Source organism: Macaca thibetana, chromosome 1 (assembly GCF_024542745.1).
Source record: "Macaca thibetana thibetana isolate TM-01 chromosome 1, ASM2454274v1, whole genome shotgun sequence".
NCBI lineage: Eukaryota > Metazoa > Chordata > Mammalia > Primates > Cercopithecidae > Macaca > Macaca thibetana.
This window is the reverse complement of record NC_065578.1, coordinates 170,883,580-170,955,668: the sequence shown is the minus strand read 5'-3', so window position 1 is coordinate 170,955,668 and position 72,089 is coordinate 170,883,580. Positions and strand designations below refer to the sequence as shown.

At 32.8% G+C, this 72,089-nt stretch overlaps 1 protein-coding gene across 1 annotated transcript; it reads left to right on the top strand.

Annotated features, from left to right (window-relative positions):
- Positions 1-20,224: 20,224 nt before the first annotated feature.
- On the top strand, positions 20,225-70,087 carry RGS21 (regulator of G protein signaling 21). Its single transcript, XM_050783131.1, has 5 exons — positions 20,225-20,338; positions 46,267-46,337; positions 50,561-50,637; positions 55,176-55,342; positions 68,736-70,087. The coding sequence occupies exons 2-5, from the start codon at positions 46,327-46,329 to the stop codon at positions 68,937-68,939; spliced, it is 459 nt and encodes a 152-aa protein (XP_050639088.1). The 5' UTR covers positions 20,225-20,338; positions 46,267-46,326; the 3' UTR covers positions 68,940-70,087.
- Positions 70,088-72,089: the final 2,002 nt, after the last annotated feature.

The window sequence follows — 72,089 nt, the reverse complement described above, 5'->3', positions numbered from 1 at the left end:
TCCTAAATTTATTAATACTCAAATTATCGGAGGATTTACCTTTTCACCCAATGATGTTATTTAATTTAAGGCCTCCTGATTTCTTCCACTAGTGGTGAGTGTAGGAATATGTTGACAGAACATAAATATGAATGATATTAAACTGTTTAATAGCCTAGTGGACTGAGGTATATATTAATAAATATAAATTAATTTAGAGAAAATAAATATGTAAAAGCTGATATCAACCTTGGAGAATGTAAGAAACTTTTCTATTCACACAACTAGAAAGTTTTATTCACACCCAGATTTCTGTAACTCCAAATTCAGATTCCATATCACCCCCTTCACTGATTGTAGCTAAGCTGCATTTCTGCTTCAAATTTCTATCACGAGGCAGAAAGCAAATTCATACCTGAATTCCTGAGAAAAAAATTTGACCTATGTAAATACAATTATTAAATAATAATTTGTGGGGGAATTCTGATATTTTGATGACATTTCATGGAATGATACAAAACATAAATTATTTATATTCATTTCCAAACTTGAGCCACATAAAAGCCAACCAAGAATCAACTAATTTTTTTTTAATTATCATAATGAGTGCATACATATCTTTGACTATTAGGTCCACATTCTTTGTGTGGTACAAATATTTTCCTATCATTTTTATACCTATACTTTAGAAAAATCTCTTGATTTTTGCAGTGGCCGGATCTCATGTTTTTACGTTTAAACAAATATATTTTTAGTAGAGACTAAAGTTATATTTATTTTAAAAAATTTTTTATGTTTGTTTAAACAAATATATTTCTAAAGTTATATTTATTTAAAAATATATATTATGTTTTAAGTCATAAAATGTAATTTGGGCTCCATCAAACAGTGCGTATACACACACACACACACACACACACACACACACACACATTATTGTTACTTCCAGTGGTGAAGAATACGCAGCTTAGCTGATTGGAAACCTTCTCTTATTGACCACATTTCACATACAAAACCCACCAAAATACCGAAGATACTATTATACATCTGTATATAATTTGTATTGATTTATTTACATTTTAGGTTCAGGGGTAGATGAGCAGATTCGTTATATAGGTAAACTCATGTCATGGAGATTTGTTGTACAGATTTTTTTGTCACCCAGGTATTTAATCCTAGTACCCAATAGTTATTTTCTGATCCTCTCCCTCCTCCCATCCTCCATCTTCAAGTAGGCCCCAGTGTCTGTTGTTCCCCTCTGTGTCCATGTGTTCTCATCATTTAGCTCCCACTTATAAGTGAAAACATAAAGTATTTGGTTTTTTGTTCCTGCATTAGTTTGCTAGTAATAATGGCCTCCAGCTCCATCCATCTCCCTGCAAAGGACAGAAATTTTAAAATTAAAACAGATAACCGAAAAATATATTGAAATATTTGATCAGTTTAGAGAATAAATGTGTACTGTCTCTGAGTATTGACCTTGGAACCAATTTTGAAAAGATAGAATTTAATGTATAGCCTTAGACATTAGAAAATATCTGTACAATGTTGCTGTGCTGAGCCATGATACAGCCTGAGACAAAAGTAAAATTTAGTCATTCTCATCCTGTTTTTACATAAGACGTGAAATTTTATTCATCATTGATTTTTGCACTGATTTTAATTTTTTAAATATCACATTTAAACATTATCTATCTTGATTACTGAGGGGTTTAATGTGCACACTTATATCTGAGAGCACCTCATTCCCTTTACCCTAGTACAGGCCCTGCTATATACCTATACTGTTTGATTTCTAGACTATTAATCACAGTGCCTAGAGATACCATGTGAGGAGATAAATATTTCTTTGGCTATGAAAGTCTATTAAAAAAAAATAAGAGTATACAAAACCTGAGTCTAGTGTAATACATTACATGTAACTTATGTCATTTATTTTTTGACTAGAGATTTACCTCAAAACAAAATTCCTTACACACACACTCATACACAAACATGAAGAAATATAAAAACTTATTATTTTTAGAGTTAGTACTGAGATAGAAAAGAATTTTGGAATGTTTTGACATAATTTTAAGCTTTTATATTTTTACTCATTTAGGATTTAGAGGTTCTCTCAACAATAGTTTACGGAACTACTGATTGCAACATATCTGAATATTCATTACCTTTATTTTAATAATTCATATAGAGTCCAATTAGCATCTGTATTTTGGGATTTTTCAGTTAAATAGCAGCTGTATGTTATACCACATGGAATTTTTGGACTCTGGTTTGCTTTTTTTTACTCCTATTACTTTTTGTTTTATGATAATAAGGGTAACTCATCAAATAGCTAGTTTGTAGCGTGGGATTTGGGAATTAACATCATTCAGTAACACCTTCAGTAGTCATCAGTAAACAAAGAGTGAGATTCTGAAATTGAGCATATTAAAGGTCATACCAGAAAAAAATATGCCAGAATCTTCATGTATAACTATATTCTAAGTATAGATAACAACAAACAATAATACTATACATTTTATAGCACTCTATAATTCACAAATCACACTATTTTCATTAGAATCATGTAACAACTTCAGAAGCTAAATAGTGTGAGTATATTATTGCTATTTTAATTATGAGGAAACTGTCATGAAGCCTCCCAAATGCCATATGAGAGACACATTGTATTGTTTTCTGCATATGTCACTCAATATTTTTGTCAAATGCATGTAACAAATTTACAGATTAAATAAATTCAGTAATTTCAGTCTTTTTAATCCAGCCCAAATAGCCGATCCCTTGGTAAACTGCAAAGACAGTCGAAATTAGAGGATTGAGTTACTACAAACCACCCAATATCCCTTTCTTGTATCTGTATTTATTTTATCTGTTCTAAAACTACTATGATGCAGTCCTTATAATGAATTAACAATAAATGCAGAATTATAGCACCCAAATGGCTAAATAGAAATATTTTATGGAAGGAGAAAAGAAAATACCCAGTCTTCTACTGTTAACATTAATGCAAGTTGGCTCAACTGGTTATCTAATTTTACCTTGAAATATTGAGAAAGAGATCTTGAAGAATTGATGTAGACAGGTCAGAGACTATCAACAGCACAGAGGTGAGATAACAGCGGCCAGAGAACAGGGGCAACCTTGCTAAGCCTCTTCAACATGAATCCCATACTAAATATCTGGTCCAAGAGAGGGCAAGTGAAAAAATAAAGGCATTATCTGCTCATTTCACAACCTTGTCAAGGACTGATGTTATTCTCATAACCTGGAAAATTAAACCACCTAAGATATTTTCTAGGAATATCTTCTCATGTTACTTTTGTTCTTTTGAAAGTTTTTCTATATCTACAAATGTCTTTATATTTCTTTTGTATCCCCAAGAAGACATGTTTTCAGTTTTCAACTTTTCATGCCTTATAGTCTGTACTATATTCATTTTTATATTGGAGAATCATGTTCTTATATAAATTACTTTGCTAAGCAATAAATGTTTAAAATCTCAGACTCATCTATGACTCCCCCTTTTCCTTTCCCACAAGTAATATGCTAACATTTTCCTGCATTATATTTCTGTATCTACTGATTACCTTATTCCTAAATCCACTATCCTAATTCAGATTTACCCATAGGCTACTGTAATAGGTATCTCTACTTGCTTTCTGCCATGTCTGTATCATCTCTGATCCATTTTATATATAGCTGCCATATTTTTATGAAATGCAGCTATCCTCAAGTCATATCTCTATTCTAAAACCTTGATCAATTTTCCATTGCTCAAAGAAAAATGTACAATTGCAGGCTTGCATTTAAGGAGCGATTGGACAACCTAACTTTCAGAATTTCTCCAGAGCTGTAAAATTCCATACATTTGCTCATAGGATTCACTATTCATAATCTTGTGACCTTCCTCTCTTAACCAACTTACTACTATGTTTTAAGACCCATCTCAAATGTCACCTGTTTGATGATGCTTTCCCTGACTCAATGAGATTCCTCCTCGGAACTCCCACAGTGACTTGATTATGAAATACACCACTTTCAGCTTTCTTTTTGTGGTTAAGTTTTGTGGAGTGTGTGTGTGTGTTGTTGTTGTTGTTGTTGTTTTGTTTTGTTTTGAGACAGGATCTCATTATGACACCTAGACTGAAATGCGGTGGCATGATTAGAGCTCATTGCAACCTGGAACTCATGGGCTGAAGTGATCCCCCTGCTGCAGCCTCCCAAGTAACTAGGACTAAAGGGGCATGCCACTGTGCCTGGCTTTATTTTAAATTGTTTGTAGAGACAAGGTCTCACTATATTGCCCATCCTGATCTGGAACTCCTAGCTTCAAGCAATCCTCCCAGCTCAGCCTCCGAAAGTTGCTTTTATTGCAGATGAGAACCACTGTGCCCAGCCTAATGTAGTTCTTTTACACTTCTTATCCTGCATAGAATTAGAAAATTACTGAGGATAGTAATTTTGCAGATTCAATTTTAAATCTTACACAGTGTCCAAAATGGATCCGTGTTCTATATAGATACACAGTCTAGAAGCAAAAATGGAAGGAAAAAAGAAGGAAAGTAATCACAATAAGTTGTCATTTATATTTTAATTGTGACAGAAACAAAATCATATTATGTTAGGAATAAAAGCATCATAATAGCTTTTTTTAAATAGAACTAATTGTCATAATATTCTAACATAATAAACAAAGACTTTTTTTCATTTTTGGCACCACATATGATATTAACATAATTCCAGACTTTGGGAGAACAGGAAAACAGGAAAAGACATGATAAATGGTCAGGAAGGCTTATTTAGACTGACTGATAATGCAAAGTTGGTAATTAAAACCATGGCAGAAAAAAATTGTTGCAGTTTGAAGGCACAACATCTGAAAAATCTGAAGAAAGAAAGAAAGAAAGAAAGAAAGAAAGAAAGAAAGAAAGAAAGAAAGAAAGAAAGAAAGAAGGAAGGAAGGAAGGAAGGAAGGAAGGAAGGAAGGAAGGAAGGAAGGAAGGAAGGAAGGAAGGAAGGAAGGAAGGAAGGAAGGAAGGAGGAGGAGGAGGAGGAAGGAAGGAAGGAAGGAAAGAAAAGAAAAGAAAAGAAAAGAAAAGAAAAAAGAAAGAAAGAAAAGAAAGAAAGAAAGAAAGAAAGAAAGAAAGAAAGAAAGAAAAGAAAGAAAGAAAGAAAGAAAGAAAGAAAGAAAGAAAGAAAGAAAGAAAGAAAGAAAGAAAGAAAGAAAGAAAGAAAGAAAGAAAGAATTTTTGGAACTAAAATACTTTCATAGGACCATATCTTAGGGTGCAAAAAGAGAACTGCAGGATATGACATTATACTAGAGCACAGAATTGAAAGAAATTAGTGTTCCGATGTGTGAAAATAAACTGTGACAAGGGATGTCGGTTTCCAACATGCACTTTAGTTTTCAATACTGTTGAAAATCTTCCAACAAAACATGATGAAAATTTGAAAATATTAATGTTTCTTCTTTCCAGATAAAAGTTAAAATTATTTCAAGCCCCTTCTCTACTCAGACTAATATTATTACACCTTTCAAAATTTTATATGTAAAAATATTATGTCATTTTTTACTTGTTTGCATTTTGTTAATTGATCTCATTTTCATTATTCTTTCACACTCTAGATTCAAGAACCCCTATGGAACAGCAGCAAAATAAAAAAAAAAAAATGGGCTGTGTAGATTTTCTTAAAACATTAGAGTGGTTTGGTTTATTTGTTTAAATACCTTCTTCCTAAAAGGAATTAAGTGATCCCATAAGACATATTTCAGTAGTGTGCCCTCTGTTGTCTTTCAGTGAGTGGTTATTAACTATTTTTAGAGGGAGATGAAAAGACTAAAGATAAATCTGAAGATACAGCTCACCAACATGGCACATGTATACATGTGTAACAAACCTGCACATTGTGCACATGTACCCTAGAACTTAAAGTATAATAAGAAAAAGAAAATTATCAAGAATGTGGGTACCGGTGGCACTTACACGTTATCTAGAAGTTTCCAATGGAATTTCGATGTATTAATCAGTTATTAGGCTAAGCTACACTTACAAAGATATTACAAAATTTAATGGCTCAACCAACTCAGAAGTTCACTTACTTTCACATGCCAGTCCAGTATTTTGACGTGATTCCAGTCACGTCATCCCGAAATCTCGTTAGCCTTTTGCTTATTCATCACCCTTGTCCCATCCACGGTATAGCCAATAAGAAGAGAGAAACTGGAGGGCAAGCAATTTTCTCATAAAATTACAATCTATAATTCATGACTATCACTTCAATTTGTTATTCTTGGCAAAATCCTGGTCACATGGTTGCACCTAGTTGCAAGAATAGCTGGGAAATCTGCTTAGCTAAAACTCAGGGATTCCATTAATAAAGGAAAGAAAGGGGTAGTGGTTGCCACAAGATAATTTGCAGATTGTGCTACACAAATTGACATCTTAAAAACAGACTGAGCTGTAGGAATACAGAGCAAAGCTCTTTAGATGGTAAAAATAAATGCATTGGGAATTTGAGAGAAAAACTATCCAATTAATAGTTATATAATGATGGACTCCAACACTACTGATTTTTACTAGGTTAAAAGAAGTAGAACTCACTGTGAATACTCTCTGAATATGTTAGTGCAGTATGGTCTTCTGGCTAAAAAATTATAATACCATGAGCAATGAGAAATATAATTTTACCCTCAAAATTAAACATCTTAAACTAAATAATTGAAGTACAAGAAATAGAGATGCACCTTAAAATCTAAAAAGGGAGAAAAATGGAAAAGATAAAAGAAGTACTTTACATGAAGGAGGGAAAATTGATGGTATATTTTATTTCCAAACTGAGAAAAAAATAGATTCTATTATGATCTCTACATAATAATAGATAATATGTTTGTAACAGACTATATTAAAGGTACATTAAGATATTTGGGAGAAATTTAGTCAGCTTTTTGAGGATGCTATGGCTAACTTAGAAAGAATACTAACTTTCAAAATTATTTCATTAGTACCAGTGTCAGAGATAAACATTGGGTTTAATGAACCAATAATCTGACTTTATTTTTTAAAGCTACAGCTAAATATTGTAAGTGGGAAAATCACAGTCCCTTTGGGTAATCGCCTGTATCATTAATATTGTTACAATCAGGCGAAATGTATGTAAGCTAAAGAATGTAATTGGAAAGTCAAATCTTTTTTCTTATTTTCTCTTAATCTAATTTAATAATCTCTTAGTGATCTATTAGAAAGATACTACTTCCATAAGTGTTAAGCATTGATATTAACTGAATTGACATTATCTGGAAGTTTCTAAGAATCTATCCTTTAGTGGAAACATACATATATAAATCATCACACATTTTATTTGAAGTACTGAAGTTCTCCAGTGAAGTTCAAGGACAAAAGTTTTGTACCTGGAAGTCATATTTTTTGTTGTTGCTGTTGTTAATATATGTTCAACCTCTTTAAAACAAAATATAAAGTCACCATTCTTTAGAAATTATTATAATGCATCTGGCTTACAGTCCATTAGTGTTATGCTCTGACTCATTTCCCTGGGATCTCAGAATTACTTCTGAGAAATTCCTGAATATCATTCCTTGTGAACAGTGGCATGCATTTCCAGATAGCTATGAGATACTGAGTCAAAAATCCAGAAATATGGAACAGTTTTCTGTGACAAAATTAAGAATCCTATATTATTGTTCTTATGTCTCCCATGATCCTGCATTATTATCTTTGACCTCTTTATTGTCCTCTTTTAATAAACAGACTATAATTTGTTTAAAATAGTAAGGTTAGATAAGGTAGGAAACTAGGAATTTTGAACAATGTGCACATACAGAGGCTTTGCACGCGATATTAGGAGCTTCGCATATGTCACCAAATCTTCACAAATTAGCTAATTATTTTTCCTATTTAACAATCGAGGGAACAAAAATTCAGCATGCCCAAGTTTTCACCGGAATTAAATGATAAAGCTGTATTTCTTATGTAAGTTGTTGCCAGTGAGAGAAAAGTATGAAAGGCAACTATATACCTTCAAGGTTTGTTTTTAAATTCACTTGCGTTCTTGCTAGATTTCTTATGGTCTGCTCCTTTAGACTGTGAGTTCTTCATGAGCAGAGTAGAGTGGTTTTGTGTGGCATTTATATTGTTTTTTCATGTGTTTTGGCTTTTTTAGCAGTGATAATTAGAACACTCTATAGAACGCATTTGTTTATTTTAAATTGCTGATACTGGCATTTGTTGGAATGTATAGCTTTGCTTTGGAACTATAAGGAAGGTTCCAAATCTTTCTTCCTAACTCAGCCATTTTAATGGATAAAGTCCCTGAAGGTGGTGGGAATTTCCTGTAGAAGGTGGCCTATGATTTAAAAAAAAAAAAAAAAAAAAAAAAAGCAGTACTTAAAAAAAAAAACTGCTTTCATTTTACATTCAGGGAGTACATATGCAGGTCTGTTATGTGGGTATATTACGTGATGCTGAAGTTTGGAATATGATTGATCCCGTCACCCTGGTAGTGATCATAGACCCCAATAGGTAGTTTTTCAACTTATCCTCCTCTCTTCCTCCCCCTACTAGAAGTCTGTGGTGCCTATTGTTCCCATCTTTATGCCCATGTGTACCCAAAGTTTAGTTACCACCTATAAGTGAGAACATGCAGTTTTCGTTTTTTTGTGTCTACATTAATTTGCTTTGGATAATAGCTTTCTGCTGCATCCATGTTGCTGTAAAGGACATGATTTTGTTCTTTATTTGCCTGTGTAGTATTCCATGGTGTATATGTACCATATTTTCTTTATCCAATTCACTATTTATGGTCATGTAGGTTGATTCTATGTTTTTGCTATTGTGAATGGTACTGCAGTAAACATAACAGGGGATGTGTCTTTTTGGTAGAACAACTTATTTTCCTTTGGGTATATGCCCAGTAATGGATTGCTGGGTTCAAGAGTAGTTCTGTTTTAAGTTCTTGAAGAAAACTGAAGAGTAATATTTTTAACCTACTTATTATTTTATAACTTCTGCCTTCATTAGCTTTTAGAGTATCTTTTCTCATTGGGAGGCCAAGGTGCTATGATCACTTGAGGCCAAAAATTCAAGGCCAGCCTGGGTAACATAGCAAGACTCTGTCTCTATAAAAAAAAATTAAAAATTATCCAAGCATGGTGGCATGCACCTGTAGTCCTAGCCACTCAGGAAATGAGGTGGGAGGATTGCTTGAGCCTAAGAGTCCAAGGTTGCAATGAGCTATATTTTTACTACTGCACTCCAGCCTAGGTGACAAAGAGAGATCCTGTCTCTAAATTTTATTTTTTAAAAGAGTGATTTTTTTAATTTGGTCTTTCAATTGACTTTGCCAATGAGGAACTCATCAACTCAAATTTCAAAGAGCTCCAGCAATATTTTCTAAGACAGGGTCTTGACCATTAAATTATCTTCACTTTCCTTCTGTCAAAATTCAAGTTTATCAATTTTCAGGAGGTTGCCCTAGGCTAAATATAAGAGAAATATTTCGGTTTTAAACAGTTATTTTTTCCTTTATGTTGCAAGAAACCTCAAGAGAAACATCACATAAACCCAGAGAAAAAGAAAATAAACTTTTAAAGTAAAATATTAGCTTTCCTAACAATTTTACTATTTCTATATAAATATTCACAAATGTGTACAGTAGACAAGTTTATATATGTATAGTATACATACATGATACATATGCAGTTAATTCTTGAGTAAAATGAATTTGAACTGCATGTGTCCACTTATACATAGATTTTTTTCAATACAAATTACACTGAGTGTGCCTGCTTCTCCTGCCTTCCCACCTTCTCTACCTCTTCCATCTCTGCCACACCTGAGACAGCAAAACCAACCTGTACTCTTCATCCTCCGACTCAGCCTACTCAGCGTGACAACCATGAGGATGAAGACCTTTATGACTATTCATTTCCATTTAATATATATTTTATCTTCTTAAAATATAATTTCTCTTCCTTATGATTTTCTTAATAACATTTTCTTTTCTCTTATTTATTATAATAATACATTATACAGTACATGTAACATATAAAATATGTGTCAATCAACTGTTTATGTTATTGGTAAGCTTTCAGTCAAAAGTAGGGTCTTGGTAGCTGAAGTTTTGGGGAGTCAGAGTTATATATGAATTTTTGACTATGCAATTGATCAGCACTCCTAACACCTGCATCATTCAAGTATCAAAAGCACATCTATTTATCTAGTTTATATACATATAATGTATGTATACTATACATATACAATTGCACATAAACTTTATGTGTACGATTTGCATATACACTATAGGTACTATATATATAAAATCATGTTTCTTGCATTTATGTCATTATGTATCATCATAAACAAAACCTAACGCCATTATAATTGTATTTTCAGCTTTCAAGTGCAGAAAACTAAGGGAATATATACAAGTTCAGTCTCTCAGATCCCAATCACAATAACAACTTCAAGTCTGAAAAGATTTTTCAGTATTCATCTTTTTTCTTCTGTATAGTCATCAACTCAGGATATTCTTCTAGATAATATAATGTTTCCAGACTATAATATTGAAAATTTTGAAAGGAGCACTTAAGTTTTTCAGTATATATAACACATAAATTCTACGTATATTTAGCTATGGTCTTATCAACGATGATGAGAAAGACTTATCAGAAATATTCAAGCTCCTCACAGGTGCTCATAGCTGAGAAGGAACAGGTTGAAGCTCATTTACTGAAGGTCTACAGACTACAGGTGAAGGAAATGATTTACATTCATTCAAGTTGGAAAAACAAATGAAAAAGAGAAGACGTGATTTTTGGCTAAGCTTAAACTGTGTACTTATTTTCCTCACATTATTTTAGCCATAGAACTGAAACAAATGGTATACAAAAAAAAAAAAAAAAAAAAAAACTGGGAGATGAACTGAATGTAGTCCACGTAGCCATGTATGTTATAAAGTGAATGTCGTATTCGAACAAAATAAGCAAGGAAAAAAGGACAATAAGAATCTCACTTTAAAGTGTTTTCCTCATAATTTCTATATGTTTCTATTATTATTTAATGCTATGTTGTGCACTTATTACACAAAATATAAGCAATCAGTAAGTTTTTTTGGAATTAAGTAATACTTTTTTGTGTGACAAGAAACAGGGAGTAATATATTTTCAACCAGAGAAATATTTCTTTCCAGGGAATTTGGCTATTTCAGTTGTTTTTCATGATAGGATTCAGATATCTACAAGAAATGGGATATAAAGAATTATCACCAGGAAGCATTTAAACACATAGGTAACATGTTTCTTGATTTGATTTGTTTGGTTGTATATGCATATGGTGCAGGTTACATGTATATGTATATGGTACAAACACAAGCATTATATTGTTTAATGACCCTTACGTTTTTTAAAAAAGAGAAAAAATTAGAGTAAGATTTCCCCAGAATTAAGAGCTAGTAAAAAGTGTGATCCTTATCCTAATATGTCTTAGTATATCAGGTAAAAAACAAAACAAACAAATAAAAACTGTATTCCACTGTGTTTATCTCATAATGTTCTTTCAAAACTTTTAGAGCTCATTTTGTGCTCTAAATGGCTTTGTTTAGTGCAGCATCTCGAATAGAATAATCTCACTTCTGCCTTCATCACCACAGTCCTGTTCTTTTACCCTCTTAATACGATATAGACACTGGTTAAAAATGTAAACGAGTGAATGAGGAAAGCCTTCTGCCTAACTTGCAAAGAGTCTCAAGGGATCTTTTACCTGGAATAGTCAAGTGTTTATGAAGTGACAGAAAATGTATGAGTGTTATTCTATTAACAATTACGAAAAGAGTAATCAGTTCAATTTCCAAGTAAATATTTACTGAAGTATAGCACATATACAGAAAGGTAAACAAATTGCGATAACTTTATAAAGTGCACATTCCTGTGTAAAATCATCAAGATCAAGGAAGAAAAAATTACCATCTTTCTAGAAGCCTCCCTCATGACCTCCTTCAGTCAATACCTCTCCTAAAGGTATTATTTCTGCCTCCATAGATCAGTTTTGACTGCTTTTGAACTTTATATAAATAAAATTAAATTATAATATTTACTTGTGACTAGTTTTTTTTTTTTTTTTTTTTTTTTTTGTATATATATTTTGACGGAGTGTTACTCTGTCGTGCAGGATGGAGTGAAGTGGTGCCATCATGACTCACTGAAACTTCCACCTCGTGGGTTCAAGTGATTCTCCTGCTTCAGCCTCCAGAGTAGCTGGGACTACAGGCGTGCACCACCATGCCCAGCTAATTTTTTTTTTTTTTTTTTTTTTGAGAGATGATGTTTCATCATATTGGCCAGACTGGTGTCGAACTCCTGGCCTCAAGCAGTCCTCCAGGATTTGCCTCCCAAAGTGCTGGGATTACAGGCGTCAGCCACCGCACTCAGCCTCAATATAATCTGTAATGGATTCATGTTGTTACATGTAGCAAGAGGTCATTCTTTTTCATTGCTGTATTCTTTGTATGAATATTCCACAATGTATTTATTCTTTCTTTCACAAATGAACACTTGGATTGTTTCTAGTATAGCGTTTTTACAAATAACATTGTTGATGAAATTCTGATGCATATCTTTTGGTATACACATGTATGCAGTTGTTTTGGATAGATACCTAGGAAAGAAATTACCAGGTCATAAGGTTTGCAGATGTTCAGCTTTAAAAGATGTTTCCAATCAGTTTTCCAAGATGGTTGTAACAATGCACACATCCATCAAATCTGTGTAAGGGTTCCTGTTGCTCCACAGTCTTGTTTTTAAATTTTAGACATATGGTGGATATACAATGATTTCATTTTTATTTCTCTAATGACCAATATTGGTGAGCATTTTTCATATGTTTATTGACTATTTAGTATATTCTGTGATGAAATGTGCTAGCCTTTTCCCTCCGTTGAATTAGTGGGACTATAAACCTTATTCTTAATTTGTAAGAGTTCCCTATATATGATGCATGTGCAACTTCTGTCAGATTAACTATTGCAAATATTTTCTCCAACTCTGTGTCTTGTACCTTCTTTCACCCAGTGAGTTTTATTTATTTATTTATTCATTCATTCATTCATTTAAGACAGAGTCTTTCTCTGTTGCCCAGGCTGGAGTGCAGTGATGAGACCACGGCTCATTGCAAGCTCAATCTCTCAGGCTTAAGTGAAACTTCCACTATACCTCCTGAGTAGCTGGGACTACAGGTGCATGCCACCACACTGGGCTAATTTTTAAATTTTTGTAGAGATGCTATTTCACTTTGTTGCACAGGCTAGTCTCAAACTCCTGGGTCAATGCAATCCTACCACTTTGGCCTCCCAAAGTGCTGGGATCACCATGTGCAGCTGAATTGATTTTTTTCCATTATTTTATACACAGAAAAAGAGAAAAAAACCTTCTTTACATGGCAACAGACAGCCATAGTAAAAAGAGAAGACATGTTAAGTTTCTGATCTCTAGGAGGAGCTCAATAAATATATGTTGAATTAATCAATAAATGATGGCACATCTTTTAGTTCTGTTCAATAAAACCCTTATCAAACTATTTTGCCTCACTATTTTGTTCAACATAGTAACAGCAGTTTTCTAGGAAAAATAATCATGATTAGGAGAATTTTTTAAATATCTCAGAGGTTTGTGAATTTCCCACTGACCAAAGAAGAGAAGCATGATATCATTCTTGAAATTTTTAAAAACCTGTTGACAGGTATTTTTGAAACTATAAATCCATGTAAATATAACATACACTGTTTATTTTCAACATTAATTTTATTTCTGAAAGATATAATTAAGGAAATAAACATTGAGAAAAAATATTAAGTAGTAGAACATAAAATGGAAAACAATTGTATCTCATTGGAGGTACTTAGGACTTTGAAACAAGAATATTTACGTTAAAAGCAATGTTCACAATCATTCTTAACAGATATAAGATGATGACTACTCAATTACCATTTATAACTTAAAAAATGAAACTCTTTTCAAACTGCCTTGGGAATTGTACTGGATTAAACTAAATTTATTAAAACCTGGATAAAAGTCTCCATAGCAAGCATGGATGTGAATAAAACACTATATGTACGAACAATTTATTTTTCACTTTGAAAATTGAATGGTTGAAGGAATATACATAAGTCTATATAAACAAAGTAACCATTTAAAAAAGCCATTTTCATTTAAATACTTCCTATAGCCCTTAAATTTCAATAGTTTCAGTATATTAGGGAATCTATTAACATTTTGTCTTGTCAACTCTATCATGTCATAATATATATTACTTCTCAAGGTAAAATAATAAAAAGGATCATTTAAGAAATGAGACACTCCTTAAAGACTAGCCTTTAAGAGTGGCATAAAACAAGTGTATCTGCAATAATTTCACTCATATGGTCAACCACTGACATCTATTGGCAAAAATACACAGGCAAGGTTTTGTTAACTTATAAAAGCAGATAAGATTTTTAAAAAATTTTTGTGGGAACATAGAAGATGTATATATTTATGGAATACATGAGATATTTTGATGCAGGCATAGTTTCATTTTTTCATGAACATCCACAGACTTTTCATTCCCCTTACGCCATCCTTTCTCCCTAACTTCCCTCTCCCACTGAGTACTGCTTCCTTGACCTTTTATCTAGTGACCCTTCTCCAGTATTTTAACACTTCAAGACAATAATGCATTATCAAGGTGCCCATTACATTAGCCAGCTTCTGGGGATAACATAATTCATTTATACACTTAATAAATATTTTTAAGAACCTCTACATGCTATAAACTGTTTTAGGTGCTATGATAAAAAAGTAAAAGACAAAAATCTAAGCTTACCTGGAGTTTTCCATTCAAGTAGTCAAGCAGTAAGAGAGAAAATAAACAGAAAAATAAAATAAATGCTACAGTACACCAGTTGGTAATAAGTGCTATTATATGTTGTGAATAAAATAAAGTGGGGAAGGAGAAAAAAACAATTAGGAAGGAGAAGCTGCAGTGCGTTAACCATGTTAAGTGTACTGGTCAGAGAAGCCTTCATTTGACATTTAAGTAAATCGGGTGTGCTAGTAAGCCATGGGAATAGCTAGCTGGGGAAGGAATACTCAGAAAGAAGGAAAAGCAAGTGTAAAGACGCTTAGGAATAAGGGTGCTTGGACAAGTAGGAAGGCAGCAAGGAGACCAATGTGCCCAGAGTGGAGCAAGCAAAAAGTTGTGTAATGGGAAACCATATCAGAGAGGTGGATAGGGACACATTCTGTAGGGATGTTCAGGCCACTCCAGGACATGGCTTTTTTTTTTTTTTTTTTTTTTTTTTTTTTTTTTTTTTTTTTTTTTCCAGATGCAGTCTCACTCTGTTGACCAGGTTGGAATGCAGTGGCACAATCTCGGGTCACTGCAGCCTCCACCTCACGGGTTCAAGCAATTCTCCTGCCTCAGTAGCTCAGTAGCTGGTGGCTGGGATTACAGGTGCCTGCCATTACACTCGGCTAATTTTTTGTATTTTTAGTAGAGACATGGTTTCACCATGTTGGCCAGGCTGGTCTCAAACTCCTGACCTCAAGTGATCCGCCCACCTCGGCCTCCCAAAGTGCTGGGATTACGGGTGTGAGCTTGTGCCCAGCCAACATGGATTTCACTCCGAGCAAGACGGAAAGCCAGGGGAATGTGTGAGTGGATGAGTGATATGATCTGACTTGCATTTTACAAGTATCCCTCAAGTGGCCACACTGAGAAAACACTACAGGACTAAAACCCAGAAAGCACAGAGATAGCTCAGAGACAACTGTAGTAATCCAGGGAAGAGGCAGTTTAGGCTTAAATCAATATAATGAAGATAGAGGTGAGTGAGTAAAGACATGATTATATTTTGAAACTGGAATCAAACAGGTTTGATAAGTGAATGGAAAGGGGGAATGGAAGAAAAAGAAGAGGAAAAGAAATAGTCTGTTAGCAAAGCCAAAGTTACTTCCTCTCTGTAAGTACAGAAAAACCATAATGGGAAAGCCTGAGATTATTCTTTACTTTTTTGCACTTACATATGTGATAAGTTAATATAGTAAAAGAATCTTGTAACATTCTGAACTCAAAGACATTGAATTACTTTTTCATAAGATTTTTATGGCCATGGGTGTTACAAATGGAAAAGTCCATTATCTTTTCAAGTATATTTTAGATACATTACAAAACACATGATTTCAATTTATCATAACACTATAGAATTGAATTGTTTCCCATGAGCATTTGATAAATGTGTTTTCCAAAGGCTCTTCAAGTCATAAGACATTAATTATTAGATCCCCATTTAACTATAAAATTCTAATTGATAAGACTACTTAGAAAAAATACAATATGGTATTCTAATTAGAGCATCAATACTATATCCAGATTTAAATCACTAAGGAGGTATAGACCTTCAATGATAACATATTTCAATACTGTTTGTAATTTGGAGACTTGATTTATTTCAAAAGTATTTGTTGGCTAAGTTAACTGATAGCCACCTCTGCATCAATTATGAGATCCGGACATGCAATCAGCAGCTCCACATGAGACACTCTGGGTGGCACACTCTAATTTCCTTGTATTTCCTCCCACTCTTTTTATATATCTAAAATTGGCCATATATCTTCTGGCAAGCTACTGCTTTATCTACCAGATACAGAACTTCTTAGAACAGTTCTAAATTCTATCCTTCAAAACATTTTCTTGAACTTTTTGGCAAAATATTTTTTATTCAAAAACCTATCTCTTTACTTTTTTTTCTTTTCTCTTTTATTATACCTTTTCTTTTACGATATTGTTTCCTTAGACAATTAATCCAAATTCATTCTTTCCTCTCTCTGACCACTATATTCACTTTATGTGCTTAAATTATTCAATTCTAAGTGCAGCTATCTTGGAAATCAATAAACTTATTTTACAGAGTATTTCCAATGAAAATAATTCTGTTTAAAACTGTAGTGTATGTGTGCATGTGTGTGTAGTCTTGTAAGAAGCATTCAAATTTTATTTTTCCTTTCTTGTTTCTGACCTTCCATTTCCAATATCCTTTGCCTCTCACTGGATTGTGAATGTGCCCTTTCCCTACATCTGAAAATCTTTCAACCTTCACCATTCGTTCTAAGAATCAGCAATATGTTACGTTTTTATAGAACTTTTCTTCCAGGGAACAGAGAGTGTTTCATATATATTACCACATTCATCCTTAAAATTTCTCTCACAACACCCATAGCCCTGGCTAAACTATACCTCAGTTGAAACCTCAATCTGTATCTTTAGCTCTTTCTTCCTTGACTGCCTTTCCTATAAACTCTGTAAATCACATTTCTAGAATCCTGCATCTGTAAAAATATGCATAATTCTATCATTCAGGTGACCTTTCTTTCTAACCCTGTGCTCAGAATTCACCATTTATATAGCATAGTAAGATTGGAAAGTATTATAATATATAATTATATATTTTTTTTATATAATTTAGATATCTTATATATAATATAAGATTAAAGGCATAGTAAGATTGGAAAGTATTATAATCTTACAGGATTTCAAAACTTTGCCACAGACTACCTAGTAGGCATTAGGTTACTAAGGTCTTCCTACTTCTCTCTGTAACTTCTCTTCTTCTTCGTGATAGTGAAATAATCTGACCTGATTATCATACTGTGATTACCTCCTTTTTTTAACCACATCACTTAAATTTGCTCTAAACTACATTTGTGTCCCTTTTATACTTGGCCTTAGCCAAAAGGCTGAGAAGAGATTGTGTTCCTTTTAAATGTGTTTTCTTTTCCCAATAATGATTTAAAATCATATTCTAAATTTTATTTTTATGATCATATGAAATTTAAGTATTAAAATAGTTTCCTTAGCAGTAATAGCTAACATGTGTTAATGTTTACCATCTAGTGATCACTTTGATAAATGCTTAAATGGTATCATTTAATTCTTAATGTAATAGGTATAAGAACCCAATCCTATTTTCTATATATTATCGATAGAAAAATAAAGGTTTTTAAAGGTTAAGTATCTTGCACAACAATGTACATAATGTGTAGCAGAACTCAGACTTTGACTAAAGTAGCCAAAGCACATCCCTATTTATCATTCTACATTTTCTCTAAACAATTCCCATAAATTGAGAGTTAAAAGAAAAACCCTGCAATATTACTTTTTCTCAGAATTTTACCAGTTGCCTATAAAAACATTGGTAACTTAGTTTTAGATTTGAACTGGTTCAGAAAAGTAGTATAAAATATGTTTACTTGGATGAGACTACCACTACTCATGGTTAAAAAAAAAAATCAGACTTAAAAGTAAGTCATTACCTCTTATCAGAATTAAAATAAATCATTACATCCAATATGCATTTCAAAATGAAATCAAAATCATTACAGAGAACGTAAGAGGTAACAGCTATTATTCTATACAGAATGTGTTTTCTATTTTTTTCCCTGAGCTATCTAGTGCCCCATTTTGTTTTTGTTTAGTTTTGCTTAAAGAACTGGCATACTTATACAGTCATGTATCAATTAACAAAAGGGATACGTTCTGAGAAATATGTCATTAGGTGATTTCAATGTATGAACATCATGGAATTAACTTACAAACCTAAGTGGCATAACCTACTACACATCTAGGCAATATGGCCTATTGCTCCTAGGCTGTAAGCCTGTACACCATGTTACTGTCCTGAATACTCTAGGCAATTTAACACAAGAAGTACTTGCATATCTAAACATATGTAAACATAGGAAAGGCATAGTAAGATTGGAAAGTATTATAATCTTACAGGATCACCATCATCTATGTGGTTCATTATTGACTATAGCATCATTAGGAGGCACAGATCTGTATTAGTGAAAGCTAGTCTGTTACATATGGCCGAATTTATTACACAGTATCAGCATTTCTCTTTGATTTATTAATTCTGAGAAAATGATCAAAATTTATATGTGAATGTTTCTTCTCATGAAGCTTTTCTTCAGTCACTGTATGTAGCACACGAGGGACATTAAGTATACAGACACTGAGACAAAAAGAAAATAACCTAACTTTCAAAATTGTTTGGGTAAAGCTAACAATTATGCTAAATATTTTCCTTTATAGATGTATCACATTTCAAATACTACATACATAACATATATTTAACAGAGTTTAGTAAAATGTCAAATAAACTACTTAGTAAAACAATATATTTCTTCCTGCAGTAATACTTAAATCATATTACTACATTTGAGGGTATGTGAGTAGTAAAGAGTTAATTATTTGCAATAAAACCCAAAGGTCAAGAGTTAAAATGTGACAATCTATTGAAGTTTTTGATATGCCAGTGTTACAGTATAGAAAACAAATAATATTCAATACATTAATCATTAATTCATCTAGATCATAAAATAGGATGGGCATTAAAGATGATCTCACCGCAACAGCTGATGTTTCATTGATACAGGAAAGGCTCAAATAATCTGGACACATGAAATGGTTGTATAATATTTTCCTCTTTCACTTCAAGTATATCTGTCCAATTTTAGGCCCATTCATTTAAAAACAAGACCATAGTTTGGTAATTTCCCTTCACTATTTGCTTGACTTGATAAAGATGTTGTTTATACATTAAAAGTTATGTCTTGAGTAGCTGAAATCATAAAATAATAGTATGTAGCTTTCAAATATTTTAAGTGTCTTCCAGATAAGCTTTGAATCATTGAATTAAAGGCTATAATCTGGGCAGATGTGAAACTAAAGACAAATTTCCTATGCAAACATATATACCATATGAAAGTCATGCAAATACTGCCTTAAGAAGAAAAATAAAGGCTTGTTTTATTTTTGTCCCTCAAACTGAGCTACTTTATGGGAGTACAATTGCAAAGTAAAGATTTACATATTTTTGACTGAAAAAATAATTTCCATACCACATGTATGTGACTTCACAATTTGAAGATTTTAGGACACTGACATGAATAGGTACCAGGTCATTAAGAAAAGAGACTCAGATAGTCGGAGTTATTGTTAAATTTATTATACATTTGATAGAAACACCACCAAAATTCTTCAAATTAAAACTAACTACAATCTAAATATCTTGATTATGGAATGGATTCAATGGTGTTTAGATATTAAACTTAACCTCAAAAATAATGTGGTTATATGAAGATTGTGTAGAAAATAAAAATATATGGTAGGGAGTATGTTAATATAGAAAAGTTACCACCTGAAAAACAATTCATCTGAAAGAAGTGCAGATTCTGTCATCTATCCTGTCAACAAAGAAGAAATCAAGAGAGCAAGGACAGTGATTTCCCCTGCATTGCATTTGTGTGAGTATAAAGAGATTTAAAGTTTATTATATAAATGAACTTGTTACAAAGATTAAATTGATGACATTTAGAGATAAAAATGCCAAATATTAGATCCTATTCATCAAACTCAGCGAGTTTGGAATCATAAAAAGAAAAAATTTTACTAGCTATTCATTTGGTAACATTTGTGCAAAATAATATATTATCACAGATTGTCAGAGAACTGACACTTTGCCAACTAGTCTGATTCAAATTTGTAAAAAAGATGAACAAAGGATATCAGACTCCACAGGAGGGGAGAAAAAAAGACAAGACATAGGATTATAGAACCCATAGAATTTTACAGCTAGGAGAATTGTAAAAAAAAATCTATCTCATACTTTTCTTATATCCTTTTAGAAAAGCAACTAGAACAAGTAATAATAACATCTTTCTCAAGGACACACAGTTAGCAGGTGGCCAATTACCATACCTGAAAGTAATGAATTATATAAATAAAGAAAATGTAAGAAAGATGTTATATACAGCATACAAAACACATTAAATATAATATTACTATTTTTATGTCTTTACTTATATATGGTTCAATGACTTGAGTAGAACTTGATAGGATAAAAGCACTACTTCAACAATATTTAAAGTTTTAAAGATATATTTCAGTTAGTACTTTCACTATTATTCAAATTTAATTTTTAAAATAATTTTGAAAAATGCATCTTCATACCACCCTAAGTCTTATTAACTTATAACTGATAATAAGTTCTTTAAAATTAGTTTATATAATTTTAATTTGTAATTTCATAAAATTTTTAGTCAAAATGTGCATTCACAACTCAAGATGAAATGGTATTACCTTGTTTTGACATTTACTAGTACATGTATTATAGTATATGTATAACATATTAGTGGTTTGTACCATGCCCTAAAACTTATGACACCAAATGCTGGCAACCCTTTCTCCTGCTTTCTAAAATTATAGTCTAAAATATTAATAAATATTAATATATTCATCATATAATTAATTGCCTTTTTAAGAAATCAATATCCTGTTATTTTTAGACAATGTCAAAATATTGCATTTTCTAAAAAAATCTAGTCATTAAACTTAGAAATGTCAAGTACACCTGCGAATTTGTTAAGGGGACACTACAATTTTCTATTTGATTTGAAAATAAATCAAGCAGCCACAGCATTCTCGAAGTAACACTATTAATTACTTCTGCTAATTGCCTCTGAGCAATTGGGAAAGAAGTAAAGCAATCTCCTCTGGTTTCATTTGAAGGACATCACAGGATCTCACCCCATCAGACTGCCTCTAACATTCCCCCTCCTTGGGGCTAGACTCTGTCCCTCCCAGAACAGCAAAATCTGTCAGAAGTTTTATACTGAGCTCAACTCTCTCTTCAGGCCCTTCTGCAATGTAGTCCTCACCCAAGATTTGTCTTCTAGCAGAAAAACAGGGAGAATGTCATATCTAAAGGGAAATTCCTAGGTCAGATATCATTTACTTCTTAATGTTGGCTTAGTCTGTCTTTACTGATGGGTTTTATCATTCAGGAGCCATTCTAGTACTTAAAATGATATTGATTAATCATCCTGCTCATCACTGTTCAAGCTTGGAGGAAAATAATATCTATTGAAAGAATAAAAAATATTTTTATTCAACAATTTTTTGAAAAATAACATTTCCAAGAACTATTGCTGATCCATGTCATTATCGCCATAAAAACCAGCTGGTAATTTTTACTTAGATAGAAATGAAAAATGGAAATAATTTTATGTAGTCATGATGTCCATCTGCAAATCAATAAACAAAATGAATGACAGAGTAAAATCTATTTTAAGAGTTCAAGAGTGGGTATGGTGGCTCATGCCTGTAGTTCTAGCATTTGGGGAGGCCAGAACGGGAGGACTGCTTGAGGCTAGAAATTCAAGACCAGCCTAGGCAAATTGCCAAGGTCCCCTCTCCACCCTCATCTCTATAAAAATAATTTAAAAATTAGCCTGATGTGGTGTGGTGGTCCACACTTGTAATCCTAGCTACTTGGGAGGCTGAGGACAGAAGGGTCACTTGAGCACAGAAGTTCAAGGCTGCAGTGAGCTATGATTGCACCACTGCACTCCAGACTGGGTGACAGAACAGAACCCTTTCTCTAAAAATCCAAAAAATAATCCAATAAGCTTTTAACATGAGAATCCCTTTCAAATTTTTTATATCAGTTGTTTCAAAATGTTTGTTACTAGGAAAATTAATCCTCCAATCTATGTGTGTGAGTATGTGTGTGTGTGTGTGTATATATATAGAGAGAGAATATATATATATATATTCTTCTGCTGCTGTAGATTACCCAAAAATAAGAAAACAAACAAGCAAATAAAAATAGGTATTTGGGAACAATTTTACATGCTGTTTGCTAAGGCTATGTATGCAATTTCCCAAAATGAGAGAAATACCTGAGTAATCAAGCAACCTTACCTACATATTTTTTAAAAATAATACATTCATTGAAACGAGACACTGGTTAATTAAAAAACAAGATGAGCTTTAAGGGATGACCAGTATTAGTAAACTTCTGAATCTGCCAGTTATCAATTATGATTATTCGGGTTACTTTTCTGATTTTTTTGAGTCATTTTAGCTACTACATAAGGCACTTAAGTGAATAAAATTGATTTTTTGACATAAAACTTCTGCTACAATAGATGTTTAATAATTGATGCTTCTCTTTCCTCTATGTGCCTGCCACTAGACTGGTTCTAATCCTAGCGGTGCAATTCTGATAAGATTATTCAACCCTTCATGCCTCTGTTTCTTCATCTAAAAGTGGTGACAAAGGGGAGCTGAAGAGGGATACCCAACTGTGTTTTACCTGTGGTTGCTGGAAGTCAGAAGCCTTTGGGTAAAGGGAAAGGATAATGAGTCCACACAGTGAAGTATATTATAGCAATTAGAAGCAAAAGTCACACAGCAATATAGATAGATCTTTTTAAAACCACAATACCAGATGAAAGACATTACAAAACAGAAGGGTAACAACACATACTGGGGCTTTCAGAGGATCGAGGGTGGGAGGAGGAAGAGGGTCAGGAAAAATAACTAATGGGTACTAGGCTTAATATCTGGGTGAAATAATCTGTTCAACAAACCCCCATGACATAAGTTTACCTATCTAACAAACCTGCACTTGTACCACTGAACTTAAAATAAAAGTTAAAAAGAAGCAAAATGAAATATATCACACAATGACATTTGTTTAAATTAAAAGATTTGCATAAAAATTGCAACACACATTTTACAAGAATATATGCACAGAGATGTTCAACATCACAATGTGGCATGGGAGGTCGAGAATCAGAGCACCTCATATAGTAGAAACTCAATAAATGCTAATCCTCTAGCACAGACCATGTAAAATGTAAAGGAACGTGTATGTGTATGTGTATGTGTGAGGGTGTGTTGTAATAACCTCTCCAGAATTTCCTGGTAAGAAAACACATTCAATCTAAAGCAGGGCTAAAGCTAAAGCTAAAACCTTGATTGAACATGACTTTTATGATTTTCTATAGTATTAATTTAACTTCCTACTGCTACATTAGTAGTTTCAGAAAAAAAGAGAGAATAAGAAATAACATGAGAATAAACAAAGCAAATTTAGAATTAGCCAATTGACTAAAAATATTTTTAAATTTTTTCAGCTTGGCTGACCTTAAATTAAACATTTGTACATTTCTATGTCTGGACAGCAACAACAAAAAAAGATTCCAAAGACTAATTATAATGTTTGAGGATTTATAAAACTTCGACTCCCCACGTCATTTATAAACCTTGCAATTAGCATATTTTAAAGGATTGACTGTATAATAGATAATATTATGATGACTCTATATTCTTAATTCATCTAATTAAATATCTACTTTGAATTCGAATTTTCAGTTTAATGAAGAAATATCCTAATATTTAAATTCTAAAGCTAAGACTTCATATCTTTAAAATATGTATATTAAAAGCTATTAATAAAATTAAGTCAATATTCATGACAAAATTATCCTTTTCTGTTAGATTTAGATTTCTATCCAACCCCATGTTTTCTAATAAGCACTTCTTTAGAAACTGAAATAATACACCTTGATTTTCCAGAAGAAATAAACTCTTTAAAACTGTCCATCACCTAATGAAACCACCAATTTAATTACTTTTCTCAATCTCGAGAATATAAAATGATCTAATTTATAATTAGTGTTATGACAAGTGCCTAATAAACTTAAAATGATTTGACATTAGGGCTGAATTTTCATTGGAACTGGTGGAAAGTTTTATAACTTGGGGATTTTCTAATCCCCAGGCATACTGATGAAATCTAACTCTAATTTAAAATCATCCTGATCCTTGCTGTTTTCTGATTATAACTTTAGGTACCAAACACTACAAACGTAAATAAATTAAAAACTTATTGACACTTCATAAAAAGGAGCTAATTCTTATTGATTTTATTTTAATGTCATTTTTACTTTTATGTGAATCATTTGTATATTAATATATAATATGAGCATAAGTTAAAAGATGTACCATATGGATGTACAATTAGTATAAATCAAATTATTTTCTCATGAACCTGAGATACTCACATTTTGATGTATTAAAAAGAGCCCTGATCTGAAGAGAATATGCTTTTTGAGTATGTTTTTATTTTCAATACTTGAAATAAATCCTTCATTTTGAGTAGCTCCTTATATTAGAATTGAAAACTATGACCAAAAAATAAAAAACAGCTAAAACCACAAACACACACCCACAATTTTCCCCAACACACACACACACAGATTATAGCAAGTAAATATTCTGCAAGTCTCATTTTTAAAAAGTAATTTGATGCAGATTTTTCTTACAATATCTTTGTAAACACACAATATGTTCCCAGGAAATTAAAAATGGAACGGCTAATCTAATATCCTGCGCCTTGCAGGGGACTGCAGCTGATAACTTCCAGGGAAATTGACAACTACCCAGTCCTTCCCCTTAGGAATATACATGACTTCACAAGAAAGGTATATTCACTTCCTTTAGAACCTGAGAAGATTCATTTGAATATAGAAGCATGACATTCAAATATCTAAAGTTCATTATAAATTTTGTATCTGCAGAATAAAAATCCTATCATGGAAATGATCAATCTAATCAATCAAATTAATTGTTCCAAACCTCAGAATATTTTTTTCAAACTCCCAGACCAACAGGCCCATCAAATGCCACAGAAAGGCCCTCTTAGGAAGAAATTTACAAATTCACAGTTCTAATCAATGGCACATATGCTTTCATTTACTTCCACAATTATTTTCCCATTTTGAGGTTGGACTCATGATTGTATCCATTTCTATGTAATCAATAAACATTCTCAAACGTACTTACAACTGAAATGTTTGTTTCTAACAACCCATTATGTGTTCTAACAACCCCCTTAATTTGTATCTTCTAAATCAAGTCTCCTCATGGCATTACCTGGTTTCCCAAGTTCTTCCAGTAATGCCAGACACCTCCAGCCAGGATCCCATGCTACAGCACACCACTCAAACACCCCAACACCATCTCCCCAAATTTCACTGCCTGTTGTCCTATTTGTTCACCCTTCTAAAAGGGTGTCTTAAACTGTCTTAAACTAAGATTCTAATAACTGCAAAAACGTTTTCTCTGTCAAAATCAGCATTATTTAAATTCCCTGGTAGTCTGGATTGGATTCTGAAGTAGAAAGAGGAAATCAGTGGGAAACTAGATGAAATCTGAATAAATTTCGGAGTTTAAATATCAGTAATATACCACGGTTGATTTCTGTTTTTAAAAACCTGCCATGATAATGTAAAATATTAAGGGGGTGGAGGGAATGGAGGAAGCATCTATCTAGATTTTATATCATCTTTGCAGCTTGTCTGTAAGACTAAACCTATTCCAAAATAGTTTATTTAAAAAAATAAGTGGTGTGTTTTTAAAAGAGACTTCAATGTATTGACACAAAGGATGAGGAAGATGGAAATTGCAGATACAGTGTTAGATTTGCAACAAGAGAAGTTTGAGATGCTTTACCCCAGAAACACAGTTGCCTCTTTCTGCCTTTGCATAAAGTTTGGCTGTGAAGGAAATTCCATTTATTTGCATGGCATCTGCTCAGGCAACTACATAACCTCAGATTTGCTTTTCAGAGTAATGAATCCTGTTGCATTATGGAGTATGGCCTTTAGAAAGGAAGGAGAAGCTGCCAGATGAGCACTTAAGGCTCTGTTGCAGGAATGTTAGGCAAAAGTTGTAATAGACTAGTGAAAGTAAAGAGAAACTGAAATGAATAAATCAGGAAATATGAAGAAAATATATAACATGAAGAAAATAGATAATGGCAAGAGTGAGGGAAGAATGAAAAATGACTCCCAGATTTGCTTGTGTCACTGAGTAGATGATCGAAAAATTGACTGGTAAAAAAAGTTTTAGGAGACATGTGGATAGAGGGCAAAGAGGATGAGCATATAGATACTTAGATGCTTATGGAGATTTTAAGTGGCAATGGAAATGATAAGAAGCTCAGAAGAAGGGTTGAACTGCAGGTGAAGACTGGACAACCATCAGCCTGAAAGTGATGTGTATAAATTTCCTGAAGATTACTCAAAAAGTTATTAAGATTATCTAAGTAGTAGAATGCATAGGTTCAGAAAAGAAAAAAAACTAAAGTTCCAAGTCATATAAATGCACAGCCCAGAGATTATAAATCAGGCTATTCTTTAGACAGGTTCAAGTATTATGCTAAGAAATGTATTCAAAAAACTTGTTTGTAAGGAAAAAAAACTGTTAAAAAATGAATTTTGCCTTATGTAAATGTTTACATCATGTTTCATTGTTCATCCCTAAGAAATATCACAGTTAATAAAGAAGAGCAAATAAGTAGCTAAATATAGATAGAAATAATACACATGTAATCGTTATTAACTGTTTCCACAGACACATGTTTATTTCTCTACAGTCATAACTTCATAAAAACAGCATAAAGAGTTCTCTTTAATATTAAAGGATCAATGGGTCTTGTTACTAACAATATCTTTAGTTATATTTTGGTTGAAATTAGGTTAATGAAACTCTAGAATGACCAATTCTACAAGATACTTAAACAATTTTCTCATTAGGAGAATTTTCACTTCAGTTTGAATACTGATTTACATTTACATATAAATTTTCCTTGTTTAGATTTTTCTATTGAAAGAGATCTGTTTCACAGCAAGATAAGGCATTGGCAGTTGAACTTAACAACAATTTCATATAGCAGTAGTTGTAGAATTGAGCTGAGTATCAAGAACACGACTTCTTGTTCCCTTAGCAATAGTATTTTATTTCAATGTGAATTTCACATTGGAAAAAAATAAAGATTATGTTGCACTTGGAAATCTGCACATAAAACACCAAAAGTATTCACAGAGGAATGTGTGTATGATACACTCACACACACATGCACATAATTCTAAAATTTTGGCAGTAAAAAATCTCCATCCATAGAAAAAAATACATTTGCTTTATTGATATTTATTAAACACCACTTATCCTTTCTAACTTCTTTGTAAAAAAATTTTTGCATTGAATCCATCAAAGGCAAGCCTACAAAGTCCATTCCAGGCTAACAAATGTCTTAGTTACATGGTAATCATTCAGAAGCTTAATTGAAAAATAGGAAATTGGTGAGTCTAAGAGAAGGCTGGAACGGTGATACTCTTTAAGCTATAAAAATCCATTTGGTGATAACATAGTTAAATCTTGGCCTCTTCTCTTGGTTTTTAATTTCCACTATCCTTGGGAATGAGGATGATCTGTCTTGAATATCTTATTTTAGTTTTGTTTTTCAACTTTTATTTTAGGTTATTACATTATGCTGGGATTTGGTGTACAAATGATTTCATCACTCAGGTAGTGAGCATAGTACCCAATAGGTAGTGTCTATTTTTCCCATCTTTGTGTCCACATGGACACAATGTTTAGCTCCCACTTATAACTAAGAACAGGAGGCATTTAGTTTTCTGTCCCTGAATTAATTTGCTTAGGATAATGACCTCCAGCTGCATCCATGTTGCTGCAAAGGACATGATTTGGTTTTGGTTTTATAGCTGTGGAGTTTTCCATGGTATATATGAAGCACACTATGTTTACCCAGTTGATGGGCATCTTGGTTGAGTACACATCTTTACTATTGTGAATAGTACTACGGTGAACATATGGGTGCATATATCTTTTTGGTAGAACAATGTATATTCCTTTCGGTAAATATCCAGTCATGGGACTGCTGGGTCAAATGGTAGTTCTGTTTTAAGTTCTTTGAGAAATCTACAAACTGCATGGCACAGAGGCTGAACTAATTTACATTGCCACCATGTATAAGTGTTCCCTTTTCTCTGCCACTTTGCCAACATCTGTTACTTTTTGACTTTTTAATAATAGCCATTCTGACCAGTGTGAGACGGCATCTCATAGTGGTTTGATTTGCATTTCTCTAGTGATTAGTGATGTTGAGCATTTTTTATGTGCTTGTTGGCTGCATGTCTTCTTTTGAGAAGTCTCTGCTCATATCCTTTGCCAAATTTGTAACGGCATTGTTTTTTTCTTGTTGAATTATTTAAGTTCCTTATAGATTCTGGGCATTAGACCTTTGTCAGAGGCAGTTTGTGAGTTTTTCTAATTTTAAATTGTCTTGTGATACTAACAAGAATTTTTATTTGATTAACTGGAGACAGATCCTTCAGAAAGAATATGGATCTCTGTATGTTACCTTGCAAAACAGAAGTTGTATTCTATAGGAATTATTTTAATTATTCACATTATTAAGATAAAATATGGCTCTTCTATGACTCATAATTGATACATGAAAGCTATGGATCCTGCAAATATTACAACTTAAGTATAAGGAATATGCAGGGACTGTTGTCTCTAAGGACAAACAAATCTAGGTAACCTTTGTGGTACTAGATTTGTAAAAAGGTTTGACATAACTTTAAAATAATGATGTTTCTTTTTATGTTATACCACTTAATTACATAGCAGTTTTTTTAAAATACATTAAGCCATTATCATATAAACAATGGGGTTGTATTCAGCGTTACTGAACTGGATAGAGAAAGAAAGAAGCCAAATTACACTCTCTAAAAACGGCTAAACAAAATGTGTTTACAGCTTGCTAATTTTATGACTTACGTAAGACAAATTGCACACCTAAAAAATATGGTTAATAATATTTACCTCAGTTATTTTTAAAAACTTTGAATGACATAAGGAAAATAATTTCATAAACTTAAAAGTACTTATGTGTGTACTCATTACGTTTGTCATATTGCCTAATCAACATAAAAGCCAAGAAAGTTGTCTTTATTCTGATGAGTAAAATTCAAGAAATTGAATATGCAAAGTGAAATACAATTTTCTCAGTTTTAGAGTATGAAAATGCACACAATGATAGAGTCCTGTCAAAATAAAAAATATTTTATATGCAATATGTATTAACTCAGTTTGTATTTACAATATACACAACTGTTTTCAAACACAATATTCTTCCCAAACTTTGGAACTAGTATCTTTATGTGCCTTAAATGACAGTACAAGGATATAAATTGTACTAGCCACTTTGTTCATAGCAGATAAAGAATGTCAATAAATTAATGTACAGATCTGCATAATTCTAATATTAGAGACAGTGAACTCAAAAGAGCTCTCCAAAAAGTTCTAATATACACAGGTTCTAGGGCTCTTTTATCCTGTTTTAGAGTATTGTCAAGGATAGTAGACGAATCAGTTTATGTTCTAATAAAATGGTTTTTCAATGAGTCTTAGAGAAGCCAGCCATTTCCTTCAAAAATAAGAATAGAATGTCTAGAAGCACATAAACTCTTTCAATGTGCATCGAATAACAGAGAAATTGTTAAACATTTAACTGACCTAAGAAGCTATACAAATTACCCAAACAGCATGTGATCTTAATAAAGAGTTGGATATGGGTGTTACTGAGTGGCAAAGAACAATGAGTAAAAAGAAAATAAATGCAGTATAAAATGTGCAGAGTGCAGGACAATAATAGCCTCTGAAAAAGCATCAGAAAAAGAAGTGACAACAAAATATTCTAGCAACAAGCAGATTATAAAATACACAAATCATACAAGAAATCCAGAAAGTAAAAAACTAGTAATAATGCTAAATCCCAAAAGTCTATAAGATTTAAGATTATTGCATTTTAATAAACATTTATTTTTATTATTATTTATTTATTTATTTATTTATTGAGATGGAGTTTTGCTCTTGTTGCCCAGGCTGGAGTGCAATGTCACGATCTTGGCTCACTGCAACCTTCACCACCTGGGTTCAAGCAATTCTTCTGCCTCAGACCCCCGAGTAGCTGGGATTACAAGCACGTGCCACCACACCAGCTAATTTTTGTATTTTTAGTAGAGACCAGGCTTCACCATGTTGGCCAGGCTAGTCTCGAGTTCCTGATCTCACGTGATCCGCCCACCTTGGCCTCCCAAAGTTGTGGGATTACAGGCGTGAGCAACTGCTCCCAACCAGAAAAAAACATTCTTAGAAGAATTTGCCATCTGGAAAGCAAAGTTCTAGTAAGTAACAAACTGAGCATTTAGTGAATAAAGAAAGTCAATTATATCCCCTGTTATATGCACAAAATGATGACACGAGCAATGAATTAACATGGCAAAAAATACTCTGACTTCTATAGCAATTGAAGAGTTATAATTTCTCATGAAATGCTTATTATTTTTAAGTCATATTGTCTGATCAAAGTGGAAATCAATAAGGTTGTCTTTACTTTGATAAGTAAAATCCATGTAATTGGCAATGTGAACAATATCCCATAGGCAAAATGAATACTATATTCTCAACTTTTAAAAAGAAGGCATACAAGGCTGCATGTGTCTCTGTTGTGGACACGCGTGATTGACTCTTTAACTGTATCCTTAACCATCACATATGCATGCCAGGCTGGGCACGGCTCTGAGGGCGGCCAGGGACAGACGCATGATACAAAACTATTGGAATTAATACTAATTTGTTATGTAAAATGTATTAGCTCAATTTACAGGATAAGAGGTATAAGAATTAGAGATAAAAAATTAAACACAGATGGTTACCTGGAATTTGTTGATTTTATTATTTGTTAAGTGCTTAGTAGTTGAATTAATGTTAGTAATTGAATTAATAATTTGTCCCTATGGTTTATTATGTTTTTCTAAGTTAAATGTTTCCAAGCTTCAGATAAGAATCTTACAAAACAGGCCATCAACTATGCTAGGCCTTTATATTACTTTCTTTAATCAAAATGGCAAAGACTTTTATTTTAAATGATAAAAACTCACTGTTGGAAAAGTTTAGAGAAATAGGACTTGTAAAAGCAAATTGGTAAAGTGTGTCTAATGGGAAGTTTGGAAATAATTATCAAAATATACATTGTGCATAAAATTTGATCTAGAAACCTCATCTCTAAGAATTTACATTGATATAACTACATATGTATAAAATATGTGTACACTAGGACATCCATCACAGTATTACAATAGTGGATAAGGGGAAATAACCCTTAAGTTTAATAGAGGATTGATTAAATAAATCAACAAATAATTTGCAGGTGATAGCTATTATGTTCAAGAATCATATTTATTGATACAGAAATATTAAAGCTTGATATTGAAGTCTCATACATTCATATTGTAAATATGATTAAATTCAATTAACTTACTCCTTTAAAATGTTATACAATTTAAAATTATTTCCCATAGATCAACTTTACAATTCCATGAGCATTTTTTTTCTTTTTAAATGACAAGAAGAGAATCAGGGAAGTTAGTATCACTCATAATGATGTAGGTTATAAGTTTTTTGATACAATAAATCACACATTTAATATTAACAGATATTACACAGACTTTAGTATCTGATATTGTCAGGTTTACCTGGAAATAAATTGATAACACCTCAGTGAATTCAGTGATACTGAGTATCTAAAATATATAGAACTGATCCCACTAGTATGAGCATAAAATTCAATTACCTATTCATTTTTTTTCCTTGGATATATGTTAGTTTCATTATGAGCAGAGGTATACTTCATTCCGTTGTTAATTTTGCTTCCCTTAGGCTGTTTCTCTGAGATTAACTACTAAAGCTACATTTTTTTTCTATTTTTTATTCTGATTTGACTATTTCTGATTCTATTTTTGAAAAGAATAAAATATGGAAGTGTCTTTTAATTTCTCTCCTTATTATTAAGAGAAAAGGGGCATCTGTGTAAATTGTGACTTACATAAGAAAAATAAAAACATATAATGACCTATTACTCTAACTTAAAAGAATATCTGTAACAAAGGAATTAAAGTACTAAGGCAGTTTCACAGATTCTATGAAGAAGAGAGACGTTTCTCAAATGAAGTGTGTCATGCAATTAATATAAAACTGTAGTCAAATCTTTGTGCTATAATCTTACTGCCTCAGGCAATAGTACAGATGAGAAAAGAAGGTCAGCATAGGCAGGGAAAAGTAAAAAAAAAAAAAAAAAATCATGCTCCAAACCCCAAAAACCTACACACACAGAACAGATATTCTTTGCCTTTTCCACATTATAAGTAGGATTAGGTATATAAGCTTATTGATTTAAACAGAAGTACTCTAATTCAGTGATAAATTTCATCTTGTATGCATGTTGATAGTAAGCTAAAATCATGTGGTGAAGAGCTTCCTAAAGGTTGAGGGAGGAAGAAAAATATAAATTTTTAAATATTTTATATTTCTATATCACATTGTTGTTAATATTATATATCAACTGGCATTGTTATTATATATGAGGTAATATGCTAGGCATTGAGAATAATTTAAAGCTGAATAAATATTTAACTTACCCTTATGCAATAAAAAGTCTAAAAGGAGAAACAAGACATGGTCACACATCAGAAGTACACAAGATAGAAAGTGATAAAGCATATAATAGGTGTTATGAAAGTTCAGAGGAGCAAGGCATCGTTTCCAGTTCTGTGGATCAGAGATGGGAAATCATGCAAGCAAAGCTTTGAAATCCATGGGTAGAATTTAGACAACTAAAGATGGTGAGGTTAAGTCAATTTCAGAGGGAGTTTAAAATACTGACAGATATACAAAATGGTTCAGAATTCAAAAAGGGTGTGGGGGGGAGGGGAAGAATTTTCCTAAAGTAGAAGCTACTTTGACCCAATAAACTTTGAAATAAAATCTAGAAAATCAGGTGGAAACCAGATTCTGGCAGATGCTGAAAGTCATCTTAAAAGGTTTACACACAATTTGGTAAACGACGGAGGCATATAAGATCCTAGGGCAAAAGATAATGAGATCTTATGTTTTTCATTAAGACTCTTTTAAGATATGTAGGATGGATTGGAAGGAGAAGAATCTGGAGGCAGTACAATTAGTTAAGAGATGCATTAATCACTAAGAAGTGAGGGCGTGGACAAGGAATGTTGCTGGAGTTGGAGAGTTACAGATAAATGTGAGAGATACCTGAATGAGACGTGACAAGCCATTATCTTCATGTGAAGTTATGTTAATGATAACTCTGAAGTCTTTAATTCAGTGACTACAAGTATAGTTAAGTCAAAACAAAAAAATAAGGATTGAATGATAGACAATGGAAAATGAATTAAGTTTTAGACACTTTGAGTTTGATGAGCTGAGGGGTAACCAAGTGTATCTGTGCAAAAGTTGGGAATGTGGCACTGGTATGTATTTTGGTAATTAATTAGGTGATTATGATGTAGTAGATTGTATCAGTGTTTGTGTATGTGATAGTAACTCAAACCTATGGTTGATGTATATGTTCTGGCTCTACTCAACTAGACTACTTTAAGAAAGACTATAATAGAACACATGAAGCCCTCAATAAATAATAGCTCTACATTCTTGTTAATGTCTGGCTGTATGTAGCCATGAAAATTTTGTGGAATTTATTTTCTCCCTTGTTTCTGGATCTAAAAGTTGTAAGTGATCTGGAAAAAAAAAAAAATTCTATTTTAAATAAACATGACTGTGGCTGGGTGTGGTGGCTCACGCCTGTAATCCCAGCACTTTGGGAGGCCCAGGTGAGCAGATCATGAGGTCAGAAGATCGAGAGCAACCTGGCCAACATGGTGAAATCCCATCTCTATTAAAATACAAAAAATTAGCCGGGCGTGGTGGCACATGCCTGTAGTCCCAGCTACTCGGGAGGCTGAGGCAGGGAAATCGATTGAACCCGGGAGGCAGAGGTTGCAGTAAGCCCAGATCGTGCCACTGTACTCCAGCCTGGTGACAGAGCAAGACTCCATCTCTAAATAAATAAATAAATAAATAAATAAATAAATAAATAAGACTGTGTGTAATTTAAACTGACTTTAAAACATATTGTTCAAAAACTTTGACATACTTAAAAACCTAATGAGTGGCACAATGAGAGTAACTTAAAAATTAAGGTACAGGTATTTGATAAAATACTAGAAGAGTATGAAAATCATGAGTTAGAAAAATAACATTTTGAAATATTTACTACTTTAAATATTTTTTCAAAATTTAGATACAGGGGTCTCTACTTTTGTTAGAAGATTGAAAATGTATTTATCTCTTTTCCCTTGAGACCATTTAAAAGTAATGTTAAACAAATGAACATTGCATATATCCACAATAATTAAGATATTTAGAGAACGGTCTTAAATAGAAATCCTTTTCAATTTTGGGGAAATTATTTGATGCAAAAAAAATACAACGGGGAAAATGAAGTAGAATCTTAGACAGACTGAGGGTTTACCATGGTAAAAATTACTAATAAAGAAGTAAAATTCAGGATGTTCATGATCTAACTGATAAGCATAAAGTACAGAAAAACAGAATTGAAAGGAGAAAATTATTTCTTAAAATAATGAAAGAGAAATTCCCAGATCTGAAGAACATAAAGCTCCATATTTAAAAGATAAATCAACCTAGTAAATGAAAAAAGAACCATGTAAAGGAACAGAATCAAAGTATCTCATAACACCAGTAATACAAATGCAAAGAAATGAGAATTATATGGGTTCAGTAATCAGTAAGATTGGATAGAAAAAGGCAATGAAGCAATACCATCAAAATTATAAAGGGAAATATTTTTCAGCCTAAAATTTAATCCCTGCCAAACTGTCAATTGAATACCAATAGGCAAAAAAAATAAAAATAAAAAAAATAAAAAATAAAAATCTTGTTCTAAACTTCACACCTTATATTTTAAAAAAATAGTTTTAAATTAATCATAGATTTAAATGTAACTCTAAAATGGTTAGAGTGTAACAGGAGAAAGTATTTGGAATCTAGGACCTGGGGAAGAGTCATTAGACATGACATCAAAAGCACAATTAATAAAAGAAACAACATAAATTGAACTTTACCAAAATTAAAAACCTTTGTTCTACGAAAAAGCCTGCTAAGAGAATGAAAAGGCAAACCACATACTAGGAAGTAATATTTGCAAGCTGCGTATCTAATAAAGTGATCATGCCTACTATACATAAATAATTCTCAAAACTCAATGGAGCCTGTGCCTCACGCCTATAGTCCTAGCTACCCCGGAGGCTGAGGCAGGAAGATGGATTGAGCCTAGCAGTTCAAGGCTGCAGTCAGTGAGCTACAGTCATGCCACTGTATTCCAGCCTGGGTGACAGAGCAAGATACTCTCCTCCTACCCAAATGTCTCTAAAAAATAATTTTAAATAAAAAAAAATAAAACCTCAACAGTTAAAAATAATAATAACTAACAATTAGTAAAAAAGGTAAAATACAAGAGGCACTTCACTGAAGAGAACATATAGATGGCAAATGTCACATTAAAAAAGGGTCAACATCACGAGCTGTTAGGGAATTAAAATTAAGACCAAAATGAGTTATCACTGCCTATCTATTAGAACAGATAAAAATGTCTTTAATGATAAAACAAAAATTTCATTAGGATGCAAAAACAGTGCACCTGTCATACACTGCAGGTAGCATATAAAGTGATAGTCTCTCTGAAAATAGTTTGGCAGTCTCTTAAATACACACACACACACACATACACACACACACACATACAAACACACACTTACCATAGGACCCATCAATTGTAATCCTCCACATTTAATCCAGATAAATAAAATGTATGTCTATACAAATACCTACACTAGTCATAGGAGCTCTGTGTGTCATAGATCAAAACCCCTAAACAAGCAAAGTGTCCTTAAGTAGTGAATGATTAAATTAACAGTGATACACACATACTATGAAATACTACTCAGCAATAAAAAGGCAAGGGCTATTCACATGGGAAATGATGCAGATTAATCACAAGAACATTATGCTGATTGAAAAGAGCCCATCTCAAAAGGACATGTGTGGTATGATCGTATTTTTATAATATTCTCAAAATAACAAAAAAGAAAAAGAGATGAATGGTTTCCAGGGGTTAGGGACGATACAGAGAAGGTACTATAAGGACATAACATGAGGGAGATCTTTGAGGTAATGGAATAGTTCTGTATGTTGACTTCATTGGTGGTTATGTAAATTTACACATGTGATAAAATGACAAAGGACAAACACATACACCCCAGTGTCAACTACTGGTTTGTTACTGTACTATAATTATATAAGATGCAAACCATGCCAACCACTGGGATAGACTGCGCAAAGGGTCTGAAACTTCTCTGTTGTCTTTACATCTTCCTGTGAATGTATAATTATGCCAAAATTAAAAGCTGGGAAAAGTAAAACATGTTGTATGACTTAAAATTTAATTCAAAATTATTAATCCTTTGGAAAAAGTTTAACATATGGCTCTCTAAGGACATCATGATTATAAAAAGATGTATACATAGCATTGTCTTTGGGTCTGCATGCCTTTGCTAATCTAGGCTACATTTCTAGACAGTGAACTTTTCAATGTAAGTGTAGTAGAAAGTATATTTGGACTTAAAGATACCTGAGCTTCAATTCCATATCCAGCAGTTATTAATTTAAAAAGTGTATTTGTCGTGTAACTATGAGTAAAAAATCTTAATGCTCACTTTAGGTTATCACCTTTAAAGAAGAGATGATAAATAGTTATATGCTATTACAGTCAAGATCAAATACAGTTTATGAAGTATTTTCTGCTAACATTCTTCCATTTTTGTTTTCGAATTGAATTCTATTCTGTTCTATTCTATTCTATTCTATATTGGGATTCTATATTGAATTCTATTTCAGGAAGAATTAGATCTTTTCATAGGACAATGAGTACAGTATACTTTTAAAGTTATACCATCGAAGGTCACTGGACATTGCCTCTAATGCTAGCTTAAAAACTTGATAAAATTAAAAAGAGGCCTCTGAACTGTGTTGTAATATATGTGAGAAATTTGGGACAAAAAGAAAAAAAAACACAGATGCTGAAGAGAGAAACCTATTGAAAATAAAGTATGAGTTGCAAAAGTTTAAACAGACAGTAGGAAATATGTGGTATTTATGAGTGTGTATATTTAGCTAAGAGAACAATCCCACAGAATAAACAGCATGAAGCATGTGAAATCATTTGTTAAATCTGCAAAAGAATGTGTTCCATCTCTCTTTTTCTCTTTCTCCACTTTCTTTCCCTTCCCCCAACAAGATTGCATTGACAAGTCTTTTAAAATAAACCATAATCCACTTGCCACTTATGTCATTACAAAGCTTGAAAGACTGCCTAATGAGTTCGCACAAATCCTCTTTTTAACATGTATTTCATATACTCTTCTAATTAAATATTTATCACCATATCTGGACCTACAAATAACAGTATTAAGGTATGATCCTGAATAAACCTGTTCATTGTATTATCCTCACAGAGCTTAGCTTCCCTAAAAAAAATCATTTCATAGGTCATCAGGATAAAGCTTGCTACTTTTGTTCTTTTGTTGCAGCAAAGGATGAACATAATTTGAATTTTTAAATTGTGAAAGAACATGGATTTTGGAATCAGTTAAACCTGTTTGAATCCTTTCTCCACCACTAAAACTAAGTAACTTTTGGGAAGAAGGAAATGATTATCTGAGCTTATTTTCTCACATATATAATGAGAATCTTAGAATTTTTATAAGAATGAAATTAGATATTCTCTTTAAAGCTAGTATGCAGTGTGTTGCACATGATAGCAGCTTACTAATAGAGATCACTGTCAATAATTTTACTAAAGAACCTCTTCCTCATTTTTGGTTACTCATTTTTTTTAGTATGTTCCTTAGTTTTACATATTGTTTTTCTACCTACCCATTTCATTTATTTATTTTGCAAATATTCACCGGACATTCATATAGTGCTAGGCACCATGCCATATGCTGTGAGATGTACAAGACTGTATCTCTTACCTTGGATAAGAAAAAAGACCAGAACACTGGATATTGCAGTAGAAAATATATAATCAGTAACATCACAATGCTACCAGCTGAAGGTTATTGATAGGCTGGTTCTTTGGAGAACACCAAAGGCTTCCAAGAAGGGATAATTTTTAAACTAAGCCTTGAGAAGTTAAAGACGACAAAAACTGGGTAAAGAATTCCAAGTAGAAGAAATTTCAAGATCAGCAATAGTTATAAAACAGTGGAACTTTCAGGGAATACCAGGCAGTCAGTGTGTCTGAGAGGAAAAACAAAAACAAACACCTGTGTTTTACAAAAACTGTTTACATACTACCAGGCCAGCATTTTAGACTTCTAGGTAAGCAACCGGAAATCAACAAAAATAAATTTTTTTAGTTGCTGTTGAACGAAGTATATTTGTTGTAATAGCATCCAGATTAACAACCTGTGTAATGTTCTCCGTGTAAAGCATATTGTCTAAAAATCAATTGAAAATTAATACACGTATGACGTTTCCGAATTTCCTGTAACCAGTCTATAAGTCAAGCCTAAAGCACCACTAATCAGAAGATTAAAAGGCTCAGACCAGGCACAGTGGCTCACACCTGTAATCCCAGCTCTTTGAGAGGCCAAGGCGGGTGGATCACCTGAGGTCAGGAGATCGAGACCAGTCTGATCAACATGGTGAAACTCCGTCTCTACTAAATACAAAAAAAATTAGCCAGGCGTGGTGGCGGACGCCTGTAGTCCCAGCTACTCAGGAGGCTGAGGCAGGAGAATGGCGTGAACCCAGGAGGCGGAGCTTACAGTGAGCTGAGATCGTGCCACAGCACTCCAGCCTGGGCAACAGAGCGAGACTCCGCCTCAAAAACAATAAATAAATAAAATACAAAAAATTAGCTGTGCATTGTGGCAGATGCCTGTAATCCCAGCTACTTGAGAGACTGAGGCTGGAGAATCGCTTGAACCCGGGAGGCAGAGGTTGCAGTGAGCTGAGATTGCGCTATTGCACTCCAGTCTGGGCAAGAGTGAAACCCCGTCTAAAAAATAAATAAAATAAAATAAAATAAATAAAATAAAATAAAGTAAATAAAATAAAATAAAAGGCTCAAGTAGTCTAAGAATGATAAATTCAATGGAAGACATGGTTACTGTCTGATTCCTGGCAATGCACATATTAGATGACTTCCTGCCTTCTTTATACTGTTTAAAAGAGAGTTATTTCAGCAATAATCTACATATTAAGAGAAACCCATTTAACCTGTCAAAAAAATGAATGGTTGAATATCCCTAAGAATCAAGCCAGGTATTTTATAATACTTGCAACGAAGAGTGAATATTTTTAATTGTCATTTTTCCTTCTCCATTTAAAAAAAATGAATTTTACAAGTTAAGGGTTAAAAAAAAAAAAGATATGAAAGCAAACTGACCATGCAGGAGGAGATACCTGGTCATGAAGAAAATAAATAAAAATAATCTTGTTATGAGTTGAGGGGAAAAAAAAGTGATTGTCTTGGTGAGAATTTTATTTGGTTTTTTTTTTCCTTTTCTATTCAGAATAGTTTATAAATAGGATGGTACAAGTTACCCATAGTTGAAATTTGGATATAGTTGCAATAACATAATTAAATAAACTTTAATTTATATCATGGCTTTGACAATTTATTCTAGGAATATATAATAAAAGACATTGAGCCTTTTCCTTATAAAATAGTCAATGATCTTGTATGCTATACTTAAAATATATTTGGATGTAGTAATTGTGTTTCTTCCATTTTTTATTAGGCATCAGTGCCCCAAAATATTAAGACAATCTTAGTACCATCTCAAAAATTGTACATTTTTAAAATGCTAGAATTTATAAAGAATCGTTCCTCTCAGTATGTCAACATTCCACTACCCAGACTGTGGTATTACTTAATAGAATCGTACTACCCAGACTGTGGCATTCCATTGAGCTAATTTCTTATTAATGTTTTTGTTCAAAAGTTAATAAAAATTTGGCTAAGGATGTACATAGATTTCAGTTAAAATACTTTTTTAAAAAATTATATTACTTAGCTTTATTAATATCTCCCATGACTGCTACTCTGCCTTGCATATTTTTGCATTGAATACTGAGGTCTTCACCAGACAGTAAAGACAGGAAAGGTTAGCTCAGAAGAATAGTTTAACAGATGCTATGTATACACAATGGCAACACAGAAATGTAAAACACAGGGGAAAGGGTCAATTAAATGATTATTTATCTTTGTGTTCTAAAAATATTCAGCTACAGTAAAGGAAAATTGCAACAGAGCAAATGATAACAAATATGATGATGACTATGAGATTACAATGTGAATTTAAACATTCTCTACCTCCCAAAAAGCTGACTTTTAAATTTATACAATACTTTTATATCTATCATGCTAGAATTTTGATTAATTCATTGAGGTATATGAATTCACTAAAGTGAAAAAATGTTATTCACTTTCAAAACATAAGAAAAGACATTTTTACTTACATCAGAAATCTTGAACTTCTAAATATTTTATTTTACTAAGGCAGATATTTCTTTAACTATCAATGACAGTACATGTTCTAAGAAAACAAAGAAAATACATTTAGGACATACAGTCACGAAGTGTGACTAGCAAGTAATGCGACCAATTTATCAACAAGCATACTAAGAACTATACGTCCAAATGAGCGTTATATTTCCAAGCAGCCACTTGGGGAGATCAGACACATTTCAGCGGTATTGTCATTGCTCAAAACATTTCTAACTTCTCCATTAGAACTGCTCTCAGAAATAATTGATGAACCATACACAACTCAGGCTCATTGCTTTATAAATTGAACCTCATATAGCAGTAACTTGAGGCAAAGCAGAATCAAGAAAATATAATTTTCTTTTCCCATTTGTTTATAAAAAGAAAATTAACTTTTAAATTATTTAGTCCTAAAATAAACCACTTATATAACCCTATTATATAAATCTAAGAAGACAATTGTAAAAAAAAATTAATCTTTCCTTTCCTATTATAATTTGAATAGAAACATAATATGGGCAAATAACAATCAGTGTGATTTTGTGGTGAACTGTCCTGCTCATCTAATCTCATTCTTGTTGATCTCCTTTGCTGTGACCTGTGCAAGAGACCATCTTAACAAATTTCACAGTATTTTATCACTCATCATTCTCCTTAACCTGTCTGTCATCTGACCTCTTGATCATTCTTTCTTCTTCCCAAAAGGCTGTGAACAGTGTTTTTAAAGGAAATTCCATGCCACTCTGTACCCTTAGCTTTTCTCTGGCTTATTGCATTAAATCTTCATCCCTAGTTCATGTCCCTTTTCTATTCCTAAAACATAAGTGTTACTCTACATTCAGCAGTCACTAAAGTATTTAAATATTTATTGAATAAATGAACATTTAAGCCCTCAGTTCTCAGCTCCGATTTTCTCTGTCATTTCACCTGTTAAACTAAATCTAACAGTTTTAACTATCACTACCACTTAAATACCAAATTGCCCCCACTCAATCTTGCTCCAGCCCTTCTCCTTTCTAGTTATACAAGCCTAAGCAAGTTATTTAGCCTCTTTGAGTTTTAGTTTCCTCATATTTAAAATATGAATAAAAATATTGACTATCTCATTGAATAATAAACAAAGAGATAATGCTCAGAAAGTTTCTGACACATATGTCTGAAGCATTTTAACTATTATTGATTAAAATGCTCAATTATTTTAACTGCTATGGTGTTTTTTCCACAAATCTTTCATGACATTCTCACTTGGATGTCATACAATCAAATCAGCATTTTTTTTTAATGAACATTGTTTAGCACTTGTATCAAGATAAAATATGATACTTTTGCTTAAATTATGCAAGTACCAGAATTAAATTCTTATTAATTTTTTATCCTACTTTTAATGATGAAGTATAAATAGCAGTAGTTTCTTAGGTTAATAGAGGGGTTTCATGTAGATTTAAATGCTCTATATTGTCTTTGAATATGCCTATAAAATTACTATGACCTCTGACAGGAAAGTTAAGCAAACTGTGTCTAAACGTTCTACATATCTCTAAACCTTTTTTTATGTATTGATTTTCCTAACCTTGTTTTTTTAATGGATTGCCATGATCATGAATGGAATCACCATTCTTTCAAGTTACCAGATTTGAAATCTGTTCCTTTGACCCTCTTAACCCCATCTCCTCTGCTGAGACATAATACCACTGATGTTTACTGTTCCATCCATCTATCGCCACCCTTGTTCTCTCATGTTTGGAACAGTTTACTATACTTTTTAAAAATGTTCTTAAACTTTGTTTTGCAATTTCAAGGAGAAAAAAAACTATGTTACTTTTTAAACTAGAAAGTTGACTGCAGAGTCCAGTTTCCAAAAATATTACAGCTCTAAAGTGGTTTACGAGTATAATTTGTGTCATGAACTTAACCCATAAACTGAAAATAAAAAGAAATACCTTCCATGATTCTGCTAATTCCCCTTTACCTTTTAAACTAGTTAATTTTGTAACTGACAAATAAAATTTATATATTTATATATGTTTATATATATCATATATATTATGGAGTTAAACATAATCTTTAACTTTCCCATCTGCCTCTCAGTCTTCCAATTATTTCACACATACTCTCATCATGTTAATTATCCAGAATGACCAATTTTATACTGTCTGATTAAAGTTTTGAATTCCTACAGTACCTATCTATGATTTCTTGTACAAGTAGTTTAAAATATTGCAGAATAAATCTCATATTTTTCCACAGAAATTCCCATTGATTGCATGACAGTATTGTCCATAAGATCTCGCATATTATTATCTTAACCATGGTTCTGTGAATGTCAAATGAGGACAAAAGAAACAAAATAAATAAGCATATATAAATAATCCTATGTAAGATGTGTTGGCTTGCTATATTTTCTTTCAGTTTCACACAATAACTTGGTGCGATAGGTATTATCAATACTATCAGTAGCAAAGAGACTGAGAAAGGTCAAGGTTATTGTCCAGGATGAAGAATCCATATTTGCATATGAGCTTGTTACTCTTGACTCAAAATTTATGCCTATTTTATTATTGACCTCCCTTCTTCTAAGGAGGGTTTTGAAGAGGGGAGTTCCCTAGATGTATTCATTTTCTATTGCTGTTGTAAAAAACTGCCACCAACTTAGTTGCTTAAACAATATACATTTATTATCTCAGAGTCCAGGGGACCTGTATTAGTCTGTTCTCATGCTGCTGATAAAGACATACCTGAGACTCGGTAATTTATAAAGAAAAAGAGGTTTCATGGACTCACAGTTCCACCTGGCTGGGGAGGCCTCACAATCACAGCTGCTGAAAGGCACATTTTACGTGGCGGCAGACAAGGGAGAAAGAGCCAACCAAAAGGGTAAACCCCATATGAAATTATTAGATCTCATGAGACTTATTCACTACCACAAGAACAGTATGGGGGAAACCGCCCCCATGATTCAGTTAGCTCCCACCAGGTACCTCCCACAATACCTGAGAATTATGGGAGCTACAATTCAAGATGAGATTTGGGTGGGGACACAGCCAACCCATATCAGGACCAGAAGTCCAAAATCAGTCTCACTGGGTCAAAATCAAGGTATTAGTATGGTCAGCTGCTTCTGGAGGCTTTGAGGAGACTACCTCTTTCCCTGCCTTTTTCAGCTTCTAGAGGCCACCTACGTTCTTTGACTCTTAACCCTTTCTCACATCACTCCAACATCTTGTTTTCATCCTGAAATATCCTACTACTAGACATTAACCCTCCTTTCTCCCCTCTAAAAAGGTCCCTTATAATTACACCCAGTCCACCAGGATAATCTAGGATAATCAACTTCTCAAAAGAGAAGTACGATATTCACATGTTCCAGGCATTAGGACACAGACATCTTTTCAGGGAGGGTTGTATACTTAGCTTATCACACCGGGCATAAGTTCTGAGAATGGAGCCTAAACTCATTGGACTGAAAGCTGATGGTATTTAGATGTCTCAACAGTATCTATATGGCATTCTTTTGTCAAGATACATTGAATGCTATAAAGCATCATTCCACCTAATAAGAAAGCTTATTTCCTCACCTGCTCATTGTATTATGATTCCTTTTGATAAATAAAATCTAATTCTGAGTTGTTTTTTAAACAATGAAAAGAAGATTGAAAGGAATGGGAAGTGCACACTAAACAAGTAATAATTGTGGTTTGTGGAAGGATTTATGAGAAAAAGCATGCTTGCAATTGCACTAAACTCAAAATAGAAATTTAAATTTTTGTTTTAACATTTTAATGTAAAGTAAGCCTATCCCTGGCTCCTATTTCTTAAGGACTGTGCATGTTTTTGTTTTACCAAGAGGGTCTTTAAATTTTGACAGTGTATTTTCCAAACTGTACTATTTTCAAGCATATATTATAAAATTAATACTTCATTATCCCCCCTGAGCAAAACAAAAAGTCAAAATATGTTTAATGATTCAGATTTTGCTTATCATAAGAACATTACTTAATGGAGCTTGAATTAACAAAAGGGATTGAGCTAATTGATGATTTCCCTTCTTAATGATACACTGACTTTTTAGGTCATTTCTTCTTCTTCTCTCAGTTTCATTAGTCCAGGGCCACTCATACTAGCCATTTCTATAGATCAACTAGGGTACTTCCATGCTAAGTCAAGGAGAAGAACATTTTCTACCTTCTTCTGACTCCTTTCTTTCTCTCACCTGAAAAACTGTCAATCTTTCAATAGTCTTTAATTGACATTGAGGGTCATAAACACATACCAGTTGAATTTTACTACCAAAGAACTGTATTACATTGAGATAAAAGCTTGACAAAGCATGAAGTTATAAAACTTTGACTATAATTAAAATTGCCAATATATGGTCTTTGTTTTGATAAATATATTAGCCTTATTACATTAAACATTGCATTGCATAAATATTGGCATAAAATGACATGACATCCATGGTTAAAAGAGAGAAATATACGTTATTAAGCCATAAAACCTGCATAAATTTCAAAGAAAACTGCAATGTCTTATATTAGAACATTTTAGCTCATGAATAAAATTGCTTAAACATATATAGTTGTTTAAGATAAGTATATTAGATGTAGAGCCTTCCTCAGATTTTCTGAAAATCAAAGAACAAAGGAAAACAAAATGATCTTTTAGGCAGATTAAAGACTCAAAGGTGAATATTAATTATATATATATTTCAAATATGTGTATCTTAATATATATTGATTTAACCTCCGGTGAACAATAGTTGTCTTATAAGCAGATGAACATGAACTTCAGAAAACAAACCTTCAGATGGAATTTATTTCAATTATGCCACAGACTCAGAGAAATGTCACATTTATTCAGAGTTATTTATTACTTAGAAGTTTAAGTGCTTTGACCAATGAAAAGTTAATAATAAAAACAAAAAAGCTGAGAATAGCAGGATTTAAAGAATGCCAATTTGTAACCCAGGGGATAGGTATTTGCATACTAATTGTAATGTTCCTGCTGTCACATTACCTTCAGCTTGAAGATCAGTCAGAAAGAGAAACTCGGCATCATCTGTGACAGACAGTGGAACGAAAAATGCCAGTGAAGTGAGTTGCCGTTTCCAGCTATTTTTATCTCCGAAGATGTACAAATGAAACACTTGAGTCTTCTTTAGTCTCGATGTTTTATTTCCTTCATTTATGATATATACACTAATTGTTGTCTTTCTTCCTGATTTTTTCTCCTTTCTCTATTGATTTCTTCTTTTCGAAAACATATCAAGAATTTGTGGTTTACTTTTGCAATTTATTCTTTATGTGGGCTAAAGGAAGGTTATAAAGTGGAGAGAGACCATTGTACTTTCTTTATGTAATTTTTTAAAAAATTATGAGATGGATTAGAGACATAACATATACATGATCCTTGCAAAAATTATTATCACAATGTTTATTGAAAATTTTTACATGGATATTAAGGGCTGGGTAAGGAAGCAGCTGTTACTTCCTGGAGCACATGGACTCCTTGCTTGAATTTTCCATTCTCCAGCACACTGCTAATTGAGTGTGAACAGCTAAGTTGTTGGATTCCACATTTTTTAATGCAATACAACTGGTTCTAGCTGGCACAATTAGCAAGATAACTGGTAGCTTTCACGCAGTTCCCATCTGGCCTGGCTCTTCTCTGGACATATAATATGGGTACTGCTGGCCTTGATGGCACTTGCTTAATGAAGAAAATAGAAAGGAAATCAGCCAAAACCCCATGAAATACTAAGTGTAATTATGGCTTCAGATACACAGTGACTTTTCATGGCAAATCATACACAAACAAAACCTTACTCTGATTATGCATCACAATTTTACAGTAAATATACACAGAAATGAAAAGAGCCAGACAAAACTTCTGTTAAAACTCAATAAAAGGAAGAAAAAAAGAAATGAGGGAGTGGCCATTGTCCATTTTTTCCAGATAGCACATATCAAGTAAAAGTCAACCAAGTCAGTAGAGTTTAAAATCAACCACCCTCTTTTTTCCCCAACTTTTATTCAATAGATTTCTTTCTTAACATGTATATAGTTACAGTTTTTAAAAACAGAAAATGATATTTCTTACTCCCATCTACCATAAGAAATGCCCTATTTTTATCTGATAGTGTATAAGCTTTAAGAATCTCTGTTTCGTGTAAACTTTCAATTGAGCAGCCAGTTACCACAATTTAACTATTATTTAGAGGAAAAATAATATTTCTATGAAGTATGATAAATCTCTATTGCAGAAAAAATAACTTTTCAGATAGTTGTTATAAATGTTATAAAACATGAATTAAGTACAAACATATATGTATTAACTTATCTATTTAAGAAGTATGAAATAATCTGGGTTAAAGCAGACACACTTGTGTTTCAATTCTAACTCTGGCCATTACTGTCTGTGGAATATTGCACTACTTATTTGTATCTCTGAGCCTCTTTACTCATTGGTAATATTGGAATAAAACAGACTAATATTTTCAAGGTTAAATGAAATAAAGTATATGATATGCTTAGCACAATGTGGTATACATTGTAAACATCGAATACATAGTTGTGCATTTTGGTGCTATTATAAATAATGTATTTAGTTTATTCATAGATACCATCAATTTGCTCTTCCACAGAATTACAAGAAACCCCAAATTTTACTATTTTAACTGGCAACAAACAAGCATTACTCCTTAAAATAGTTACATTTCACCTAATTTCTGAAAAGTAAATGCTGTGTTACCTCCAACTCTTTCAACATCTCAGATAGTCAAAATGTAACCTTCTGGATAAGAAATAGGCTCTGAAGGAATGAACTGAGGGCATTCGAGGCATTGTTACATACCAGCAGAGGTACTCCTTCAGAGCTGATGGGCAATTTCTTCTCTTTAAAACAATGTCAGCATTTTGTGGACCTTGATTAATACTAGGATATGCCCATATCCCTAGTTCTATTATCTATAGTATTCCATGTCTATATCTATCAAATATCTATAACATTTTAGCCTCTCTCTGTAAGTCAAAACATTAGGAATTTTTCTTTTATCCTTGGTTCTACACCATCTCCCCCACTTTGCTTTCTTTCTTTTACTGTTTCTCTACATTAATGAAGACAATATAAATAGCTATTATTTATGTAAACACCTTCATTCTATAAATACTCCTTTATATCCAAAAAGATCTTCATGGAATATGCCTTTTTGCTTTTGGCTTAAGTAAAACCTGTCTGTCCTTAAAGGACACTGCCTTCTAGAATGGATGTCGGTCATTCTCTCCAACCTCACATACCTCATGATGATCCAGTGATGTGTTCACATTATTTTTTGTCTTTGCTTGCCCAGAACACCCTATGTCTTCGAAGCTAATACAATTTAGCTATACCTTTCAATACTTTTTATCATTGTAATTTATCAGCATCTTGGAGGACATTTACCATCTTCCACTGAAGGCTTTAATATGTGTCAATATATGGGGTTTGGTCATCTATTGTTTGTTAATATGTTTAATATTTCATAGACCAGGAACACTGTTCTTGGTGCTAGAAAATAACATTTAGTCCTGTCGTCAGATAACTTACATACTAATGGGAATATAAATGTTCATCTTTGAATGAATTTGTCTAGATTTTATTTTTCACTGTTTTTTCCTGGATGCCTGTTCCTCATTCAAAATGGGCATTCTGCATAGCCAGACTCCTCTCTATCCTATTCATTAGCATATGTTCCACAGGTCTAAGTAGCTTTAATTTGAATACCCTGCTTGGAACCAAATTTTAGTATACAAACAGGAATATTTTTAAGCATATGTATTTTAAGTGACCATATAACTTTAGAATTCCTACAAGATCTAATATTTGAGTTACATGAAATATAACATAAGCTTATTTGAGTAACAGGCTATAGAGTACACAAAATCTCTTCAATGTAAAATTAAATGTAGGATTGTGTCTCATCCTCCATTTATGAAAGACAGAAACTGAACAACCCAAATTTTGTGTCCACTTGAATGAAAAAAAAACACTATTTCCAAATGGTTTCACAGGTAATTTGTGTCCCCAAGATTTAGTAAGTCAAAGAAGAAAGGAAAGTCAGCTGCTTACAACAGGAGAAGGAAATTTGAGATTGGAAATGTGAGTAATGGAAAATAGTAAAATGAATTCTTAGCTATATTGCCCTCTCTGTGTGTCCTCAATGAGGATGACCATTATTAACTGAAGATGCAACTACAACTGCATCAGTAGAGGAAAAACTATAAAGACTGCAGCAAATTAAAGAAGTAATACAAAAGCAAAGGAATCATTTCACACTAGCATATTTAAGATTAATCATCTTGCCGTGCAAATACAAAAGTTTTATAAGAATTGCGATATATGAGTTTTTCTCTATTTTATTATTGATAATTTCAACACAGACTTTAAATTGGACCCTCTCTTTCCACAACTAAGTTATTTGCACATCACAGCTACGTAATCCAATGTGGTTTTATTTCTGGGCAGTAGATGCTTTCTACGAATAGGGGCTTATTTCATCAGGATCTTTATTTATTAAGAGGAATAATGTATATTTGCATCTCAGAAAATTTCTATCTTAAACCTGATTTATTATTTCTACATCACATCCCCAAAAGTAACCTTCTTCAGAAGACTTAAGTCTATAAATTTTTTGACTGCTTTGGAAAAGATATTACTCTGTCTTGACAGATTCCTAGATTTAAATAAATCAGCTCAGAACTAGAAGTATACCAGTCTAAAGAGAAATAAAGGCTGCCTCAGAGTAGGTAAAGACTTTTTGAAATATTATGAACAAAATGTTTTCAAGTTCATCACATGCTAGAAATTCTTAAAACTTTTTTGAACTTTTTTGAGATGCATAATTATGAAATAATCTTTACACCATAAAAACTTAGAAAGTAGTTTATTCATCACCTTTGCTAATATAAATTTTGACTAATGTCACATAAATTAACAAATATGATTATTTGTTAATTTATACATACAAAAAATACTCATAGTTGAAAAGAAATTCACCATTGATCCACAGAACCAATCTCTTATGCCATTATTAGAATTTAAGAATTTTCAAATATTATTAACACTGTCAGCTAGATTAATAATTTGCTGATGTCCAATTACATCCCAATTTATGTCACCATAGCTATCTACTGTAAATAGCACTATATAACTTTTTGACGTTTGACTATTTGATTAGCAGCATGAAGTTCATTTGAATGACGTAATTCAAAATACACATAACTCAGATATTACTATTGGTTAGAGAAGAGAAAGATCACAATGCTATTGTCAAGGGTAGATGCTGTTTCTACAGGTCACAAACTACGGAAGCAATGACATGGTCTGAAAATATGGACACACTTTTAGCCAACCAAGGTAAGATCTAACTAATAATAGGCTTAAAAATACAATAATTAAATATAAATAATTAAATTCTGAAAGTTGGTAACATATCATAAAGTATGAGTTTAGTCAATGAAGTATAAAATTCTTAATGATCATAAATTCATAAAAATCCAAAATCTAAATGGAATCAAGTTGGGTCTAAAATAAGTTTATAGGAACTCTGTACATTAAAACAAAAGGAAAATTCAAACTAGCAAGTAAAGTTTTCCATTTCCTTAGACTTACTTTAAATTTTCTTTTTTTAAATTTTATTTTAATATAGAGTCTGACTCTGTCAATCAGGCTGGAGTGCAGTGGCATGATCTCAGCTCACTGCAAACTCCACCTTCCGGGTTCAAGCGATTCTCCTGTTTCAGCCTCCTGAGTAGCTCAGATTACAGATATGCACCATCATACTCGGTTAATTTTTCTATTTTTAGTAGAGACAGGGTTTCACCACGTTGGCCAGGCTGGTATCAAACTCCTGGCCTCAGGTGATCCACCCACCTCACCATCCCAAAGTGCTGGGATTCAATTCAGGTGTGAGTCACAGTGCCAGCCCTAGACTCGCTATACATATATATATACACACATATATATACACACACACATATATATACACACACACACACACACACACACATATATATATATATATATTTTTTTTTTTTTTTTTTTTGAGACGGAGTCTTGCTTTACCACCCAGACTGGAGTGTATAGTGCTATGATCTCTGCTCACTGCAATCTCCGCCTCCTGGGTTCAAGGGATTCTCCTGCCTCAGTCTCCCAAGTAGCTGGGACTACGGGAGCATGCCATAACACCCAGCTAATATTTGTATTTTTAGTAGAGATGGGATTTCGCCATGTTGGCTAGGCTGGTCTCGAACTTCTGACCTCAGATGATCTGCCTGCCTTCACCTCCCAAAGTGCTAGGATTACAGGCATGAGCCACTGCGCCCAGCTGGCTCACAATAATTTGATGTACATCATGACTGCCTTTGGTATAAGTTGAAAGAAACATACAAACTGTTGAAAAAGTTGAAAATTTAAATAAATCACTTGTTTCATATGTACAGTTGGCCAAAACAAAAGGTATTTTAAAGTACTTTATGTCAACTGTGTTATCTCACTTTCAGTGAATATAAAAACATATTTAAATGTATACGTTTGTATTAATTATATGTGTGAATATATATTTATAATTGATAGAGTGGTTCAGTAAGGTAATTTTGGCCAATTATAATAAAACATCCTAGTCTTCAATAAGACTTCTTAGTCAACACAACTTATATACAAAATAATCATTTAAAAAGGTATAACTTCTGCTTGTGTTACAAATAATCTGCAGTTCTATCTCATCTGAAAGGGGAAAAATGGCACTGTGAAACATATAGAGAAAATGTTTATAATATAGTATTATTTGTATAAATCAAATGGCATTTTACTTTAAATTCATGAAGAATAAAAATTAGAATATTAGAAAAATATAAAACACAATAGACCTGAATAAATTCTTCACAGCTGCTTATTTATGTATAAAGTTAGATTGACTTAGATGAATTTAGATACTATAAACATATTATTTCTAAGTCACCAATTTTTAAAGTATAAACATTAAAGAATCAACAGAACTTCCAGAATCCACCTAAGAGCATATATTGAAGAGATGAGATTGTGGAACTGCAGTTTATTAAGTGTTAAATGGCGTATTTTCTTTCTCCTTAAGTGTATAACTAATAGGACAGATCAAGTTTGCTAAAGGGCTTACTGAATCATCTCTGCGTGTTGTGACCCAGAAGGCTTCAGAGTAGTGGAAGTCCATACAACAATACTATAGAGGAGAGGCAGGAAGGGTGAGATGAAGGCAAACTCGTTCCTCTGCATATCTTCTGCAATTTTATATTTCATTCCCACATGAAATGGAAAAGTCATATAGGCATCTGAACAGTTGTTTGGTTTTTGCTTTTTATAATACCAGAGAAATAGCAAAGTATGAATGCTTTTTAATGCTTTAAACAGCTAAAGGACTCACCAAATTACCTAGTTGTTTTTGTTGATTTGCAGACATACTTTGCATGTACTAAGCATAGGCATTAGCCTAGTTTTCACCCCATAATGCTGACATATTCCATTTAACACCCTTTGTTGATACTAGCCAGTAAGCATTCCATTCTGTGGAGAGTGCCCTCAGATAGTAAGTTTAATTTTATGTAGCATATTACTTTAAAATCATTTGGCATCTTTTGAACATTCAAACTGTATGTATAGGAGAGTAAATCAACAAAATACCATGTTCAAGACAGAGATAACTAGCCCCAGGTTTAGTTGTTTAAGTTGTTTATTTTGTTCCATTGGGTCCTGAATCAAGCTACAGGAAGAGGAAAGATATTAATTTTTAGTTGAGAGTAGCCTGTCGTTAAAAGTGGAGAGCAGGGGAAAATAATAATTGTATCTTGATCTCTAACATCCCATCTCTCTGGGATGCATTTAGAAAATCCTCCTAGGGAGAAGCTCCATATGCCTTGATGATGCACATATAAAATATTGCCAGGCATGAATCTACAATATTCTTTCTTTCTGTATTATTAAAGAACACTTTATTCTCTATACAAAAATACATCTTAGCATAAATTCTGTTTAGATCTCTGAAATTTCATCATTGTTTGAACTGAATTCAAGAAAAATTTTAATTGAGTGTTACTAAGAGGATTTTTATAACCTAAATTGGTGTCACAGAAACTTCTTGAATGTATTTTTAAATGCAAGGAACGTGAAGTTAATTGAATTTTTATATAGTGCTCATATATTAACTGCATCCACACTCTCCAGTATTTCAACCAAGAATGTTAATTGGTACCTGATAACCTTTTGCAATGACTTGTTATTTCAAACTTATTTCAAATAACTTTTAAAAAAATCCGTTAAATCTATTTTAATACAGTGTTTTTAGACACTTTAATTCTGCTCCAGAAAGTCCTTTTCTATTTTATCTTTATAAACTTCACTTTTACATTCTGCAGGCAGCAACCCATGAACAACGAACTTAAGCCTCTTTTCATTCACTTTTCTCATTGTTTTCTATTTCTGTAGCCAATTTGGCCTATCCCCTGCTTTTCCATAAACTTACTCCTCCTGTACTTTGGAACTTGAAGGATTAACTCTCTCCGCCTGCAGGAAAGGAGCAGCTGTTTGGAGCACATGCAAAGGGGGCCTCCCTGGCAGGTGGAGGAGTAAACCACCAACGTTTTGGAAGGCAAATTTCTCTGAGTGGCAAAAGTGCTGACATGTTTTACTCCTCAGAGAGATATACATTCTCAAAATAGAGACAGCCAGAAAAAGGGTACAAACTGTGACACTGAATAACATGACCTAAATGTATTGGTTTAGTTTTGTCCACAGTGGGAATATGACAATGATCTTTCTGACCTGTTGTCTAACCAGAGGCACTTACCTTCTCATATAAGCTCTGGGTATACCAAAGAAGAATGTTTCCTGGCCCATTTTGATGAGGAAAATAGAGAAGGAAGGGTCTAAATAAGTGGTCACAATATCAAATATCTTTAGGAGTAAGGGATATAAGTGTAAATTTGACTGAAAGTAAGATAAGGGGAAGAGGTGAGACTCATGGAAATCACAGACTGAAAGCCCTGCCTGTTGTCAGTTGCATTTAAAAGAGCATCATATCATAATCAAGCCAGAGTAAACATGCCTGTGAATAAGTGAGTCCATTTGCAGTTCCTGATCTAAAGTTTCTGGAGAAGTACATGCTAAGGATAATACCTAGGAGGAGGAGGAACTCCATAAACAGGTACCACAAGGGAGAATGGGAGGCACCAATGTTTTGCTTAAGGCAACATTGGAGAAAAACCCTATGTATTTGTGTTTACTTTATGGAATTAAAGTTGCTTGTTGCCACATAAAGGGGAGAAGCATTCACATCAAATATGTTGCCAGTTACTTTCTTGGTTTTGAGACTGAGTTGGTCTACATATTTACCCAAAACTAATAAAAGCTAACGCTTCCTCCTTTGCTTTAAGCCCAAACCAATACAATTTAACACTTTAGCATCATACTTTGTTTCTGCACCAACTCATAGCAACAAAGATATTTTTACCCTGAATTTAGTATAACATCATTAATTTGACCTGAGCTTAGTGCAATAAACCTTAAAAGCAAAATCCGTGGGGCTTCCTGTGAGGTAACTACCATCAAGATCTCCTAAACATAACTTCTAGATTTCTCAAATACAGAAAGAAAAAAGTACAGCTGTTCTTTGTTAATGAAGCTAATTGTAGAAATAGACATATATATATACACATATGTTTTGTGTGTGTATATATGTTAACAATTACTGATCCAAAATAAAGTTTTCTAAAGTTAGCAACTAAAACATACATTACATTTAGGTGGAATGATCAATATTTGCCACTGAATACCCAGTAAATGCTCATACTATACAATGTACTCATTTTGGTCATATTACTACTCTGTATGCTATTATACAAAACTCTTTCTCATATATTTCATAGCTGGTCTAGATGCTTTTCGAACATTTCTAAAATCAGAGTTTAGTGAAGAAAATGTTGAGTTCTGGCTTGCCTGTGAAGACTTTAAGAAAACGAAAAATGCAGAAAAAATTGCTTCCAAAGCCAGGATGATTTATTCTGAATTCATTGAAGCTGATGCACCTAAAGAGGTGAGTGAACTACTTCAGAACAGTGAAGAGTCGTCCCATAACAAATCTGCTCCCAATTAGAAGACCTTAAATCCATCTAAAAGATAACCAACTTCTCGCTATGTGTTTAAATAGAAAATGTCAGTAGCTTCCAAGAGAAGTTCCTTAAGATGATTCTCTTTTTTTTGTTGATTCAGTAAGTATTTTTCAACACTTATTATGGGCTAGGTATGACTAATATTTCTGTCTCTTTGGAACAATACTCAGGCCCTTGAAAAATAATGTCTAATATCTCAAACAGCGCTAAAGTCAACCCAATATAAATCCTACTTCAAAATGCTATTGAATTTCCAATGTAGTTTCCTGTTTTTCTTTTGCTACACTAGGAATTAGACAAAGTCAATATGGATAACATTCTTGAATATGTAAAAACAAATTAATGTGTGTGGATTAATTGAAACAAAATGATATGTTGCTTGTCTTTATTTCTTTGATGGTAAAATTGAGCCAAAGATGTGCGGCTCTGTATCAAGTGATCAGGACTCACCTGTACTGCTTAAAGATCAGGAAACTAGAAAGAGCCTTGGGGAGAAACCTGCAATGACTCTGATAATAGCCCCCAAAAGAGTTTTATGTGTGGAATATCTCATTTACAGTTGATTTAATTTCCAGAGCCAAAACCATAATCATTTTCGAATCCTTTTAAAATTTTAACTGTAAAATTTAAACAATTGACATTTCTAAACTGCTTTGGATTTCTTGCTGAATATATTACATAAACAAAGAGTGTTAATGTATAAGTAACCTACAAACAGGAAGCTCCATTAAACTACTAGTACCAAACAAACTACTATTACTAGTCATCTTTCCTACAGAGGTGAAATGTTGATATCTGTATAAGTGACAGTTACTATATATTCTGATCCAAAATGAGGATTCATGGTAAGAGAGGATGGTTGTACTCACAGGAAAAAAAGATAGACTCGATGAAATGCAAACATTTTCAGAAAATATGAGACAAAGTTAGTTACCATATTACTAGTAGTTCAAGTTTTAGATAGATATTAATTACTGCAGCATATATTAGTCTAGTATAACATTAATAGTCACGTGAACCATTGAAACATGGCCTGGAATTCATGGGGGTGGATAAAGAACTTTAACTCCTGTGGAGCTATTTCAACATTTATGTCCAAGTCATCATCTAAGAATCAATAAATAATGCTGGAAAATTGAAAATGTTGCATGTAAGATTTTTCAGGTTGATTGATGTGTCATTTTGCTTTGAAATTAACCCTAAAGATATCCTACTTATTGTTACAATGGTCTGAAAGACATATTTTTTCCTATGTTATGAATTCATCTAATTAACAGTAGTTGCTTTAGGATAATATTTTGAAACATTGTGTGTGAAAAATCTTCTAACACAAAATGTCATCTTTTAATTATAGCTGAATTTAAGGTTATAATATATCATAAACCATCAATTTTGATAAAATAGTTTTATTTATTTTCCTAACCTTTTCTTTCAAAATTAATTCATATTGTAATAATTTAACTAAATAGTATAGCTATTATTTTGGGATATAAAACTTCACAGCTTTTTATAGATTGTCCATCTAATTAATTTTGATAAAACAAAATATAATTAAATTGATGGCTGCTTTTCAAGTAATAAATTATAGTCTTTCCTTGAAGTATCTCTAAAAATGCTATAGTACCAAATTAATTGAAAATATGCAAGTGTAAATATATATACCCTATGTTGATATATATATACACACACACATATATATGAAATACTTATTCTGTTTCCTATCAGTTATTATTAGTTGTTTCCTATTCAAATTACTAAAGGGAGTTTGCTTGTCATATATTATACCAATTGCAATCTTCAAGGTATTTCTCTAAAGTTCATCAGTTATGTGTTAAATATAGTGATACTATTAGTATGTTTATTCATTAAACTGATTTTTTGAGTATCTGTTCCCACAGTGAAGTTACAGAGTAAAAGAAGAGAGAGACTGACATGTAATAAAACTAGTAAAATACACAATAGGTGATATAATAATAAAACTTCATTTAAAGTTCATTATTAGTACGATAGGAAAGAGTAATTTTATCTACCTGGAGAGTTAAAGTTAGATTTGCAATGTGGTTCACACATGAAAAATGAGTCATATTTTATTAAAAGAACGAATGAAGAAATACTATTTCAGCACTGAGAGCACCAATGTATAAAGTTCCCTAGCATTTTCCAGAAATTGCAGGCATTTTGATATTGCTAATGCGAGTAGAGGAGTTGGGGATGAGGTTGGATAGGTAGGCAGCAGTAGAAATAAAGAAATGATGGGAAGTATTCTAGCTGTATTGGGTAGGCAGACTTGACAAGACTCAGTGACATATTTGCAACAGATGGAAAATATGATTTGCACAAATGGAAAATTAAATCAAGAATGAGATTTTATGTCTTCTCCTTTAAAGTGTTACCTTCTCTCCAGTTCCCAAATTAATAGGGTGTTAGTATGATGTAACAGAAAAACTAAAGTTTGGAGCTATCTAGACCTGGGTTCAAATCCTGATCCCTCACTTCATAGTTTTGTCATAAGCTATTTATCTCTCTGCTCAGTTTCCTCATCTGAAAAAGCATAATAATATATTTACATCGAAAAATGAGAATGATACATAAGACATAAGATAGTGTATCTAGGGTTTACATCATGCAGAACAGTTTTTAAGGAATGTTAATTCCTTTCTTTCTTAAACAAGTCATGATAAGTGCTATTGAAACTAACTATTGAAACAAACCTTAGCATATTTCTAAGAACATACGTAGATAAGCAATGTCAAGACTTGAGAGAAGTGTAAATGTGAACATATATTATAAAAATGGGTTTGCAAATTGGCAGGTTCAAATAAAAAGAGTTGCTCATCGAATAAATTGTACCCAAATGGCTTCAGGAGAAAATACAGCAGAAAAACAAAATCATGACCCAAGTATTTGACTAAGTGACTTGAAAATAAGAAAATTATTAGAGAAACAATATATATTTTTAAACTATCTCTACTTTGTACATACTAATAATGTGTGAGTGGCAAAGAAAAAAATTCTTAAACTTGTACTTATTTTTGCTTCAGCTTGGATCACTAATTTCAGATTATTATTGAATTTTCAAGAAAATATTATTTAACTTTGAGAAAATAATCTTTAAAAATTAATATTTTCATATCCAGCTAAGAAATTAACATCTTTTAAATATATATTATATTTATGTCATCATTCCTCTATATTGTAAGGAAAGTCATACAGGATGAAAAATATGTCATTAAGGGGAAATTTTTAATGTTGATTGTCATTCTATGAAATTAGAAAATAGTATCAAATCATATCATGGTGTAATGTTTAAAAATTATATAAATTCAATTTCACACTATCAACAATCCAGAAAAAAACACATTGGTAGTTTTTTAAGTCAAAAAAACAGGACAAAATGTTTATTTCTTAAATGTATCTCCCAAATGTGAGGACACTGTATCTCATAAAACAAAGAAGAAATTATAGTCATAAAGGAGAGCACATCTTCACGGGTCTGTGCAAGACACTTCTTAATATTTGTGTTTGGCTTCTTACTTTTATTTTTGATGCAGCACAATGTTGCTTATTGAGTCACATTATCTTTCACATCAATAAATGTTGTTTATTCTGAGCCTAGTCACATCCTTACAAGATAAAATCCCTCCATGGAAGGGAAGCTCAGTTTAGGGAGGAAAACAGATAACAAACACATAAGTATGACACAATGTATTGCTGTGCTAGGCAGCTCTTGATAAGGAGATGTAAGAAAATAAAATAAGTAGAAACCTTAGCTTGATTCTAAAGAACCTTTCAATATAGTTGGGTTAAAAAATAAAAGTGTATAGAACTAGAGAAAATGGCAAAGCAACAAATGATTAACTGCAAAACAAAGATGAAATTATTTTTATGCTACCTGGAAGGATATGATGATTAAATACCAGTGAGACAGCAGCATATTGAGATAAGGCCTTCATTATAAATAAGGATAGTTTTAAACTGAGTCTTAAGGGAAGAAACAGATATATGAGTTGTTGGCAGAGAAAAGCCCAGGAAAATAGGCATCTAGAAGTATTTTATCCTATTACTGTGATGCCAATTTGTATTCTGCATTTTATATTCGTATTTTTTCTTTGTATTTTTAAATGCCACTTCCTCTATATGTTGATGTTATTTTGAGTAGCGTATTTCTGCTCTACTAGTGACTGTTAGCCAACAGTGCTCCCCCAACTACAGAATCATCTCTGTATATAATGTGCTTGCTTATTTGTTAATTTTCTAGGGTTTTGTTCATAAATCAATACTTGAATACCTAGTATCTGCTAAGCATTATGCTGGTGCTACTAAGAAAAAGACAGCCATGGTCCCTGAGTAGATCCTTCCCCATATTCTGGTAGGAAGACACTAGATAAAAAATAATAATTACAATAAACTTCCATGAGTGTCCTAACAAGGAAATATAAGGTGAGATGGTAGTTTGCAACAGGAAAATCCAAGTCTAGAAGATCAGGGAATATATTTCGAAGAAGTAACTGGAAAGCTTTGACCAGAAATTTGACTGTACAGGGAAACAAGACAAGATGGAAAGAGAGAAGGATAGGCGAGGAAGAGGAAGAAGAGCCAAGCAAAGGAGACAAGCAAAGGACTAGCCAGTGCCTAGAAGACTGGTTCAGCAGTGAAAGAAGCCTAGTATTGTGTGTGTTCAAGTATAAATTGAGGCAACTGCACCTTCTGGATCCCAATGATTTCCACATTTCTATTCATTCCTTCTAGTAGAGATCTCCTTCAAAAGAAGAAAGAGAGACACAGAAAGAGGGAGGGAAAGAGAAAGAGAAAAGGAGATCTAAAGAAACCATAATATCTGTATAGAGATTTTACATAGATTATCTCATTTGTTCATCATGTTCACTTTCTTAGGGGAGTATTACATTCATTCACATTTTAAGGTGAAAAACTGAGGCTTAGAGATAAAATGATGAGCCCTGCAGTCATTAAGATCCATGGAGAGGGTGGTCTTCAGCCCACACTTTTAAGTTTCAAATTTCTTCCCCCAGATCTACCACTCATTTTAAGTGTTTATGGCATAGCCTGGGATACTTGAAGGTTTATGCCAAAGGCAGAAGCATAAAATTATCTAGTCACATACAATATATCTTCCTATCAAAAGTTTTGTTTCTCTTCTGGTATTCTAATTTGTGTAACTTCTTAGATTATGAAGCCTAGATTCAAATATGACATTAGAAGGAAAAAAGTGTCCGAAGTATTTCTTCTAATAATCTGCAGAATCATTCTGTGCTTCAAAAAATAATTTCTGCATTTCAACTCAAAAACAAAAGGCTCAGGTGTTCTTTAAACTTTTATGTCTCTGTGCCACTTAAATTGACCTTAGTTTAGCATGTTGGAATTGGTGAAGGGAACAGGTCAATCTGATTCCCTTTCAGCTGCTCCAGCATAGCTGCGGCTTTTGTATATCTATTTTTAGCCATCTGTACACGTTATGATTTCATATGTGTCATCTCCTTTATCACCACAGAAATCAGAGAAGCATCTGGTTTCTATTCAGTTCTATCTTTGTTTTGACTACTTGTCTAATTAATCAAGATGGTTTTGAATTGTATTTCTCTCATTTCTCTTTCCCAATTTAAGGTGTTAATCTTACCTGCCACCTTGTATCATCTATTTCTGCCTCCAAAGCCAATGACAACAAAAGGATACAGTCTTGTGCAGGGATGAATTCCTTCTAGATGTTACAAACTTTGTTATATTCAACTTTAATAGCCACCTTTGAGAATACATTTTAGGATATTCATTTGCTTTTAATGATGCCAAAATGAAGTAATACTTGAGGTGTTAGTGGTGATTAAAGGAATTATGTAACCAAAAACATGATTATAGATGGCCTTAATTTGAATAGTAATTTTTAAGCTCTGTTGTGAATGAGGTCTAAGATGCTGTCGGCTCCATTTTTGTAAGGCGTTTTACTTATGCATGCACACACCCTTTGCATAATGACAGTCTCCTGCTACACTATACATTCTAAATGAGGAAAGGCTATCTAATTTGAATGTGAGAGCACAGTTGAAAACTTTTCATTCAAATTATGTAAAAATACATAAAGCACAGATTAGGGTCACAAGAGAGCCAACAGGTACAATTTAAAATGTATTCTTTCCACTAAAGTCATTTGTTGAAAGCCAAAAGAATTTAAGTCTGCTGGTATAGAGAAAATAAATTTGGTTTGCATCACTTTCAGTTAACAAAAATCACATGTGTATTAAAACATCCTGGGTCTTCATAATAAAATTGTTTTTACACAACTACCTGAAACATCATTCATAAAGCAGTCATTCATTTTAATGCAGTGGATTGTTGTCAATGTCAGCTGTGTCAAGACCTTTTCAAAACTGACAGGATTTAAAAGCCTCTAAATGGTTGTGATGACATCTCAGCTGTCATTTTCTAAGAACCACAATCCTGTGTCTTGTTTTCTAAGATTGGCAGTGTAGTGGTTTCAGAAATCTAAGATAATTTATGACCTTTTGAAAAACAAGCAAATAAAATATTATGTTTCACAGACATAATATTGAAAGTCATTGAAACCAAAGGGTATCCATACAAAAAAAAATAAAATTAGCTATTTATAGCAGTAAATAAAATACACGAGGCACTGTTTATTTCATTAATTGATATAATGTTCAGCCCATGCTCTGTAGTTCCTAGTTTGACATGCTCACCAAAGTCTAAGCTTCTCTGGACCTTCCAAGCGGCTCACGAGTACCTTCAACATGCAACTGCCAAGTATGAGTTTCTAGGGGGTCACCTCCTGATGGAGTCCCACCTTTAGTACGCTTCCAACTCAGTATTTCCTCTATCTTACTTTTAGAGATAGAAATGCATCCAAGTATCTTCTGGTAGAATACAACCAAAAATCACATTTGAGAGGAGTGCCGAGTTGGGTTGGGAGTGCAATTCACGGACATGTCCCAAGGAGTGATTCTATTAAAGGAAGAAGGAAGAAATACATGTGTGTGTGTGTGTATGTGTGTGTATTTATATATATGTGTGTGTGTGTGTATATATATATATATATATTTATTCCAGTTTACCATTCCATGTGCAAGTCTCCTCTTTAATATTTCAGTTACATATAGAAACACAGTTATATATAACTCTCTCTCTATATATAACTCTCTCTTTGTCTCTCTCTCTATATATAAAAAATACACACATAGTAAGTTACATATATTATTTAGTAAGATATGTATATCTATCTTACTAAAATGTCAAGGGAGTTGAAAAGAAAAGATAAGGCACTCTTGATAGCATAGTTCCATACATCACCAGAATTGACTTCTAGGGGCATTTAACAAAATATAGGATTCCCTCTTAAAGGAAATATCTTAAATTGGCTTCTAGGACTGAATTTCTTTCTCCCCTACTGACTACTCTTTCACCATTTCTTTTCCTGTTTCTACTCATAATCCAACATGTATTATAATAAGAGACACTCCTCATCTATTTTCTTCTTATACTCACTCTCCCGATGATCTCTTCCAGTTCTATGGCTTTAAAAGGGAATCTCAAACTTAACAAATTTAAATATGAGTCCTGATTTCATGCTCGAAGCTTTCTCCAACCCAAGTTCTCTCTATCTCTGTTAATAACAACTCTGTTCTTCCACTGTTCTGGCTAAATAATTTGTAGTCATCCCTCGGTTCTTCTCTTTCTCATATACCCTATATTCAATCCATCAGCATTTTCTATCATCTCTTTCTTTAGATTATTTCTAATATCCAGTTATTCTTAAAAAGATGTTCTGCCTTGCGCTAGCTCATAACTATTCAATCACAAGTCCCATTCATTCTACTTTCTGAATAGCTTTGAAATCTATGCACTTCCCTTTATTCTCTGTGACATTTACCAATCCTAATTCACTATCAATTGTCCGCCTGATCTTCTGGCGTGGTATCCTAATTTTTCTTTCCTTCACCCACAGCCAGCTATTACACCACATGGGAGCCAGCGGTGCTTTTTCAAAAATGTGGTTACATTAGTCCCTTACATAAAATTTTCCTCATTGGCCTCAGAATAAGTAAAGAAGTCCTTACAAGACCTACAATGTCCTACATGATTTGGCACCTTTATGCCTTTTGTGATTTACCTTTCTTCTCAAAACCCACAGGGCTTCTTCCAGTTTACCATTCCACGTGCAAGTTTCCTCTTTAATATTTCACTATCATAATACTACTTGAAAAATCAGCTTAAAATTTCATTTCCTTCAGAAAGCTCTTCCTTAGAGCTTTTTTTCAAGCAATTTTTTCTTTTGGGTTACTGTTTCAAAATCTGTCTTCTTGATTGACTTTTTACTTTAATCATCTTTTATCTTCAAATCCTAGCACAGTTTCTAAGCACCTACTCCATAAATGCTCCAAGTAAATAAATTGAAAAAATTACTAAAAATAAAATAGATAGCTTTCCAAAATATGTTACGACTTTCCCCCCAACACCACCAAAAAAGGATAATATTATCCATCTTATATGGGTGTGTGATATTTAGCATAAAGTAGCCATATGAAAACTTAGCACATCAGTACTAATGTTTAATTAAAACAACATTATTTACAGTTAAAATAATCATCTTGAAGTACTCTTATTATTATTTTAGAGCTGATGGTATTGTTCAAAATACTTTGCCATGGGAGAAGACAGAGTCACTAAGGAAAAAGTCTAGAAAGAAAAGACTTGAGGCAGAACTTGGGGAATATATATATGATCTGCTTATATTTTTAAAAGACCTGTGGCGAATAAAAAATTAGTAAAATAAATAGAGAAAAGATAGAAAATAGAAGACATCTTAATTCCACATCATGAACTATTGAATTCATCTGTAGTAACAAATCTTTCTCTGATAATCACATTGAATACTTAACATTATCAGAAGCTTTTGTATTCAAATCTGTTTAAAAAATCAATTCTGGAATTTTTTTTCTTTTTTTTTGACAGAGTCTCGCTCTGTCACCTAGGCTGGAGTGCAGTGGCACGATCTCGGCTGACTGCAACCTCCAATTCCTGGGTTCAAGTGATTCTCCTGCCTCAGTCTCCCAAGTAACTGAGATTACAGACACCCGCTACCACGCCTGGCTAATTTTTGTATTTTTAGTATAGATGGGGTTCTACAATGTCGGACCTGGTTGGTCTTTAACTCCTGGCCTCAGGTAATCCGCCTGCCTCAGCCTCCCAAAGTGCCAGGATTACAGGTGTAAACCACCATGCCTGGCCAATTTTCTGGAGATTTTAAAACCAACACTGAATATAATAAAAAAGAAATTATAGTGACTTTCTGTGAACAAGGAAGGCTTCTCAGAGGATATTCAACTTAAGGTAAATGATAAAAGTAGAAGACAATCTGTACAGGATATAATTCTGGAGGCAAAAGCAATTTTAGATGGTGAAACAGTGTAAACAAAAGTTTTAGGTAAAATATTCACTTTGGGAACAGAAAGTAGTCCAATTTATGTATATCAATAGGAAAAAGTAGAAGTTGATTTCAGAACAACATATTCAAGTCAGGGTGTGAAGAATCTCAAATGCCACAGTGAGATGTTTAAGTTTTCTGTTATAGAAAATAATGGATTTTCAACTGAACTTTTATATGATAAAAGTTATATTCTGTTAAAACCGATTTAGTAATATTATCTATTGTGTTCAGAAGGGAAAGATACTGTAAAAAGAGGTATCAGATAAATTATAAATTCCATAACTTAGGGAAAATGTTGGTTATAAAGCCCTAAGCTGGAGGAATAAGAGTGAGAATTAAAAAGACCATTGTGAAATTAGAAAATAAAAGAAAGAATTTATATGCATATGTGCATGTACACACAAACACACAAGATAAGTGATCATAGAAAAGAGAGGTGTCAGAGACAATTTCTACGTTAGCTTGAACAACTTTAAGAAATATAATTACATTTACACAAACATGTGGGTGTGATGTTTTGTCACTGACATTAAGCTGAACTGCCAAGACACAGCTTTATAAGACTACTGATTATCTCCTGAGAACAGCACACCTTCTCATTACTTAGCTACCAATTGCTGATGCTGGCAGTTCCTTGGTAGGAAAATAGGCAAATCAGAAAAATGGCAAGGATAGGTCAGAAGTACAAGGTTAATATATTTCAAAAACAATATTAATTGGCATTATTATGTTGAAATTGAAGAGTTCTCTCTAAAATTTAAACATGATTTTGAACAAATATGGAACCATTTTTTCACTTGCTTATACATGTATTTATTGAGTCCTTATAGTGTGCGAGGCATAAGAAAGGATGTTCAAAATGTAAATATCATCTAAGCAATGCAAAATCCCTTGACAGATCAGAAAGAAAAAAAAATCCACACGTAAACTTCAATGTTAGGTGTTAAATTTAGCCTTAAAGACAAAAAGACTTGTGAAAGACTTAGGATAAAAGGCATGACTTTCAGTTAGATTGAGATATTATGAGAAAGGTTTAAAAGTAAGAATATACAAGAAATGTAAGTGGAATTGTCTAGCTTGATGGGAATACAGGGTACACATAGAAGAGAAGAAATATGTAAGTAGGTATCACATTGTAAAGGCCATGAATGCCAAAATCATGGCTTTGGACTTTTTAAATAGGGAATGAGGAATTATTATAGGTGTTCAGTTACAACAACAACAACAGTAATAATAATAAGTTAGCACTGTTTGGCAGGCACACCTTGGCCATCTGTCAGTAAAAAAACTCCCTTGATGAGTGTCTAAACAGGTTAGGTTCCTCTGCTTAACCACTAGGGGAGATACAAAGTTAAATAAATCACAGATGATGCTGTTAAAGACTTAACAATATAGTTAATTGAGGAAACAGGCTACATATATTCTCATATTCCCACACCAGGTAAGTTTATGAAACAGACTATAGTAGATGTTTAAAAACTGCTACAAGATCTTGATAATAGCCACTATTGATTCCCACTATGGGACACTATATATGTTCATTATATAAGTTATCATTCCACTTCCTGGCACAAAACCTTTCAGTATCTTTCTATTGCTTCTAGTAGGAAAATAAGAAGTCCTGAACATAGCACACAAGCTCTACAAGACCTGGCCTGGATCTCCTCTTACAACTTTATAACAAAAATTCCTTGCTTACACCCTGCACTCCAGCTATTCAGGTGTAGTGGCTCATTAGAACCTAACAATTTTTTTCTTGCATTAGGGACTCTGTGTTTATTTGTTTATTTTTTCTACCCTAAGTGTTTTTCCCCAGATTCTTAGAGCACCATCTTCTTCTTATCTTTCAACTTTAAATCTAAAACAACACCATTTATTTAGTTGTTGGTTTTGTTTCCCCAAATACAGCAGCATCTTGTACATAACAGACTCTCATAATTTTTGTGAAATAATAAATATATGGATCATCCTGCTTTAATTCTTATATCACTGGGTCAAAAACTATCAATAGCTTAAAACTGAAGAAGCAGAAACTTGGAAATATTAAGGTAACTCACCCAAGGTCACCAAAGCCGTAAGTGTTAGAGGACAGACTTGAAAAGGATCCCCAAGTGTTTCCACTGCCCTGCAGCATCTTCCTGTATGAGAAACGGGCAACTGATTCCAGGTTTTCAGGCCTTTAAGATTACTTTGGTACTTGTTCTGGAACTTTGATGAGGGACTCAAGAAGGTAATCAAAGGAAGAAAAGTGGAGGTATATTCTGGGATCACTGAGTAGCTGAAGTCCCAAAGGAAAGGAAAGATCTATGAGCAAATAGTGGCCTTTTGATGATTCTTTTCAAATTACTTATTTTCTTTATTATTTTCTTCCTAGAATAATAATATTAAAATAGTTTGATATTCCTATGTCATTTAACCCTTAAAACATTTTAAGATAGGTGCTATTACTATTCTCTTTTACACTATGGAAATTGAAGATGTAAGAAAATTATAGAAACTACTTCACTCATACAAACAGCAAGTAAGCAGCTGAGGAGTAATTTGATTGCAGGTGTCTATGTCTATTGTTTAACCTCAATTTAATGCACCATAAATTGTCATTTATAGTTCCAGAATCCAAAATTCTAACATTTTTACCATCTCCTGCATTTTGCCAAGGGACATTTAAATTCCATTTAACAAATATTTATTGATTGACTATTATGTGGTAGGTATTCTGCTAAGTGCTAGAAAACAGAATGATGAATAAGACAGATACAGAATCCGCCTATGGTGAGCTTTTAATTTTAAGATTAAAATCTCTTCTGAGGCTGGCTACGGTGGCTCATATGTATAGTCCCAGCACTTTGGGAGGCCGAGGCAGGCAGGTCATCTGAGGTCAGGAGTTCAAGACAAGCCTGGCCAACATGATGAAACCCCATCTCTACTAATAAGACAAAAATTAGCCAGGGGTGGTGGAGCACACCTGTAATCTCAGCTACTAGGGAGGCTGCGGCAGGAGAATCACATGAATTCAGAAGGTAAAGGTTGCAGTGAGCCAAGATTGTGCCATCGTACTCCAGCCCGGGTGATAAGAGCAAAAGAAAAAAAAGAAAAAAAAAAAAACAAAACCTTTTTGAACTTCATGACTATTTTCAGTTTAAGTTAGATAACTTGGATATAAACTTTTCTGCTTCTCAGAATATATCCTGGAATATGTGGGGATCTTAGTATCTCCACAAAAAGGTTTGGAGAATATATAGAATATAGAATAGAATATAATAGATCTCCATTAGACCTCACTGGAAATGCCTATGTGTGGTAATGGTAAAGAAACAGGTAGATTATATGTAGATATATGTTCCTGGGGAGAGATGGGAATCAGTGAAGAGGGGATGTTATTTGATCCATTTATCAAACAAAAAGAAACACAAATTAGAAAGAAAAGCAGTGCTGTAAGGAACAAAGGAAAATATGGAGAATGGGAATGAGTTGGTATAATCAAACCTAATAAATTCTAGTAATAGTTCTGCCTATGAAAATGACATTTTATGTACTCAGGTCAAAGTATTAGAAAACAAAAGGTAGGTGAAAAAATGTAAAGTCGCAAAATGTCTTACTTGCTTTTTCACTTTGTCTTTTTAAAAAATAAATCTCAAAATAAAGTTTTACCACTGTTTCCTGTCAATGCTACCCTTCTCAAGCAAGGAAAAATAATTAAACTAAGCATGTATTCTGCATTCTAGAAAATGAATACATGACCTTTCTGCTGTTTTGCATCCGATTAGCTTTGTGTTTAGAAAGAATTTCAAATAATATGTATGGATATACTATACATTCTTTGATTAAACTAATCCAATGATATGCAACCTTATTTTCTACAGATTAACATTGACTTCAGCACCAGAGACCTCATCTCAAAGAATATTGCTGAACCAACACTCAAATGCTTTGATGAGGCTCAGAAATTAATCTATTGCCTCATGGCCAAAGATTCTTTCCCTCGATTTCTAAAGTCAGAGATTTATAAAAAACTGGTAAATAGCCAACAGGTTCCAAATCATAAAAAATGGCTCCCTTTTTTGTGAGGAAGGTAAAAGTTAACTAATTAGTCACTGTACTTCAGGGCTACAATATTTTAAATACACAAGCACAATGCATTGTTTTTTGTTTTGTTTAGGATTTAGAAAACATTTTTTACCCATGTTTTATACATCAAGCCTGAATTTCTAACTCATTTGTTTAGAACGTATTTGCTTTACCAGCTACTTAATCTCCTACAGGGGAAGTACAAAGAAAGTTTATGGAGATACAATATAGTCTTAAACCAAAACTGAATACTCTTATTACATTATAATGTAAGAAATTGTACATATCTTCACGTGGTAGGAAAGACTTTTGAGCATCATATACACAATTTTAAATACCATTGCTTTATTCAAAAAAACTCACTTCTGTAAAAAGAGAATTTCTGAACCAAAATACAAGCCTTCAATTAACATATTTAACTGGTTTTTTCCCACAATTTCTTTCCAACTATTTCTAATAATTTGCTGGTTATGGAAACTGCTATGCCTCTCAAATTTTTTTTTAAATCACAGAAATGTATACACATTTATATGTATGTCTTGAATGCACCATAGACTAAAGTTTTTTAAAATATATCACTTGGCTCAATTCAATGGCATCACATATGAAATGTGATGAGTTATGTATGAAAAAGGCCTCAAGGGTGGGGAATACTGATTTTCTTATATTAACAGAAATGTAAAAGAAAGTGGAAGACTAAGGAGCATGGATAAATCCTTATAAGATGAAATATATAGCAAGTCATAAAATTTAAAAATTTGCAACATTATCTACTCAATTGTGGGGAAGTATCTATTCACTCCTTCAGCACTGATACTTGTTTATAAAACCCAAACAATTTTTTAAATGTGTTTATTTTAAGATGTTCCTAAATTGTTTAATTCTATATGTAAATATCCTGTGATAAATATGAATAATTTCATTTCAATATGAGAAGCTGTAAGGATTCAACAGATCTCCCATGTTTCCATTTTCTTTGCAGAGATTTATTTATCTGTATTGGTATTTCTACTTTTAGATTGTTTGAACATTAAAAAATGGAGGAAAAATAGCATGGCTTATTTTATGTTTTCACAAACTACTCATTTGATACACAAAATTTTGTCTCCCCTTCATCATGAAAAATAAACATTTAAATGTATGCAAATGGAATATTCCCTGTACATTTGCAAATTCTTTAAAAGAAGACATAAATAGAAATTGGTTGTGAAGCATTCAATGTGCCTTAAGGTGCACTTAGTGGAAAATAGCTACACTTTTTAACATTTATTCTAGAGATTTCAACCTTAATTTACTCTCTATTTAAATGGGAAACTTTAAAATTATTCTCAGAGAAGAAATAGACTTTTGAGGATAAAAGCAATCTTAGAAATTAAAAGCACATTCCCACTTTTAGATGTGAAAAGAAAAAAATCTCAGTTATTTCCTCGGATCACAAGGCTGGTAAGTGACCAAGCTGGTCAGAGCAGTGGTTTTCCCACGTGGGCTCCCTGCTGTGACAGAAGAGTGTAGTCCTCTCTCCAATTTAGAACTGTTCTGAGGTCTGAAATCTAAATTCCAACTAATCCTCAAATACCCAGACATGATCCCTTTCATCAAGTATTTCAATTTTCTCTTTACAGTCAGTTTGCAACTTCTTTCTCGTTACCATAGAGCAAGACTTTATGTTTAATGATTGCCTCTCAAGTTTTCTCTAATGATGTGAAAGAAGACACAAATCAAACTTTCACTACCTAGAAACCGTAGGTGCTTGATAGTACCTAAAAAAATACAGCTGGTGTCAAAACGGTTTGTTGAAAATTGGATGTTAAATGACCTCTAATAGAATCCCAGCCAAAGACCCTCAATAACAACACCTACCTCCTCAACTCACTCCCACCCTAAGTGACAATTCTAGGTATTCTGATTAAATAAAAGAAAAGAAAACAATTGCAGATTTTTGAATACTTATCACTGAGAATTTTTAATAAAATATCAGATGTACATCTTACACACGTGGTCTCTTTCATGCCATATGTTATTTTATTTCATCAGTTACCATTGATGAGTAACTTTATGGATGAAATTTTAAGTAAAAAGGATTAATTTGCAAGAAATGAATAACAACATTAACATTCCTTAAACACGTATTTAAATATTCAATGATTGTTTAATGTCATTTCCTAAAAATGTTTCCATCAACTTTAAGAAATGAGGTGCTAACATTAAAAACTAAGGTAAGCAGTAAAACATTAATATGATTACAAGATATTTAAATTGAAATGACCCTCTAAGATTTTTCCAAGCACAGTGCTTTCCACCTTCTGAAAGTTTCCACAGAATGTGTTTTAATGAAATTTCTGCTTGCCCTCCACTAGTCAGACCTAAAGAAGTAAAATGATATATTTCTAAGATGATCTTACCTTTTTAACAATGAATTATGGAACTATAATCCATGAATTTATCTAAAATCCTTTTGAATTTATTTGTATTTCAAGTATTAATAATTCCACCAATAGTGATTCTCTTAAATATAGTTTCTTACATTTGCCTAGAAAAGATCTATTTCTGCCTCAAGATATAATCAACAAATTTTTTTCTAATGCTATATTGTAAAAATCTAAAATCTTGAGGGCATTACAAACATAATCTAGTCTCCAACTTTCCCTTCCCAAATTTGCTTTTATTTTGGGGGGTTTTCTTCAGTCTGTCTATATGTAGAATTCATTCTAACCACTTTCATTGTTTTAGTTACTTTGCTCTACAGTTTTTAAAATTCTGTGTGGTATAGCAACTATGTGTACTCAGGATATTGTTGATGAAAACACATATTGATATAATAAAAGAAGAGAAAAAAGTGTTTTCAGTTTCTTTTGCAATATCCTTTCTAATGAAGCTTAGTATCAACCTGGTCTTTTATACCATAGTAGCATTCTGGGCCATAATTTTGGAAAATGGTCTAAATTTCTTTCCTGAAATTTCAAGAAAAGTTTAGGTTCATTATCCTGGACTTGAAATTTAGATTGAACTTTCTTTTCTTTGTCTATATGGAAGATAATTAGCCAATATTCCCAATCATGTAGGCTATGCCTAACATAAATAAATAATTGTGGGAAAACTTAAGAAATGTATTCTAAAAACAGAAAATTCTCCTTAAAAACAAAACCAGA

What these genes read in the sequence shown, in the direction of transcription:
- RGS21 (XM_050783131.1), top strand. An exon ending in CACACTTTTAGCCAACCAAG is followed by an intron (nt 50,638 to 55,175) that starts GTAAGATCTAAC and finishes TATATTTCATAG; the next exon opens with CTGGTCTAGATGCTTTTCGA. An exon ending in AAGCTGATGCACCTAAAGAG is followed by an intron (nt 55,343 to 68,735) that starts GTGAGTGAACTA and finishes TATTTTCTACAG; the next exon opens with ATTAACATTGACTTCAGCAC.